Source organism: Urtica dioica, chromosome 2 (assembly GCF_054948205.1).
Source record: "Urtica dioica subsp. dioica isolate 48M chromosome 2, U.dioica_male_clone48M_v1_H2, whole genome shotgun sequence".
In the NCBI taxonomy this organism is placed as follows: Eukaryota; Viridiplantae; Streptophyta; class Magnoliopsida; order Rosales; family Urticaceae; genus Urtica; species Urtica dioica.
The window spans coordinates 53,277,048-53,348,161 of record NC_142757.1 but is presented as its reverse complement, the minus strand read 5'-3'; the positions used below and the strand labels follow the sequence as shown (position 1 = coordinate 53,348,161).

General features: G+C 35.6%; 8 protein-coding genes across 8 annotated transcripts in view; 3 read left to right on the top strand and 5 right to left on the bottom strand.

Annotated features, from left to right (window-relative positions):
- LOC149405640 (putative polygalacturonase) overlaps positions 1-2,230 on the top strand; it is a 4,214-nt gene extending 1,984 nt beyond the window's left edge. The window contains exons 3-6 of the mRNA XM_089607594.1: positions 73-199; positions 459-633; positions 761-831; positions 1,331-2,230. Of these exons, the coding sequence (XP_089463720.1) occupies positions 73-199; positions 459-633; positions 761-831; positions 1,331-2,040 (1,083 nt within the window). The 3' untranslated portion in view covers positions 2,041-2,230. The remainder of the gene's footprint in view (positions 1-72; positions 200-458; positions 634-760; positions 832-1,330) is intronic.
- A 2,073-nt stretch (positions 2,231-4,303) lies between these two features.
- Positions 4,304-6,739, top strand: LOC149405639 (uncharacterized). Its single transcript, XM_089607574.1, has one exon. The coding sequence runs from the start codon at positions 4,837-4,839 to the stop codon at positions 6,643-6,645; it is 1,809 nt and encodes a 602-aa protein (XP_089463700.1). The 5' UTR covers positions 4,304-4,836; the 3' UTR covers positions 6,646-6,739.
- Positions 6,740-7,897: 1,158 nt separating this feature from the next.
- Positions 7,898-12,012, bottom strand: LOC149405638 (mitogen-activated protein kinase homolog MMK2-like). The gene is made up of 6 exons (XM_089607576.1): positions 11,520-12,012; positions 10,530-10,659; positions 10,310-10,447; positions 9,149-9,481; positions 8,579-8,762; positions 7,898-8,291 (listed from the first exon to the last, which is right to left on the bottom strand). The coding sequence occupies exons 1-6, from the start codon at positions 11,693-11,695 to the stop codon at positions 8,119-8,121; spliced, it is 1,134 nt and encodes a 377-aa protein (XP_089463702.1). The 5' UTR covers positions 11,696-12,012; the 3' UTR covers positions 7,898-8,118.
- A 13,188-nt stretch (positions 12,013-25,200) lies between these two features.
- On the top strand, positions 25,201-28,458 carry HSP90.1 (heat shock-like protein). Its single transcript, XM_089607552.1, has 4 exons — positions 25,201-25,589; positions 26,034-26,175; positions 26,277-26,557; positions 26,652-28,458. Exons 1-4 carry the CDS (start codon positions 25,452-25,454, stop codon positions 28,200-28,202), a joined length of 2,112 nt encoding a protein of 703 aa, XP_089463678.1. The 5' UTR covers positions 25,201-25,451; the 3' UTR covers positions 28,203-28,458.
- A 754-nt stretch (positions 28,459-29,212) lies between these two features.
- On the bottom strand, positions 29,213-30,651 carry LOC149405636 (small ribosomal subunit protein eS10z-like). The gene is made up of 5 exons (XM_089607539.1): positions 30,578-30,651; positions 30,459-30,507; positions 30,067-30,340; positions 29,711-29,855; positions 29,213-29,579 (listed from the first exon to the last, which is right to left on the bottom strand). The coding sequence occupies exons 1-5, from the start codon at positions 30,578-30,580 to the stop codon at positions 29,514-29,516; spliced, it is 537 nt and encodes a 178-aa protein (XP_089463665.1). The 5' UTR covers positions 30,581-30,651; the 3' UTR covers positions 29,213-29,513.
- Positions 30,652-31,523: 872 nt separating this feature from the next.
- Positions 31,524-34,711, bottom strand: TOPP3 (type one serine/threonine protein phosphatase 3). The gene is made up of 4 exons (XM_089607524.1): positions 34,203-34,711; positions 32,795-33,354; positions 32,297-32,509; positions 31,524-31,933 (listed from the first exon to the last, which is right to left on the bottom strand). The coding sequence occupies exons 1-4, from the start codon at positions 34,390-34,392 to the stop codon at positions 31,922-31,924; spliced, it is 975 nt and encodes a 324-aa protein (XP_089463650.1). The 5' UTR covers positions 34,393-34,711; the 3' UTR covers positions 31,524-31,921.
- A 16,376-nt stretch (positions 34,712-51,087) lies between these two features.
- On the bottom strand, positions 51,088-53,337 carry LOC149405634 (uncharacterized). Its single transcript, XM_089607498.1, has 3 exons — positions 53,006-53,337; positions 52,770-52,899; positions 51,088-52,113 (listed from the first exon to the last, which is right to left on the bottom strand). Exons 1-3 carry the CDS (start codon positions 53,136-53,138, stop codon positions 51,267-51,269), a joined length of 1,110 nt encoding a protein of 369 aa, XP_089463624.1. The 5' UTR covers positions 53,139-53,337; the 3' UTR covers positions 51,088-51,266.
- Positions 53,338-61,741: 8,404 nt separating this feature from the next.
- On the bottom strand, positions 61,742-63,258 carry LOC149405633 (transcription factor MYB86-like). Its single transcript, XM_089606091.1, has 3 exons — positions 63,043-63,258; positions 62,456-62,585; positions 61,742-62,309 (listed from the first exon to the last, which is right to left on the bottom strand). Exons 1-3 carry the CDS (start codon positions 63,176-63,178, stop codon positions 61,961-61,963), a joined length of 615 nt encoding a protein of 204 aa, XP_089462217.1. The 5' UTR covers positions 63,179-63,258; the 3' UTR covers positions 61,742-61,960.
- Between the last annotated feature and the right edge of the window lie 7,856 nt (positions 63,259-71,114).

Here is a 71,114-nt window from a genome sequence, read left to right as displayed (position 1 = left end):
GTCTTGGGATTGTCTTTTCGTTCGTAATTTTTCATATTTGTAGTGCCATATTTTTTTGAGCTAATTGTGTAGGATGAGAGTGAATGGCCACTGATAGAGCCCTTGCCCTCGTACGGGCGAGGAAGGGATTCAGAAGGCGGAGGCGGACGATTTATAAGTCTCATCTTTGGAACTAATCTCACCGATGTTGTAATTACAGGTATCAATTACTCGTAATTCTCACTTTCTAACTAACACTAATTAATGTATGAGACGATTTATTAGTCACAATTTTGGCATTATATAATACACACTTGACTAGTTTGGGAAAAATGTTTTTTCAAGTTAAAATTTGACTACTTTTATAGCATTTGTAAATCTCGGCAATTCTGCCCAAAAAAAATAAAATTTGATAGATTGTTGTCAATTGATATAGTGACCAAATTTATTTATTTATTTATGTATGTAATTGGTGTTAGGTGACAATGGCACAATTGATGGTCAAGGTGAACCATGGTGGAAAAAGTTCCGCGCAAAACAGTTACAATACACTCGGCCATACCTGATTGAAATCATGTATTCCGATAATATTCAAATATCTAATATAACCTTGGTCAATTCTCCTTCTTGGAACATTCATCCTACTTATTGCAGGTACATGCCTAACTAGTCATTTCTTAGTCAACTAACGTTTGACTTTTCTTGTCGAGGCATATTTTTTTATAATCCAAAATTTCAATTCTAAATATGATTTAATTTTTCTTCTCTTCTGAAATTACAGCAATGTGATTGTTCGAAGTGTTACAATCCTTGCTCCTGTTACATCTCCAAACACTGATGGGATCAACCCAGGTAGGTTATTCCAATGTTTTCGTCTTATTCTTATCATTAAAAAATAACATAAATATATATTTTTAATTAATTTAAAAGACACACACTTAATTGTCGCTTTTTTCACTCGAATTCGGCCAAAATTTATTTTTTTTAGTGGATTTCGATCACAAATATCGGCAATATTCAATTTTGGCAATTCGTAAAAGGAGTACAAATATTTTATAATTTTAGATATTATTAAACTTTCGTCGAAATATTAGAAACTCTATTAGCATTTATATTCAAAAAATGGCTTTCTAATCAGTACTTGGATGGAAAGTCAGTGAAAACCTGAAGTTTCATTGATTCTTTTATGAAGAAAATAATGAAATTTCAATCAAAGATTTAAGCGGATATTTCGAATCAATAATTTTTGTTGTAAAATGTCTCTATACGAAACTTTTTTTGATTACCTGCCATTAACATACTTTCTTTAGTACCCACCAAAAACTTAACTTATTTATTCACATTTTGTTAGATTCTTGCACAAACACCCGAATCGAGGATTGCTACATCGTCTCTGGCGACGACTGTATAGCGGTTAAGAGCGGGTGGGACCAATACGGCATTGCGTTCGCTATGCCAACAAAACAACTCTTAATCCGACGGCTCACGTGCATTTCCCCCGACAGCGCCATGATCGCGCTGGGGAGCGAAATGTCGGGCGGGATTCAAGACGTCAGAGCCGAGGACCTACTTGCAATAAATACAGAATCCGCGGTCAGAATAAAAACCGGGGTGGGTAGAGGGGGCTTCGTGAAAGACGTGTACGTGAGAGGAATGAGACTCGAAACAATGAAGTACGTTTTTTGGATGACGGGGAACTACGGGTCCCACCCGGACGATGGATATGACCGAAATGCCCTTCCCGTGATCGAGAACATAAATTACCGTGATGTGGTGGCCAATAACGTGACGATGGCCGCTAGATTGGAGGGAATCCCGGGAGACCCGTTTGGCGGGATTTGCATTTCGAATGTGACGATTGGGCTTTCGATTAAGCCCAAGAAGTTGCAATGGAATTGTACCGACGTGGCAGGGATTTCGAGCGACGTTGTTCCCACGCCGTGTGGGCTTTTGATGGGCCAAGACCCTTACAAGTCCACAACTTGTGACTTCCCCGAGGACCCATTTCCGAGCGATTACGTTCAAGTCCAGTCTTGTTCCTATAAAAAGAAGTGCTCTTAGAATCATAAGTGAAAGATAAATGCTTTGATATATCATATTTAGAAAAACTTGAATATATACTCTGTGTGTGTGTGTTTGCGTTATCATCATGTACTAACATCAAACGATTTCAATATTTTTCAGTGTGTTTTCGTGAATAATTTAAATCGTGAAGCTTCTTATGTGACGTGATTCAAACGTCCGATGCTCATTCTGATTTTTCTTAATTTTCTGTAGCTCAAATATTATGTCAAGCCCTCAAGGTTTCAAGTTTATATAGCAAATTATTAAGGTTTTGAATTTTAACAAAATAGGTAAAGTTTGAGACTGTTTATAAAAAAAAAAAAAAAAAACTTGATGTATATAAAAAGTGTATATATATAATGACAAAGAATTATTGACACTTGATACTTGCGCATCTTTATAAATTTCTATTATTTTACTAATTTTAGACAATTAATTATACCTATTTTACTAATTTGTTAATTTCAACTTACTATCCAACCCTTCTATTATTTTGCAGCTATATATATATATATATATATATATATATATATATATATATATATATATATATATATAAAGAAGAACCCCGATTTTACTGTTCATTCTACAGTACTCTGAAATTACTCATTTAAAAAATGTAATAATTACACTAATGTTGATAATTCCATAAATTACTCTGCCATGACATCCCGTAGGTCTCCAGAAACTTCTTAAAGTTGTTGCATACAAGTAAAAACATATTTTATTTTATTAAAAAAAACAAATAATAATACAATTATCTGACAACTATTAAAGGCACTAAACATGATTATTTGTTTTTTTTAATAAAATAAAATATGTTTTTACAGGTATGCAACAACTTTAGGAAGTTTCTAGAGACCTACGGGATGGCATGGCTGGATCGGCGCAATCGCGAGACTCGCCGATATTCGAAATCGTTTTCGGAAGAAATTCGTCACAGTTAATCAGATTAACTGTAATAGTTAATCAGATTAACTCTGCCAGACAGATTAACTGTGACAGTTAATCCGATTAACTGTCAAACAAAAAACCTTAGAATCTGAAATCGCCGCCAAATTCGAACCAAATCCCGAAAGAGTCGAACAAAAAACCTTAGAATCTGAAATCGCCGTCAAATTCGAACCAAATCCCGAAAGAGTCGAAGACAAGCTAATGATGCAGAGCGACCTGGATTCCCTCACCGGTCGATTGGAGTCGAGTGTCGACCTCCGAGCACTCCCTTGCGACAGCGTAGCTGCATCATTGGCTGTTGCAATACACCGGCGGCGGAGGGCTTCCGATCGTCGGGGTTGGTCTTCACCGTCATATTCCCAGACTTTGGCGGAGATCTCTAGGAAGTCACGAGAGGCTTCGAGGAGGAGGAACACGACGAACCACTCGTCGGTGACTAATTTCTTAAAAAAATACAAACTTTGACTATTATTTTAAAAGACCCTTCAGGCTACTTGTTTACAAATCTCATAATTCTATTTGTTATTAATTATATTATAAATCAATATCCAACAAACTATCAAATATCTATTGCAAAATAGTTAGACATACAATATACAAATACGTATTTATTTAGTTTATAAATAAAATAAAATAAAAATCTTCAAGAAATTATTTTTTATGAGAAGTATTTATATTATTTTTACATATAAAATTTTTGAGCAAGTTAAGAAAGAGAAAATTAATTTTTTTTTCTTCTATAACAAATTATGTTAAAAAATAATTAGAAAAAAAATATTTTAGACACATAGTTTTAATTTATAAATAAAATATAAAAAAATTAAAAACTATTTTACTGTTAATTTTATTATATTATATTCACATCTAAAAAGTAAATTGAGGAAAAAAGAGGAACTTGAGAAAGATAATTTGGTTTTTAAACCTACTTTATTCCACCATAAATTTCCACTTATAAGGAGTAGAGAAATAAACCTCTCACATTTACTATATATGTTATCATTTTTTTGCAATATTCTTATTCTTTTTAATATATCTCTTTTCAATAAAATAATAACGAAAGATATTAAATTAATTTTTCCCCACACATAAATAGAAAACAAAGCTCTTTGGGCCTAAAGCCATCGGGTTGAAACTCAAAGCAACAAAATGGGCCGATAAATACCCAAACCCACAGCGTATATATCAGATCTCATTTTGTGTCCAGGGTTTATCTTCACTGCGCCTAATCGTCCTCGCCGTAGTTCGAAATCTCCCGACTCTCTTTCAACCTACAATCATGGGGTACGAACTTTCATCTGATTCAAATTTTCCTAAACCTTTGTTTAGTTTCGTAGCTCGATCAGTAACAGTTGAAATCTCTGTATTCGCTACGAGTTGGTATTAAATTTTCGAACAACTTTCCAGCTAGAGAGTTCTCAAATTACCATTCAACTCTTTCAACCTACAATCATGTTTACCTGAGTTTAAAATCTATTTTTTTTATTGTTAGAATTTTTCACTTCGGATATATGATTAAAAATGAGTTTGTCTCCAATTTGAGAATGAATGGTAATTTTTTCAAGTGGAAAGTTGTTTGAAAATTTGAGAACTCTCTAGCTGGAAAGTTATTTGAAAAGGGTCTTGGCCCATCAAAAGCCCGCACGGCGTGGGAACAACGTCGCTGGAAATCCCTGCCACGTCGGTACAATTCCATTGCAACTTCTTGGGCTTAATCGAAAACCCAATAGTCACATTCGAAATGCAAATCCCGCCAAACGGGTCTCCCGGGATTCCCTCCAATCTAGCGGCCATCGTCACGTTATTGGCCACCACATCACGGTAATTTATTCGCCACTCCCAATGAAACCCCACATGTTTCTCAACTACCAAACACTCAAGTACCTCAAAACACTCAGACCCGTCGTCCTCAACCACCCTTCACACTTCGCCGCGCTTTTCTCTTCAACCCCTCAGACCCCGGAAACAGACCCTCCTCCGATCGTCCCGGCGAAATCCGACACCGATTCTCAAGACTCTCTTCTAAACCTGATCAACTCTTCTCAGTGGCATTTAATCAAACACCTCTCGCCCGCTCAAACCTCCCACGCTCTCCTCAGCCTCCGCGAAAAGCCAGACCTCGCTCTCCGCTTCATAGGACACGTGGAATTCCGCCGCCTAGACGTCAAATCCCAGTGCCTCGCCGTCGCCGTACTCGCCGGAGCTCCGTCGCCGAAACCCGCCCTCCGTCTTCTCAAGATCGCCGTCAACGGCGACGACTCCAGATCGATCCGGGAGATCTTCGACGGGCTGTGGATCGCGAGAGAGCAATTGGGCATCGACGACGACGATGCCGGCGTGTTCGAACTCTTGATCAGGGCTTGCTGCGAGGCGAAGAAGGCCAACGAGGCGATAGAGTGCTTCCACGCCATGAAAGACAAGGGCTTGGTCCCAAAGATCGAGACTTGCAACGAGATGTTGACTTTTTGCCTGAGATCGGAGATGTTCGAGGCCGCCTGGGTCGTGTACGCTGACATGTTCCGGCTCGAGATCAGGTCGAGCGTCGTGACCTTCAACATCATGATCAGCGTCCTTTCAAGACAAGGGAAGCTGAAGAAGGCCAAGGAGTTCATCGACTACATGGAGTTTCTCGACATCAAGCCCAACAACGCAACTTACAACGCCCTGATCCACGGCTACTGCTCGATGGCCCGGATCGAAGGAGCTCGGGTGATCCTCGACGCGATGAGAAGCAGAGGATTGAAACCCGACTCCCACACGTACAGCCCGATCGTCAACGCACTGTGCGAGGAGAGAAAGACCGACGAGGCCGCCAAGACTCTGGACGAGATGATCACGATCGGAATAGCCCCGACCGCCGCGGCCTACAACGTCCTCGTCGAGGGGCTCTGCGAGAGAGGCGATCTCGAGAAGGCTTTCGGGTACAAAGACGGAATGACCGAGAGGGGCGTGAACTCGACCGCTTCGACTTACAACCCGTTGATCCACGGGCTATTTCTCGAGGGCAAACCGGGGAGAGCCGAGGAGTTGCTCGCGGAGATGAGAGAGAGCGGCGTGAGCCCCGACGAGGTCACGTACAACGTCGCGATCAACGGAGCTTCCCGGCTCGGACTCGCCGGAAAAGCCTTCTCTCTCCGCGACGAGATGGAAAGCAAAGGAATCGCCGCGACGAGACCGACCTTCACTTCGCTCGTCTACGCTCTGACGCGGGAGAGAAAGACCGCGGAGGCGGAGGAGCTCGTGAGGACGATGGTGGGGAGAGGGGTCGGTCCCGATCGGACGGTCTTCAACGCTCTGATCGACGGCCACAGCGCCGGCGGCGAAACGGGGCGCGCTTTCGGGGTCTTGGAGAGGATGGAGAGACTGGGAGTCTCGCCGGACGAAGTGACGTTCAATCTGTTGATTAACGGGCTTTGCAGGGAAGGGAGCGTCGAGGAGGCACGCGGGCTTATCGCGGAGATGAAGGTGCGGGGGATCAAGCCCGGCCACGTCAGCTACAGCATCCTCATCGGCGGCTACAAGCCTCGGGACGAGGCGTCGGGCGTGGGTTTCGATCCCACGAGTCTCAGTTACCGTGCGCTCTTGGAAGGGCTCGGAAAGAGCCGCGACGACGAGCTCGCCGCAGAACTCCTCGAGCAAGTGGCGGGCTAGTGTCGAAGATTGGTTGATTAATTAATGACTACTGATGCAACTTTTTAATAGATCGATTTTTTTTACATCAATTGGTTAATTGAATTTACTGGGATACACTGTACTTTGTATTCGTTTTTATTGTTTCTTAAAGAATGGAAAGTTGACCTCTCTTTTTTTTTTTCATTTTTAGGAGTGAGCAGGCTTAATCCGGTAGGTTTTTGCATTTTTACCAAAAGTTGCACTTTTTTTGCTTTGGTCTCTTGTGTTATGTATTTTTGGAAATTTCATAATGTAACTAATTTACAAGAAAACGGGTTCCATGAAAAATGGTAGATTCAGGTTTTACTATCCTTCACGAGGTCGTATTGTGAGCACAGACAAAAAAAATAAAAAAATAAAAAAGTGATCTTGTATGATATGAAAAAATACAGAAACTTTCATTTATTTTGCACCGAAGGAGTCAAAGGGCCATAATTTATTGTTAAAAGTATTAGTATTAACGAATTAGCGGATTGTGACCTATGTTTCCAAAAAAATAAATTGTTAAAACAAGTAATTAATTCTTGGGAGCTATTCACTTGGAAGGGTTCGGGGCTATCGGAGTTTCCGGTTCGAGCCGGATCAAAAGAGGACTATGCTTAACCGGATATCAATTCCTTTAACTACTGACTAAACGGTAAAACAACTGCCAAATAATGGAATATATGCAATAGTTATTTTTTATAACCGCAAGAGTGCAATAATTTCTATATGCCCTTTGTTTTCCGCAAAAGAAAATATATATTTTTTTTTGGAAAATTACAAAAGAAAATACTGATAATAAAATAATCTACCCTATAAAATGAAACTTGATAAACCAAGCATTTTGTGACATCACATTTAAAAATAAAGTCATGTTTTGGTACTCTTAAGAAAACCAAGTATTTTTACTAATGAAAAGTCTGAAATACCCTTACTTCTTCTTCTTCCTTCAGAGTAGAGTTAAATGACTTGATAAAATCGAAATAAAAAGATGAGCAAAAACTAAGTGCCAGTCACGAAATTATTACGAAACAAGAAGAGATCGTCACAATCTATGAAGAATAAATAATCAGTGTTTTATTATATAGCCACACAAGTTTTTTTTTTTTCTCAATGAGAAGTTCAATGCCACCATCTTAACCTGATCAAGTTAAATTGAACTCTTGCCATGGAGAGTCCTCGTGAGTCATGAGTAGTCATAAGACTCATAAAATAGCTCATACAACAATAATAATTAAAATAACCAAAATGATCATAAAGCTCATTAGCATGATAATATGATTAAAACAATAATCTCGAGAGAGCTATTCCTATCATCCGGGAGAGTAACAACAACAATAGTAATATATGAATATATATTCAATTTACAAGGGAAAATAGTTTTTCCACCATATAATATGTTTCTACAGCATGAAAATAGAAGAAATAAGGCAAAGGTAAATGATAATGGCAGTTTTGTAAATAATGTAATTAGTAGGTAGGGTCAGGATTGAACTTCACTGACTCTTTCCATATGAGCTCTTTGATGTGGTCTTCGCCGCAAGAAGGATGCTCGAAATCGAAGTTGAAAGGCTGAGTGCAAACCGGCTCGTCGTTTATGTCGTGAAGCGACGACAAATACGGGTGACAAAGCGCCTCTTCCACTATCAACCACAATCACGTAAATAAAATATGTTAAATTAACAAATTATACAAAATAGAAAATTGAAATTAATTGACTCGTGCATATGAGAAATTTACCACTATTAAACAAATTATTGACAGGGTTAAATAATTATTGACACTTATACTCGCATAGTTTTGTTAATTTTAGACAAACTTAGGCTAAATGCGTCAATCTTAATTGACTATATATGCTGAAACCCAATTTAAATAAGAAAATAAATCGAATGTGAATTGAAAAAATATGCTTTTTATTTTTTTTTTGTACCGGTGATGCGTCGAGTGGGGTCAAAGACGAGCATTTTCTCGAGGAGGTCGACAGCGCCGGAGGACATGTTGGGGAATTTGGCGGTGAATTGTTGCCTCCGGCATTGTGGGAATTGTTTCATGTACCTCCGTGCGTTGTCGCTTCGAAGAAATCCGAGGCTAGCATCGTCCGGCGAACCTATCAACTTTACTCGCAAAAAGAAAATAAAATAATAAAAGAACTGATAATAATTTTTGTTTTTACCATATCCGAGTTTAAAAGAAGAAGAAAAAAAAAGTGAACTAGTAACACAAAATTTGACCATATCCGAGACTACTATTTGATTCTTCATTTGAACTAACTAATGGATTGGAGTAGGGTAAAATCCTTCTAATATATTAATATTTCAAATTTTTGAACTAATTGGAAGAAATTTATTCTCATTATCCATTAGGAAAGCTTCATTTCACTTACGACTAAAGTTGTCACTAAATACAGTTTTTTATGACATACTTGTCATTAAATGCAGTTTTTCATGACATATGTGTCATAAAGTGAAAAAAAAGAAGATTTCTAATGGATAAAACCTACCTCGGTGATGTGCCGGAGCTGATGAACATAGTCTTTCCCGGGGAAGAGAGGCTCTCGGGTCATGATCTCGCCGAGAATACAACCGACTGACCACATGTCGATGGCGGCGGTGTACTCGGAGCAGTTGAGGAGCAACTCGGGAGCTCGGTACCAGCGAGTCACCACGTACTCTGTCATGAAATCCGTCTCCGACGTCGTCCGAGCCAGCCCAAAATCCCCGATCTTCAGGTCGCAGTTCGCGTTCAACAGCAAGTTGCTCGGCTTCAGATCACGGTGCAACACGTTTGCCGAGTGCACGTATTTCAGTCCCCGTAAGAGTTGATAAAGAAAGTACTGAAATCAATCAAACAAACATGATTCTAGGGTCAGGGGTAGTATGATTTAAGTATTTCGAAGTTGTCTTTTAAGGACTAAATTAAGAGACTACAAAACCAATGGTTTGAGGACTATTCTGTTAAAAAAATAGTTTAATGGCCAAAATGCAACTCGCATAAAATAGTTCATTGTTCTTTTTTATAAAATGAATAGTTGTGTTGTTCAGCTATTAGAATACTAAAATGTTATAGAATCATGAGCAGCGACGAAGCCAGCAATTTAAACTAGGGAGGCTAATATGCATATTATCGCATAAAAGATCAGCGAGGGGTGATTTATAAATTTTTAGGGTAAAATTTTTTTTAAAAAAAATCTAGCAAAAAGTGAAGAAAATTGAGGGGGGGCTCAATCTAGTTCAAGGACCGAAATGCAACTCTTTAATAGTTAAATTATTATGTTAATAAGGTTAACAAGTTACTTAAGTTTGTAAATATGTTATGAATTGTTTAGCTGTTAGAAGACTATAATATTACAAACCAAAGGTTTGAGGACTATTTTGTTAAAAGAAAAAAAAAAACTAGTTTAATGGCCGAAAAAGCAACTTGCATTATAGTTCATAAGTCATTTTATAAAATTAGTAAGTTCTTAACTTTGTAACATGTCAGTTTTTAAAATGCCCTCAGCGGTAGCCGATGAAATTGATAGTGCGAGGACCATTCTGTTAAAAAAAACTAGTTTAAGGACCAAAATCCAACTTACATAATAGTTTAGCGTCCATGTTCGCTAAAAAATCATGATCTATAATAATGAACAACGATGATAAAGAAATCATGTAAAAAAACAAACCTGACAGTGATCATCAGTGAGAGGTTGATCAGATCGAATGATTTGGTGAAGATCGGTGTCCATTAATTCATAAACAATGTACACATCATTGAAGGTCTCTTTTTTAGGAGGTCTTATAATGTCCTTGATGGCAATAACCTAAAATCAACTCATGAACAAGCACATAAAAAGTTAGGAACAAAAGTTAAATTCAATTAAATTAAAAAAAAACAAGACTAACATTCTCATGTTCCATGTGCCTAAGAAGCTTGATTTCTCTCAAAGTTCTTTTGGCGTCAATCCTGTTGTCGAAAGCGTTGCCGATCTTCTTGATCGCGACTTCCTCGTGCGTGTCTGAATTCACCGCCGCGCTGCAAAAATAAATTAAAAATTAATCAAGAATAAATGTAACTACTAACTACCTAGGATGATTAAGATGGATTATAAAAAAATAGTGTTTTTTATTTTTTTTTTTCTTTTCTTTCCTTTCATTCATGTCTATTTATTGCTGAATGACCTTGTTCTGTCACAACTTATCCCCAAACAAATCCTTGGAAATATTGTATCAATTTTTAGCAGAAAAAAAATACTCATAATCAGCAAAGTCTAAACCAGAAAATATGAATCACCATGAATCAAGTACATAGATAGAGTAGCCTTGTGATCAAGACAAAAAAAGACTACAAACTATTGACACATTAAAAAATGGCTATAGAATCAATACTTTGAGGGCTATTATGTTCCAAAACTCTAGTTCAAGGACCGAAATGCAACTCGCATAATAATTAAATTATTACGTTAGTAAAATAAACAAGTTACTTGACTTTGTAAATATATTATTAATTGTTTAGCTGTTAGTCTAAACCAGAAAATAGGAATCACCATGAATCAATTGCATAAATAGAGTAGACTTGTGATCAGACAAAAAGGCTAACTATTTACACGTATAAATAAATAATAAACTATTGATATTATGAGACATATAGGTGGCCTAACTCTAATTAATAATATCCTTGTGAGCTTATAAGAAATGACTTCTGTTAGAATGTCAACATTTAGTATAACAATAAAAATGAATCGAACTTATTGTTTATCATAAAAGACAAATGCTTGAACCCCCAAAAAATAAAATATTACAAAATATTTTGATAAAAACCCAGAAATCAAATGAACCATACAAAACAAAATCAAACTAAAAAATTAAATTTAAATTAAAAAAAAAAAAACATACCAGACAATGCCATAAGCACCTCTACCAATAGGCCTGATTGGAGGGACGTATTTGCTAGAGACTTCAAATAGGTTTCCGTACACATTGTACTGAACATATCGACCTCCGTGAGTCTGAACTCCTTTGATCTTGCTCTCTCCGGACGAGCTCGTCTCTTTCTCCTTCGCTGTTGCCATTTCTCTCTCTCTCTCTCTCTCTCTCTCTCTCTCTCTCTCTCTCTCTCTTCTTCTTCTTCTTCTTCTTGCTGATTCAGAGAGTTCTATTCCCTCTACTCTTCTTTTGCTGTTCTTGTTTGTGTGTATGGTCAATGAGGTTTTCTTTCTTTCTTTTCTTTTCTTTCCTTTCTTCTTTTCATGTGACTAGTGAGTCATTAAAACGGGCTTCGTGTAAAGCTCATGTGAACTTTCTTTCTTTCTACGGATCAAGGAAAGGGAAAAATCCTTTTGAACTCAACGTCCGTGAAATAAAAGCGGACTTTTTCTCTGTTTTCAAACTTGACGAAAAATGAAATATATTGGACTAATGAAACAAAAATAATAATAAATATAAACTAGTTGGTGGAGACTTGGTAGGTGTGACGTGTCCGTTGTCGAGCTATTTCGAGTCTCACTCAAGTGTAAAGAAACACAAACCTCGTTAAAATAGATAGAGAAATTTCATTAATTGGGTTTAATAAGCCATTAAATATCAAGATTAGACCTTAATGTTTAAAAATATCTGAATATGGACTTTTGACAAAAAACCGGACAAAAGTACCATTGATTCAACAAACCCATATTTCTCTCTCATTTTCAAATGATTTTCATCACAATTCTTTTTCATGTTCGAATCGGTTGCGCTAGGATTAGAACATGAATCGGTTGCGCTAGAATTTTTCACCGAAAATTCTAATCCTAGCGCAACCGATTCGAACATGAAAAAGAATTGTGATGAAAATGAGAGAGAAATATGAGTTTTTTGAATCAATGGTACTTTTGTCCGATTTTGGGTCAAAAGTCCATATTCAGATATTTTTAAACATTAGGGTCTAATCTTGATATTTAATGGCTTATTAAGCCCAATTAATGAAATTTCTCAATAGATACATAAATAAAGATTTATTTTTAGTTTACCACCCGAAACTCTTCTAATATCTATAAAAATTAAACAAAAAATTGGCTACGTAAACCACTTAAAATATAGAAATTGTAAATTAGTCGATTTTTGGTAAATATTTTGTAAATAGCCAACTTGCATACGTGACAGTCTATTAATTACTTATTTTTTACATGTTTGGTTGTGCTAAATAAGTCTTTTATTAATATGTTAATAAGTACACTTGGCTATTTACAAGAAATTAACCAAAGGTGTGCTATATCTCAATTCACTATAGCCGTGTGGCTATATAACTTAATAACCCAAAATTAAATAACTAGCTTTCATTTTGAGAAAAAATTCAGAGTCAAAAAGCTTACTATGTTTTAAATGCACATTGCAAAAAATTACACACAAGGAATTTTCATATGGTTGTAGTTATAATATATAGATCTTATCCGACTAAGTTTTTATTGTCTCTTCTTTGGAAACGATTATTTTCAACCATTAAATTAGTGTATAAAATATATATTTTAGGAAGCAAATTTTCTAATATCGTTTGTAGTGAAATACTTAAATGCTCATTAATGGAATCGGTTTATCTTTTTCAAAATGGCCAAAATGCTTATGACATTTTATGGAGTAGATAATGCTACTACCGTCACGCATATGTACAGGTGCTTCTTTCTAGGGATGGCAACGGGTACGGGTAAAGCCGGGTACACCTATTCCGTTACTTGTACCCGCTATAATTTTTTACCCGTTACCCGGATTTTGAGACGGGTCGGGTAGACCCGCTTCCCGTTTCCCCGTTTATAAAATAAAAATCCATCAACAATATAAATTTAAAAATAATAAAATTTAGGTGAAAAATATCAAAGTGCTACTACAATATAAAGAACAATAAAATTCAAAATAAATAAATAAAAAATACAAAAGTAGTCTTCATTGCAAATTGGATCATCTTCATTGTAAATTTGATCATCTTTATTGCAACGGGTCGGGTCCCAGGTAACCGGGTACGGGATGACTATTCCGTTACCCGTACCCGGACCCGTTAAAACCTTAACGGGTATTACCCGTTTACCAAAAAAGAACAGGTATTACCCGACCCGAATAAATCGGGTAACGGGCCAGAACGCGGGTAACGGGTCAAATTGCCATCCCTAATTATTAATATACAAATATATACAATATATTCATTCCATTTCCAAGTGATTACTATAATACATTGATTGCACATACTCACTTTGGCGGTCTAATATTTTTGTCTTCTCATGTTTGAAATTTAAGATTCCTACCATTTGAAAAGAAAAAAGAGGAGTGGGATAGTCAGTTGACTAAAATATGTGAAATTCTATTTAGAGTGAAATGAAAGATGTCGTACATAATGTAGCAGCAATATGTTTTACAACTTGCTTTAACACAGATAATGGATAATCAACAAAGCAGTGCGTAAAAGTAAAGACACACCTTATGGTTACTCAGTTCGGTGCAACGTCACCTACGTCTAGGGGCTCACAACCAATGGAAATGATTTCACTATCAAGTAGTCAATAGTACAAACAGTGACTTATATGAACAATACAAATATTAGTCTATTACTATAAGTAATTACCAAATCAGAGACTCCCACTGAATTTGAGACTCCTCTCAATTCCACTCTTCAAGCATGTTTCGATGCTTGGTCAGCTTCAATCTTAACGCACGTGAAGACTTCAATCACGCAATCACAAAACTCAATCTCACAAACACTCAGACTCCTGGAATAGTGTTTGTAGAATTACACCGCTCTTAACAAAACAAATAGTCTCCCAGTCCGCCAGTCGTGCACGTCTAGGAACTCTAAGTATTTTGATAAAGTATCAAGAACTACTAAGGGGGTAGCACTCGACTTTTATAGCAGTCATACAAGTCTGGAAGTCAAACTAGGGTTTCCTTGCCCATAAATGTGTGAAGATCATCAAGGAAAGTCTTCAGCGATACGATCTGGCAAAACAAGAAACTTGTCAGAAATACAGTCTGCGCACAAAGAGCAAGATGTCTCTACTTATCCTGAAGCATGATGACCGACATCTTTCCTTAACAACTTGCAGTAAAAAATAAGCCAACACATAACGTAACAACAATATATTAAGAAAGACTTATAGCTAGATGTTGGTCAACCTTTACTTTTCTTTCCTTCTTCCAAATGTCAACCTAATGGTTTGTGTAACTTGTACTTCATCATTGGAAGTTAAAAACATCATCAACCTATCACTAGTCGAATGCTAAATCCAAGATTTTAAATGCGAGCGAAAATCGGCAGCTTTCGCCGACGAAGCCACTGGTGGAGCAACAAAAAGATCGACGAAAATGTGTTTTGTCTTTTCGTCATTGGATGTCATTCGAAAATTGGCGAAACAATATGTCGTTCGGCTGACAAACAACCGAAAGTCTTCATTTCATTTAAAGAACAAAGATGAAGTAAAGTCGGGGAAACTCAGAGAAAATCGGGAGAAACGAAGCTGTGTGGCGATTTTCGGTCGCTCTAGTCAAGCAGCGGAGACAATCCAAAATCAGGCAAGAATCGGCAAACTTCGGTCTAGTCATTGCTTTCCGTAATGGCGGAGTACAATTTCAACAACATTCCGACGGAAATCGTTGGTTTTCCAAGTTTGTTTTTTAAACCCTAAATCCATATTTGATTTTTTTTTTTTACAAATTTGATTTGTTTTAATATAATCTCATTCATCAATGTTTTCTGCATTGTAACTATCTACGTTATATATTATTTTCAAATTTTTTGGAGACTTTCGACGAACCACCATTTTCCGGCATCTCAAAAAAAGATTCTCAACCATTTGATTTTTTCTTTTAAGTAAGTTTATGATCCCAAATATATATTCTAATGTTGGAATTTACTTGAAATAGTAATTGTTTGGAATGTTTACGTCGGAATTAAAATTGTTTCAACGTAAAATTGTTTTGAATTGTGATTGATTGAGTGGTAATTGTCTGAATTGAAATAGTTGAAAATGAAATTGTTTGAAATTTTTAAATCAATATGTAGGTATATCATTAATAACTTTGCAAAAGAGAAAATGGATAGAGATTAGAAACGAAAAGGAGGCTGAATACTATTAGGGTTACATTGCAGAGAGCTTAATCAAATTAAGATTTAGAGATTCAGAGAGAAAAGAAGAAGTCTAAATAATAATGCATTAAAGAGAAATACAATAGTCAGAGTATATATAACTCTAATCAACCAAAAAAGGAAATAAAGAAAAATGCAAATAACCCTAAATAAAAGAAAAGGGAAATAACTCTACATAAATATAATAATAACTAATATATTATGCTAATAATCATAATATGAGCGAAGAATTAGTTCGTAAGTATGCGAAGAAGGAGTTCGTAAGTATTATATACGGGTTGAAACAAATCCGAACTATTTCAGATGCAGTTAATGTAGACATGTAACGAGAGGTGGAAGAATCACGCAGATGGAGTTTCAATTAAGTCGAAATGATACAAAAAAGAATGTCAAGAAAATTCACAACACAAATCTATTCCTGAGATGACGAAACTTAGATTGATGAAACAATTAGGAAGAGCCGTAAACAGCTTCATCATTCACGATAACATTCCAGCAAACAAAGTGAAGTTGCCTCACTTTCGAAACTTGACGCAAGAAGTGGTGACAGTTGATAAGCGATTTGAATTTGAGCTGGCTCATTAATTTTTCACAGATTATTTTTTGTTAGAGATGGATGTTCTTACCCATTTTATTTTCATCTAACTCACATAAGATAACTTCTAGGCATTTTCTATTACCAATTGTACAAGACTATTCTTTGTACTCCTAGATACCTTGTCAAAGACACTAATACAAGTGTTGGAAATATTCTTATGCACTTTCAAAATCACTAATTAAATATCCTTTAGAAGATGAGATCATTCCATAATCTTCTTGCATATATGAGCTCAACATACTCAACTACCCCAATTGATTATTATCATAATTTATGCCTTCTATATTTATAATTTTAAAAAAGCACTTTTGACTAGATTTGTTCTCACGGGTACTTCTAGACAATCTTTATGAAAAACAAACGACTTTATCCATTGCCCTCCTCATATCCATTCAACTCACCTGATAAAAGTCCCTATCAATCTAGTGATTTGTCACAATATGCCCATGTCTTTTAACTGCTTTCATTTATCTTTTATTTCTCATGAAGTCTAATAATAAGGATCTTCACATAAGGTACGCTATAGTACTTGCCAAAAGCAAAAAGTCGCTGAATCCATATTTTGAAGTTCTTGAATTGGTTTTTTTATTCTTTTTTGCGGGTTCGTGCTCAATCAGCAAATTAATTTGAATAAATTATAATAACGTAGTTGAAGTTTTTGAAATGCCTAGCAGCTATTTAAAACTAAAATGGAATCGATATATTATTTTATTTTAATCGTCAAGGTGATACGAGGGTTTTAGTTTAGTGATAAAGAAATGAAGAAATGCATACGGCGAAGAAAAAATATAATAATATGTAAATAAATAAATTGCTAGAAAACAGTAGAAAAAGACATGCAATATGGTGAAGTAATCCAGAAATACTTTCTCTTCTTTAAATATAAACGTATATAATATATATAACTATCAACATAATTAGTCCCTTAAAAAAATTAACACACGGTTTGTTCATCAATACATGACAAATTACGTATCAAGTTGAATGAAAATTCCCTACTTTATTTTATATATAGTCAAGTCGATGAACTCTCAATTCCTTTGAGGGTAAGAGAACAATTCCTACTGAATGTAAAAAAAAATCCTCATTTTTTTAAGTTTAAATATTCATTCTTTTTATAATGTTAAATGATGTTGATGATAAAATTATAAAATATCTGAATCGTTGAAGTGACGAATGAAATTTATTTGGGAACTATATAGGGAATAACGAGGGAGTGTGGGAGAAAAAAAAATCCATAGACTAGCACAGAATAAATAATTGAATTTTGGTCAAAGGCTTACTTGGGCAAGCCCGAAAATAATTTGGCCCATTCCAATGTATCAGCATACACAGAGACGAGAGAGAGAGAGAGAGAGAGAGAGAGAGAGAGAGAGGATGACTGTGAAATTCTCAAGACGGTGGTTAAACTTATTTTTATATAATACAAGCAATATATGTCCCGCGCGTTGCTGCAGAATAATTAATATATTTTAGTTTGAAATAAAAAATATATAAAAATATATTTAAAGTTTTATGAAAATATTTTTATCTTTCTGATAAAAAAAAGTTCGGTACGCATTTGTGTTTAGGTTTCAATCTCTTATTTAAAAAAAAAAGTTTAAAAAAAAAAAAAAAAAACACGGAACACTGTTCATTGAAAAGTGTTTCGTGAGAGAAAATGTCTCCTCTACTTTATATATATATATATATATATATAATAATAATAATAATAATAATTACCGAATTACTCTCAAAACACCTCTCACGTTGCCTTAAAACTGGACGCCCATGAAATTTTTTTAACACAAAGAGCACAATTTCACCAATGGAAGATTACAACGGATGATATTTTTCGAACTTCGGAGTGTGGCTCATTACGAATGTATAAGTTGATGGAAAATTTTGGTAATTTATCCATTATATAACTGAGTATTGATATTGTTGCAATTTTTCATTTTTTAATGTAACAAACTAAACACTATAAATTTTATTTTTTGATGTTGATGTGTAAGAGATCTATGCTGAAAACTCTCTTCTTCTTTTTTTAAAGGATAATTGGGTAAAAATTCATTGAAGCGTATTTTTTTTAAAAGAAAATAGACACAAGTTTACAAATTAAATAAATGTATAGTTTCTATTTCTTTTAAAATTGGTATAGAATACTTTTTTCTGGTTAATCACATTTAATTCAATATACTCCACCAGGTAATGAGAAGTAGTCTTTGACGTTGTTAAAATAATCGTCTAGTTGAGGGCTTCACATTGGTACAAAATTTAATAAAACAAATAGTGCTCTAGATCCGATTTATGCAGTTTTTCATACTCATAAGAGAGAATCTAAATTTATTTAATTTATTAACATGTGATCATTAACTTTAGTATACATTGAAAATTAGACTTGTATCCAAATTTCTTATTTTTGTTTAATATCTAACGATTTGCGGTTTATCCGTCAGTAATTACTACCCTACTTTTCTAATTTGATCATGTGTAATTTGGGCAATAGATGAGTTATGAGAAAATAAAAAATTCCACCACCCAAAATTACAATTCAAACTTTTGGTTAAACTTTAAACTACGACGCATGTTTATTAAACTTAACAATATGTGACCAAACAAACTAGAAGCGAGGCCATACTAAATAAACTTAAGCCTATGTTCTCATTTTGAACACTTTTCGTTCATGCATTTATATACATTTAGTGTATAATTTGATTACATTGAATACTTAAGCAAATATTTCTCTTTTATCGGTATTGAACCCACGCTCCCACATAAGAGGAGACATCACATGAAAGAACTAGTGCCACCCAAACTTGATCACTACGGCCCTAGCCCATCAGAAGGTCTCATTTCATGCAACATCAGATATTAAGATTGAGTTAAGTATGTGTGTTGTAATATGAATTCTTTTACGATACGGTTCAATGCATTTTTTAATCATTTTGGTTCAATTGGAGGCTTTAAAAACAGGGCTCATCATATTTACATTGTGTAGTGAATCTTGCACAATCTAGTCTTCGAACCCTAGATTTCTTCTGATGCAAGTAAAACCAGGAAAGCAATAAAACCAGCAAATCAAACGCGGAAAAGTAAAGCGACACACTTTTTACCCTGGTTCGGCAATGTGCCTACATCCAGCAACGAAAATCACGATCACTATCAAGAAGTTCTTACACACTCGTCCTCACTTTTGTCCCCAATTGTGTTTCCCTTACAATAAGTCTCTCAAAAGTGTTTCCCCAAGTGTTTACAACAACTAACTGAAAATTGAAGTTACAAACAGCCTCACTACAACCCTCTCTATTTATACACAGCCTAGGACTCATTAAAAACCACAGAAACAATCTCAGCCGTTGATGCCTTGCGCAGGAAGCTATCTCTGCTGTGATGATCCAACGGTCCGTCTGCTAAGCTCAAGTGCAAAACATGATCCAACGATGTAGTTCCATGACTGATATCCAACAATTCTCCACCTCAGTCTTGAACTCACATGTAGCAATCGTGATCTTCAAGTCACTGATCCCTAAGGACCAGCCTCTTCCAACTTATGCCTTACATTTATCAGTTCTAGACAATGAGTGAACTTATGTCCAGGAACTGACTTTGTAAGCATATCTGACGGATTGTCTTCAGTGCCAATCTTCTCTATCTTCACTTCACCTGAGCTGACAATGTCTCTCACAAAATGCATCTTGATGTCAATGTGCTTTGACCTTTCATGAAAAACCTGATGCTTAGACAAGTGAATAGCAGACTGATTGTCACAGTGCACTGCAACTTGTTTCTGAGTGAAACCAAGTTCAGTCACTAGACCCTTCAACCAAATGGCCTCTTTTACAGCTTCAGTAACAGCCATATACTCTGCTTCTGTTGTTGATAGAGCCACAACTGACTGTAGATTGCTTTTCCAGCTCACCACTCCACCACCAACAGTGAACAGATAGCCTGTAAGAGATTTTCTAGTATCTATGCTTCCAGCATAATCGGAGTCCACATACCCCTCAACTTGAAAATCTGTAGATCTTTTGCAGCCATAGATGATACCAGTATTCACTGTTCCCTTGATGTATCTGAGAATCCACTTCACTGCTTGTCAATGTGCTTTTCCCGGGTCACTCATGAATCTACTCACTAGACTTATAGCATAGGCTATGTCTGGTCTAGAACAGATCATTGAGTACATGAGACTTCCCACAGCACTGGCATAAGGGACATTATTCATGTGCACTCTTTCTTCTTCTGACTCAGGTCTTTGGGATGCAGAGAGTTTGAAATGTTGAGCTATAGGAGTGAGAACAGGCTTTGACTCCAACATGTCAAATCTATCCAAGACCTTGGTTAGGTACTTTTTCTGGAATAGGCCAAGCTTCTTCAGTTTCCTGTTTCTCTGAATTTCCATGCCTAGTATGACCTTTGCTGGTCCTAGGTCTTTCATCTGAAACCTTTTGCTGAGAAGACTCTTCAACCTGTTTATCTCTGACTTATCCTTGCACACAATTAGCATATCATCAACATAGAGGAGGAGATAAACATATCCTGTACCCTTTACATCCTTGAAGTACACACACCAGTCATACTGACTTCTCTCAAAACCAGTCTCCACCATGAACATGTCAAACTTCAAGTACCACTGCCTAGGTGATTGCTTAAGGCCGTATAGGGATTTATGAAGCAAACACACCTTTTCAGCTTTATTCCCTATCTCATATCCCTCAGGCTGTTGCATATAGATGACTTCATCTAAATCTCCATACAAGAAAGCTGTTTTTACATCCATTTGTTCCAGCTCCCAGTCAAAAATAGCAACCATAGAAAGAATGATGCGAATGGACCTGTGTTTGACCACTGGTGAGTAGATTTCATTGTAGTCAACACCTTCTTGCTGTGAAAAACCCTTTGCAACAAGCCTTGCCTTGAACATTGGCTGTTCAACTCCAGGTATGCCTTCCTTGAGTTTGTAGATCCATCTGGACCCAACAATCTTCTTGTTGTGTGGTTTGTCAACCACTGTCCAGGTATGGTTTTCCTTAAGAGACTTCAGCTCATCTTTCATAGCAAGGCTCCACTGTTCTCTATTCTTGCTGAGACAAGCTTGTCTGTAGGTCCTTGGCTCATCTTCAAGAATATCTGAGCCTACCATGAGGGCATAAGCTGTAAGGTCATAGCCAAACCTTTGTGTGGGCTTAGACACTCTCTTAGCCCTGTCTCTGACAAGACTGTAGTTGGTGTGATCTTCTTCTTCATGTAGATGCTCTGCACTGCCAGCTTCCTCATCTTCATCAATCTCAGGCTGTTGAGGTTGATCTTGAGCTGCTATCCCTTGTTGATTGTGATGGTCTTCAACAGCTTCTTCAACATGATCATTGACAGGTTGGGTGGCAGTATCAGTAGATATCTCCACCTGAGCAATGTGCTCTGAGCTTGCTTCATCTTCCTCTGCAAGGCTGTCAAGATCTCCAGGGGATTTTCTGTCACAGAAATCATCTTCTCTGAAAGTCACATCTCTGCTGATGATGAACTTTCTGTGCCCAGTTTCAAGACACCATAGCCTGTACCCCTTTACCCCATCTGGATAGCCTATGAAAACACATTTCAAGGCTCTAGGGTCAAGCTTCCCTTGCTTGGTGTGCACATAAGCAGTACACCCAAAGACCTTGAGTTTGCTATAGTCTGTTTCATGGTTAGACCACATCTGCATAGGAGTTTTCAACTTGATGGCTGTAGAGGGACACCTATTGATTAGATAAGCTGCAGTCTTGACAGCTTCTGCCCAGAAAGCCTTTGGAAGCTTGGCGTGTATCAGAAGACATCTCACCCTCTCCATGATAGTCCTATTAAATCTCTCTGCAAGACCATTCTGTTGAGGTGTGTTGGCAACTGTATGATGCCTTTGAATGCCACTCAATCTGCAGAAGCTATCAAACTGTTCTGAGCAAAATTCTAAGCCATTATCAGACCTTAGCTTCTTCACTTTCTTTCCAGTCTGAGTATCAACCAGGGTCTTCCAGGTCTTGAACGAATCCAAAGCCTCATTCTTTTGTTTGAGCAGATAGACCCATAGTCTTCTTGAGTAGTCATCCACTATGCTCATATAATACCTACTGCCACCATGAGAAGGGACTCTTGCTGGACCCCAGAGATCAGTATGGACATAGTCCAAGATAGCCTCTGATCTGTGGACTCCCTTGCCAAACTTTGCCCTGCATGCCTTGCCATAGATGCATTCTTCACAGAAACCCAAAGCAGTGATCCTTTCATCACCAAGGACTCCTTGCTTGGCCAGTTCTGTCATACCTCTTTCACTGACATGGCCCAGCCTAAGGTGCCACAACCTTGAATTCTCTTTTCTTGAAACAATAGCAGTATGGCCAGATATTGTTTGTGCAGTGAGGAAGTACAAGCCATTTCGTCGAACACCTTGTAGTACAGCTCTTCCATTCTTGGAAACAGTCAAGATTCCATTTTCACTAGCAAATTTGTACCCTGCCTGTTCCAAAACTCCAAGAGAAATCAAATTTCTTTTCAGTTCTGGGATATACCTGACATTTTGAAGAATCTTGACCTTGCCCAGATGATTCTTGAGAGACACGGAACCAGTGCCAATTACTGGACAGTGTTTATCATTGCCAAGAAGAACCATCCCATCTGAGTCAGCGTAGTTCTCAAGCCACTCCTTGTTGGGTGTCATGTGGAAAGAACACCCACTGTCAAGAATCCACTCGGAGCTGGGTCGATCTGTGGTGACCATTAGGGCTTCAGCACTGTCGTAGCCGTCATTCTCAGCAACGACGGCTTTTCCAGTCTTTGAAGTAGAGGCACCTGGATCCTTCTTCAGTTCAGGGCAATCCTTCTTCATGTGTCCCTCCTTGTGACAATTGTAGCACTTGTACGCGAATGGCTTCTCTTGATCTTCAGGCTTCGACTTCCCTTTCTTCTTCTTAAAAGACTTCTTGTCTGGTTGAGCGCGAACAAGAAGACCTTCAGGTGCAGATTTCTTCTCGCCTCTGGATTGAAGAGCCTTTGCTTTCAATGCCAACTGAACATCCTCTGCGGTGATTGAGGATCGCCCATATTTCATAGCATCGACGAAATTTGCATATGAGGGAGGCAAAGCGTTTAGAATCAAGATCGCTTGGTCTTCATCGGGAGTATCGACTCCGATATTGGCGAGATCAATGACGATCCGATTGAATTCGTCAAGATAGTCTTCAATCGGCTTGTCTTCTTGGATCTTGAATCCAAAAAGCATTCCCTTGAGATAGATCCTTCTCGATAGGGATTTCTTCATGTACAGGCTCTGAAGCTTCGCCCACACGCCAATGGCAGTCTTCTCATTGGCGACTTCTCGCAAAACTTTGTCTCCAAGATACAGGACGATCGTGCTGTATGCAAGCTCGTTCATCTCTGCCTTGTCTTCAGCCGTGACCGATTCAGCGTGTTTGGCTTCAGGATCGATCACCTTGGAGATTTTCATCTGAACAAGAATTGCCTTCATTCTCTGACGCCACAGAGCAAAATCTCTTTTGCCATTGAATCGCTCGATCTCCATCTTCGTGATCCCCATCGTGTCGCAAAGATTTGGTGGTAATGGCTCTGATACCAATTGTAGTGAATCTTGCACAATCTAGTCTTCGAACCCTAGATTTCTTCTGATGCAAGTAAAACCAGGAAAGCAATAAAACCAGCAAATCAAACGCGGAAAAGTAAAGCGACACACTTTTTACCCTGGTTCGGCAATGTGCCTACATCCAGCAACGAAAATCACGATCACTATCAAGAAGTTCTTACACACTCGTCCTCACTTTTGTCCCCAATTGTGTTTCCCTTACAATAAGTCTCTCAAAAGTGTTTCCCCAAGTGTTTACAACAACTAACTGAAAATTGAAGTTACAAACAGCCTCACTACAACCATCTCTATTTATACACAGCCTAGGACTCATTAAAAACCACAGAAACAATCTCAGCCGTTGATGCCTTGCGCGGGAAGCTATCTCTGCTGTGATGATCCAACGGTCCGTCTGCTAAGCTCAAGTGCAAAACATGATCCAACGATGTAGTTCCATGACTGATATCCAACACATTGTTATATAACTAACCTTCCGTAAATTATAAATAAATGACCACGTCCATGATTTATACGCTTAAATTGACGTAAATACTCCACTATTTTATTTCAATGAAAAGGTAAACCAAAATTATCACGTCATGTTTATGATAATTTACCTAATATTTATGAAATAGTGGTTATATAGCAATCTCAAACGATTAAGTTGGCTAGTTACCTAATTTTTTGTTAAAAGTATTATAAGATATTGTATTGGCAATGTGATTCTCAAACTATTCATCTTGCATAGTTATTTTTTTAAAATAATAATAATGAATTTCAATACAAACACAAATTTGACTTAATTAACTGGTTCATTTTTTTGAAAGATATTGATTAATTTATATTATAACCTTAAAAAAAATTGACCATATAATAAATATTTTTAAAAGTAATAAATTGCATATAATAATCGATAAAAAAATTTAATCTTTGTGTTTAAAAAAAATTTGACTACCTAATTTTAACTACATTGCTGAAAATTTAAAATTTTGATTATTTTATTAATTAATTAATTTCAAATAGTTATTTTTGTATAATTTTTCCAATATTTTACTAATGAAACATAATAACATATTTATATTATATATATACATAATTCTTTTAATTTTTCTTATTTAATACATATTTATGTCGAATTTTGTGCAATTTAAAAAAAAATATCGCATCAAATAATTAATATTTTTCTAATAGCATTTTATGGGTATTATTGCCAACAAATAAAACTAAGTCAAAGGCCAGCGTGGCAGTCATATAGTCTAAGAGATATCAAGAAGACTCTAGAACTCCCGCGAAAACATGTATGAAATTCCCATGGAATACAAACAACCAGAATGCTCTACGAAGAAAGAAGGCTCTAGAATCTCATTTCCATATACTGCAATACACCTATAAATACACACCAGCTCCGATCGAACGCAGTACGTGAAGAACAACGAAACGAATTCCTAAAGCAACATACGATCTCCGATATTCATTTCCGAATTTCGCATTCAATCGCGTTTTCTCTCCGGTGAAAGCTTCGATACGGCACTAATGGCGGAAGTTCAGATGGCAGACACCGAGACCTTCGCTTTCCAGGCTGAGATCAACCAGCTCCTGAGCCTGATCATCAACACTTTCTACAGCAACAAGGAGATTTTCCTTCGCGAGCTCATCAGTAACTCCTCTGATGTAAGTCTCTCCTATCCTATGAATACTTAATCGCTACTATGTATATTATAAATTGCAATCGCTTTTTGCTGTAGAACGTGTCGTTGTTTAATGTTATTAGATCTTTGAATTCAGATGAGAATAAGAGGTTTGTTCTGCTTGATGTTTAATAGATATTCGTTCAGAGTGAATTGTCACTACGTAGCAATCGCTCTTTCATGTAGAATGCGTCGTTAATCGTGATTAGATCTTTATATGGAGATTAGAACAAGAGGTTTGTGTGAATGTGAAATCTAATAGTGCTTCGTTTGATTGTTTAGCGGTACTGTATAGCAATGAGGTTTTTTTTTTTTTTTTTTTTTTTTATTTAAATTGTGATTAGATGTATGGATTGAGATTAGAAGTAGAGGTCGTTATAAGGTCAAGTGATATAGTATCTGTGTTGGCAATGGGAAATTTGTACAGGCGTTGGACAAGATAAGGTTCGAGAGCCTTACGGACAAGAGCAAGCTCGATGGTCAGCCAGAGCTGTTCATCAGGCTTGTACCAGACAAGGCCAACAAGACTCTCACTATCATAGACAGTGGTATTGGAATGACCAAAGCAGGTATTTTGATCGGCCATTCATATGTAATTTTCAATCAAATTGGTGTGGGAGCTTTTGTCATGTGATCTTACTCGATTCGTTTGCTTGATGTTGTTTGTTAGATCTGGTGAACAATCTGGGAACTATTGCGAGGTCTGGGACCAAAGAGTTCATGGAGGCTCTTCAGGCCGGGGCTGATGTGAGCATGATTGGGCAATTTGGTGTGGGGTTTTACTCGGCTTACTTGGTCGCCGAGAAGGTTGTTGTGACGACCAAGCACAATGATGACGAGCAGTACGTTTGGGAGTCTCAGGCCGGTGGGTCTTTCACCGTCACCCGAGACACCGGGGGTGAACAATTAGGCCGTGGGACTAAGATGACTCTCTTCCTCAAGGAAGATCAGGTATGAATTGGATTTACAGAGAATGTTTTGTTTCTTCTGATTATGAGGCTTTGGTCTTTTTTGTAAGACGATCTGTGCGTTGTAATTGTTTCAGTTGGAGTACTTGGAGGAGAGGAGATTGAAGGACCTTGTGAAGAAGCACTCTGAGTTCATCAGCTACCCGATCTACCTCTGGTCTGAGAAGACGACTGAGAAGGAGATCAGCGACGACGAGGATGAGGAAGAGAAGAAGGAAGAGGAAGGAGATATTGAGGAAGTAGACGAGGAGAAAGAGAAGAAGCCCAAGAAAAAGAAGGTCAAGGAGGTGAGCCACGAGTGGGATCTCATCAACAAGCAGAAGCCGATTTGGCTGAGGAAGCCCGAGGAGATCACGAAAGAAGAATATGCGGCGTTCTACAAGAGTCTCACCAACGATTGGGAAGAGCATCTCGCTGTGAAGCACTTCTCGGTTGAAGGGCAGCTCGAATTCAGAGCCATTCTCTTCGTTCCCAAGAGAGCTCCGTTCGACCTCTTCGATACCCGGAAGAAGATGAACAACATCAAGCTCTACGTGCGCAGAGTCTTCATCATGGACAACTGTGAAGAGCTCATTCCCGAGTACCTCGGGTTTGTGAAGGGCGTTGTGGACTCGGATGACCTGCCTCTCAACATCTCTCGAGAAATGCTTCAGCAGAACAAGATTCTCAAGGTGATCAGGAAGAATCTGGTCAAGAAATGCATCGAGATGTTCTCGGAGATCGCCGAGAACAAGGAGGACTACGCCAAGTTCTACGAGTCCTTCTCGAAGAATCTCAAGCTGGGTATCCACGAGGACAGCCAAAACAGAGCCAAGCTGGCCGATCTTCTCCGATACCACTCGACCAAGAGCGGCGACGAAATGACCAGCTTGAAAGACTACGTCACGAGGATGAAGGAGGGTCAAAAGGACATCTTCTACATCACCGGAGAGAGCAAAAAGGCCGTCGAGAATTCCCCGTTCTTGGAGAGGCTCAAGAAGAAAGGCTACGAGGTTCTCTTCATGGTCGACGCGATCGACGAGTACGCCGTCGGACAACTCAAGGAGTACGACGGCAAAAAACTCGTCTCCGCCACGAAAGAGGGTCTGAAACTCGACGACGAGACCGAGGAAGAGAAGAGAAAGAAGGAAGAGAAAAAGAAGTCGTTCGAGAACCTGTGCAAGACGATCAAGGACATCCTGGGCGACAAGGTCGAGAAAGTGGTGGTCTCGGACAGGATCGTGGACTCTCCGTGCTGTTTGGTGACCGGCGAGTATGGGTGGTCGGCGAACATGGAGAGGATCATGAAGGCTCAGGCTCTGAGGGACAGCTCGATGGGGTCGTACATGTCGAGCAAGAAGACGATGGAGATCAACCCGGACAACGGAATCATGGACGAGCTGAGGAAGAGAGCCGAGGCGGACAAGAACGACAAGTCGGTCAAGGACTTGGTTCTCTTGCTCTTCGAGACCGCCCTTCTGACTTCCGGGTTCAGCCTCGAAGATCCCAACACTTTTGCGGCCAGGATCCACAGGATGTTGAAGCTCGGTCTCAGCATCGACGAGGACGAGGCTGTCGAGAACGACGAGGAAATGCCCGCCTTGGATGAGGAAGTCAACGAGGAGAGCAAAATGGAAGAGGTGGATTAAGTTTCCAAGTAGTGATTTTTTTTTTTTTCCTATCTTCTAGCAGTTCTGATCGGTGTTTCCAAGTCCATAGTTTTTTGTCTTTGTTTTTTGTGTTGGTTTGTGTTTGTGTCATTTTGGTGTGAAAGATGGACTATGTTATGGTTTAACTATGGGTGGTTTTGAGAGAGTAAATAAGTTTGTTTCTCTCCCATTGTAAGCTTTTTTGTTTTTGTTTTGGAGTTTATAGACATCTTTATAATCTCAAATTTTTTCGATCTATCTCGTGTTAGTTACAGTTCTTTGTGGAGTCGGGTACACTTAATATTTTGGTACCACTGACTTCAAACCTTGGCTCTCGTCGAAATGCAGAACTATTACACTTCATAGACTTGAGAGCACCAAATTATATTTTATAATGAAATAAATTGCAGTAGCATTGAGCTCTCGTAGAATTTCAAGATTCATTCCTTCCTTATATATAACAGAACTAGCTATCTTTAAGAATCTGTAAAAAAAAAATTAGCAACTCGACAATACGGCTTACTTGATCAATTGCAGCTGTGACCAGAAACGAAATTTACACTAAGTATTGTTTGGCTCGTGAATACGACGTGTAACGTAATTGCCTCTGCTCCAAGGAAAAGAGCTTGCTTGAGCTGAAAGTCGTAGTCTTCTTCATCCGGAGGCTTTGCAACGAATTGATGCCATTGCCGACTTGAGTATCAGGAATGAAGATATTGTTATGGCCAAATAAAGCTCGTCATTTGGAAGTCAAATTAAGCCTAAGACTAGGAGTGCACAGGTAGAAACTTTTCAAATATCCAATATGACCTTAACACAAAGATTGATCACAGATTACAATTGTAGATTATGTTCTATAATGACTTATTTGAAGAATTTGCCTTTGTTTGTTCAAAGTCTCTTCATTGATACTCTGCTAATCTCACTAGTAAATCATATTCTAGATAACCAGAATAGAACCCAAAAGCAAGATAAACAGCTGTGTTATTAGCCAAGCAGCCATGTGCTCGAAAAACTACTAATCTTGAATGACGACATTTCATAAACCAGCATAATTGGTGTGATAATACAAGAGCAAGGTTAACCATTATGAGAAGGGTTCAAAGCAAAAGAAAACGAAAGACCATATAAAAATTTCTTATAAATCTAATAGAGGATTCATAAAAAAAAATATCCAATCCAGAGACACATGACAAGGAAACAAAACTTTTGACAAGTCTTCATCTAGGAACAACGCTATATCAAAATCATCTCTCGATTCTCGAAGAAACCAACATAAAACACGACGAAAGATGTTAAATCTCTTTTTTCCTAAGACGAGCTAGCCGGGCCAGCACCACCAGCTCCGCGACCAAAGCCAGGTCTTCCACCAGGACCCTGAAAAAATCGGTGCAAAAATCACAAATTAACTCAACGAATCAAACTTTGCACACATTAAAATCAAAACATTGGTAGCTTCCAATAGCAATGTACTAAACGTAATTATGTAAAAGGTTTAAAAATCATACCCCAAAGGAAGGTCTGTAATCAGCCGGGGCACCACCCTTATCACCGCCTGCACCGAAATCACCGCCGGGACCGCCACGTGGACCGCCACGGTATCCCTCACGGTCTCCGCCGAACCTACGCTCTCCCTCGAACCGAGGCGGGCCACTGAATCATCAAACATAAAGTCAAACCCCGACAGAAAAAAAAAGTCAGCCCATTCATCCCACAATTACAACAATCTATTCCACAATCAAACCCTAACAATAGAGCTGAAACTGTCAATCCGCATACAATATTAAACCCTAAACCCTAAACAATCTAGTATGAACACCATTACAGGAAATATTTTCAGTAAAAATGGAAAAGGAATTCGTACCGAGGACGGTCTCCGGGTGGGCCCATTGGCCTTCCGATGGTCTTGCCCTTCTTCAAAGTGGCTGGGACGATCTCAGAGGGAAGATTGAGGTAGTTCCTCAGAAACTCAATCCCATCGTTGGTCAAATACCAGTAATAATGCATCCAAGCGAAGGTCTCGCGAACGTACTCCTTCGACTTGAAGCTCTGCATAAGCTTGATCACCTGAAGATTCGGGACATCGATTTCAGGGTGCTTCGGAAGGTTATAGTCCTTCTTCGCGAAGCAAACGCCCTCTGGATATCAAAAAAATTCGAATAAGAATATAAAAAAAATGAATCAGAATAGTTTTTGAACCAAAATCTATACTTTGAAAACCAGAGAATCGGAAATTTTTTTTTTTTTAATTTTTACCTTGGAAGATGTACTTGGAGATCTCACGTCTGTTCTTCTCCGAGATAATCTACATTACAAAATGAAAATAAGTTTCTGATCACCGATAATTGAAATGGAGTCATGTAGAAGAGTGTTACCATGGTCGGAAATCGCCGGCGAACTTGGGACTAGGTTTCGGCGATAGTCTCTTCAAGCTCAAAGTATAGAAAAACCCTAACTAGTCTCTTTATCTATGCATTTTATACGGCTTTTAAATGGGCCTGCTTTTTTTTTAGGCCTGCTAAAAAAACTCGGTCCATATGAACATTATGTCCATAAGTTTCTATGCATTTAGACCATTATGAACATTTACCCGAACTAGCCCTCGTTTCCAAAAATGTCCATTCTTAATGTTTGTAGTTATGATTATTTTAGTTTCGTTTATTTAAATTAGGGCGTCATAGTTATTTAATCAATTTTAATTTCTAAAAAAAAAAAACACACACACACACAGGATTTTTTTTTTCTCACAAACACAAATACTGGTTCTATATAAAAAAAAAAAAAAAAAAAAAAAAAACATATTGGTAAAAAGGTCCAGTTATTTCAAGAAAATAGATTAAAATAGTCATATATGTCTGGTCGCTAAGCAAAGTCTATCCATACACTCTCACCGCCTAACAAAGTAACAAAGCAAAGTATATCGATCCAAAAAAAAATTATAAGTATTACACATGGGTTGTTTGAATTTCAACACATATTTTCTCGAGTGGCACTAGAATCGGTGTTGCCCGGGCAGAGGAGCTGTCTATGCAACTGAAGTTTTTTTTTTTTTTTTTTTTTTTTTAGAGGGCATGTATCATAGGAAGGTATTCTTTAATTAAAGAATAGTGTCTGCATAATAATATTATAAAATCAAATGCCATACCCACATCAAAACATAAAACCATGATGACTCGCGAGCACCGGGATACTACTACTGCCTAAAACGACATCTTTAAGCGAGAAAGTCAATGTCGTTTATAGTGTGATCTCTTCATCTTTCATAGTAAAACGTGCAAAATAAAATTAGCCTAAATAAATTTAAATTCGAAAAAAAGAACAGCCAATGCAATGCAAGTACTCCCATAAAATCGAAAATAAAGACGTAACCACAATTCCACACACCGTAGTTGGAATTCCAATCATACATTAGTTTCCACAGGGAAAAAAAAAATTTCAAAACAAAAGAAAAATAACTGCAGTAATGTTACACAGACTCGTCGGCTCGTTCCAATTTGTCCGAATCATAACCTTGCTTGTCTTCATATTTTGTGTAAAGCACACAGAACGAACAGCCTCGCAGTTTCAATCCACATGCCAAGAAACACCGGTCGAGAAGAGAGAGAGAGAAAAAAAAAAGCTTAAGAAAATCGAGAACATGATACGAGATTCAAACCCCTCAATCATGCTTGAGACAGAACTGATGGTGATTAGCACACACACGACAATGGGGTATCCTATCAACCCTTACCCTGAGAATAAAAAAGTTTTTTTTTTAAGTATGATTGCTATACAAACGAAAAAATAGACGCATTGTTACCAGTTCAAAATATTCCTTAATTTAGACATATTACTCGAACGAGAAGAAAATTTCCACGCTCAAGAGAACGTACTAACTACTTTCGGTTCAAGCAAAACTAGACTTCTTTTCTTGCCTTGTATTACTATTACTTGGGTGTGAGAACCCCTTTAACTTTCAAATGTTTTATTAGTTTATAGACTATATATTAAACAGAAATAGACAACACAAAATACCTCAAATGCTTATTTATAATAATTTATTTATTTTCAAGCTCTAACTTCATAAATTAAGCGTATTGAAAAAGTTTTTGTACCTTATGTGGAGGAGTACCGGGCCGTAATGCGTGGTTCCCGATTCCGAACTTACCTTTCTTGTCAGAAGATTTAAGGATCTGGAAAGAACACGTCAATGAATCATCAACACTCATCATCGCACCAGCGTTGTCGAACTCGCCGCAGTAATTCGGAGCCGAAAATATTGTAACCAGTTGTCGCTTTGCAAAGAACTCGTACCCATCTTCAACAACCTGATAACCAAACCCACCAAAACATTCAACAAAATAACAAACAAATGAAACAAAAGAGCACCACGGTTCATAAACTCGTATGTTTGTGATACAAGTATACAGTTCCTCCTTAAAAGGGCTAGGCTAAAAACAAGAAGAAGCAAACAAATTCAAAGTACATAATACTTCAAACATTCAATCAAAATAAATCAATTAATGTCTGACAACATATTCTCAACCATACCAATCACTACCAATCAGCACAAAACAAGCTTCAGCAGACCAAAAAGGTCGCTACTTTCATACCTGGTGGGCACGGCAGACAAGGTCGAGGTCATGTTTCTGAAGAAACTCAGCGACTTGGTCAGCCCCGAAAGTGTACGAAACTCCCCGGTCGTTCTCTCCCCAGCCCTCGACGTCCTTATCCGGATCGGCCCACAAAAGATCGCACAGAAGTCCCTGATCGGGAACATCAAGCGGGCGAGCAATGTTCCTGATCTGATCCAAGTGCTTCAAATCGGGCGACAATCCTCCGTGCATGCACAGAATCTTCTCGTCTATGAGAGCCGCGACGGGGAGAGTGTTGAAGCACTCGGTGAAAGTCTTCCAAATGCGGACGTTGAATCTCCTCTTGCACTCGTCGTAGAATCCGTATATACGGTTGATCGAGGCACACTCGTGATTTCCCCTGAGAAGAAAGAAATTCTCCTTGTACTTGATCTTGTACGCGAGAAGAAGGCAAATGGTCTCTATGCTCTGCTTACCACGGTCCACATAGTCCCCGAGGAACAAATAGTTCGCTTCTGGCGGGAAACCACCGTACTCGAACAATCTCAAGAGGTCCGAGTACTGACCGTGAATATCTCCTGTGAAACAACAGTCAACCAGCAATATAATTTTGAATGAGCTTATATAAGTTGGAACTTGGTTTCAACTCTTTATACAGTTAAACAAAAAAAAAAAAAAATCATGTCAACTCTTTCTTTTCATTATTAGTTATTAACCTTTAACCCTTTTTTCCTACACAATTTTTATATGAAAGACCCATATATATATGACATTAATAAACACGAAAAGCTATTTAAGTTTGTTGATTACATCTCTCAAATAATGAAATCAACCCATCTCTCTCTCCGAGATTCTGATGCCAGGCTTGGCTCGGGTCTAAGGAACATAAAAACAAACACAATAAAAGATAGCAAATTAACACCAATTTTTCTCTTCCAGTCGCATTTCTCGGCTTTTCAACCTGGCAAACCTTTTTATACAAACCATTGAGAAACTTTAGGCGTCTATGAACATAATAACAAATCAAATAAGTTTATGAATTACATATCTAAAATAATGAAACAATACAATCTACATCGAAGATTCCAAAATCGGGTCTTGGTTCGAGTCTAAGGAACAAAAACATTGGCATCAATGATTTCCCACTAAATTTAGTCATCTAAAACTCATAAACAGAATTCTTCATCACACAATTTACACAATCAACGCAATTCAAAATCAACTCATTTCACACATACACGAAAGATAATCGCTTCAGAGCAAAAAAAATAAATAAATAAATAAATAAAAAAACCAGCTTGGTACTAAGATACATATAAATATCCCATAAACATATAGAACAATTTGAAATAGCCAAAAGACTTGTAATTTTCATTTATTTCATAAACATATATTCCAATTACTATCTCCAAAGAGCATAAATTACCGCAAATCTTTATCGGAGCCTCGAGCTCGAGAAGATTCGGCTGGCTGAGAAAAACCTCCCTCGACGCCGCACAGAGCTGTCGAATCTCCGCCTCCGTGAGCTGAACCTGCTTCGTCGTTCGACCGTTCTTCGCCGCCACAAGTCGCCTTATGATATCGTCAAGAGTAGCCTCGTCCATCGCCGAACTCATAGCTGAAAAAACACCCTCGAAACCCTAACCGAAAACCTAGAGCCGATTATTCGGTCGAACCAACCAAATTAAATCAATCGACCAAAAACCCTAGAGACAATATAGTCCCGAAAAAAAAAACCTTATATCTATATATTAAAAAATTAGGTCTATTTTGTAAGGGTTAGGGCTAGAGAGAGAGAGAGAGAGAGAGAGTCAATGAATGGCCGCCATTTCCCGCTCAGGAGGCTGAGCTTGGGACCTCTTTTTCTGGTTTCCGTAGAGAGAGATTTTCCTCTCGTGTTAGTCTGTAATGAAAATGAAGCCCTAATATTTGGGTTTTTTTTTTCGATTTTTTTTTTTGTATCGATTTAATTTTCAAATAAAGCGAATTCGAAATATTCAAAAATAAACAATAAATAAAGATCTAAGTGCTCGTGTGGTGTCGCACGTGGTCTACTTTATTAGGTCAACTCTGTTTAATTTTTTTGGACGGTTTAGTTTTATTATGTTGATTAATATTAAAACTTGAAAGACAAATATCTGGCGAATTAATTTTATTTTACTAAAAAAATATATTAATTTATGTACTCTTATGTTTCAAATGGATATGAGTCTATCTAGTGGTCCTATTTTTGGGCGGCAATGGAAGAGAATCAAAATATGAAGAAAAGAAAACTGGAAGAGAATCAATACCATGGTTTAGATAATTTGAGATTGACTTGCTTTTTTGAGTTTCTAGCAAAAAGTGTTAGGCAAAAACTTTATTTTGGTTCCATCGTGAGGAATAATGAATGTCTTGTAACTATTAAAAATGATGACGATAATAAATTTACAGTATAAAGATCGAGGCACATCACGTGACACTTGAGATATTAAATAACATTATCCAATATTATAATTTTAGGATAAGTTCGGATAGTAATAAACAAAAACTTTTGTTATTTTTGTACATGAAAGTTGCAAGTCTAACAAAAGAAAATTAAAACAAAATATGTATTTTTGTTGTATATTTTAGAGCTAGAAAGCATCTCTTGTTTTTTCTTTTTAATATGAAATAGTATACAGAATAAAACAGTTGACAGAGAAGCACAAAAAAAAATGTTGTTTTTTTTGTACATGTAAGTGTAAGTTTAATAATAAAAAAAATGTATTTTGTTGTATATTTTAGAGCTAGAAAGCATTTTTGTTTTTCTGTTTACTATACGAAATATGTATAAATATTATCCACACAATCGGCTTTGTTGAAGCCCGAATATGGTCTGGCCCATTCACCCGGACAAAATTAAACTTGGGCCTTTAGAATTTCATGAACTTTCCGAATTTTAGTTGATTGGGTATTGGGGCAACATTGCCCATTGATTAAAAATAATAATAATTTTAAAAAAAAAAAACTACGAGGAATTGCCTCATCAACTATCATTTGATAAATTTTTTCTAATTTCTCACCAAAAACTTAATTTGGCCAAAAATACTACTAAGTTACTTGCACAAATACAATTTTACCATCAACAATTGATGTCAACAATTAACGTCTATGTCAATTACTGACATAGATGTTAACAATAAATGTTGATTGTTGATATCTATGTCAACAAACAGAGAACTCAAAACTCATAGATGTCAACAATAAATGTCAATTGTTGATATCAAGTTGATGGTAAAATTATATTTGTACAAGTGGTTTACTAGTATTTTTGGCCAAATTAAACTTTGAGTTTTGTAACTGATTAAGCCAATTCAAACTTGAGAATTTCATTCTGTCATACGTTTCAATTTTTTTTTATTTATAGCCATTTTGCTTATGTGGCATATTGTTTATACCATTTTTACCCTTATTAATTAGTTAATATAATTTATTTTCGAAATTAATAAAATTAATTTATTATTCAAAATCCCTAATTATTAGTATCTCAGTTATCTCTCTCTCTCTCTCTCTCTCTCTCTCTCTCTCTCTCTCTCTCTCTCTCTCTCTCGTCACTTTTTTTAGTTATGAACAAATGTCAAAAACATAAAAACCGCAGTTAATAATCGTTAATAACTGTTAATAGGTTTCTGCTTTAACTAATAGTCGGTAATAACTGTTAATAAGTTTTTGGTAGAAACCTACTAACTGTTATTACTGACTATTAATTGCGAGATGCTTTTTTTAACCTCTGTTATGACTAAAAATGTAACAAAGAGAGAGAGAGAGAGAGAGAGAGAGAGAGAGAGAGTATTTAGGTATAAATAAATTATTTTCATTTAATTTATTTTTGGTAAATAATTAGAGGAAAAAATAAGGGTAATTATGTCTTATTGCATGAAAGATTGGCTAATTATCAAATATTACTAAAACGTTGGCTATTTCACAATTTTAAGTTTTAAAAAGGCTAATAAGTTAGAGCGCCCTTAAACTTTTACTGGAAAATTGGAAAAAACTTATCAAATAGTGATAGTTGAGACAATTTCTTAAAAACTATTCGTAAGGCAGATCCAGAATCACTCTTTTACATCATAAAAGTCTATTGCACATAGGACCATATAAATGCAGATAAGCAGACTTATTTTTTCTTCTGAAAAGGCTTTCAATATTTTGTAAAAGGGCCGAAAAAAAAACATCTCATTTATACCAAATAGCAAAATTTTATGTACAAAATATCAAATATTAGAAATTTGAGATATTACAAAGAAAATTTATAAACACTTACCAAATAACAAAAAAATATATAGGTTTGTTTGTGACAGTGGTCATACAATTCACGAACTTTCTTGGAATCGCCAAAGTATGGTGTTCTGAGACCCGTCTCTCGCGCGCGCTCCGGCTGAGAAATCGCCCCGAGCTAGACGAGGACGTCGGACCGAGGAAAGTCACCAGAAAAGAATGTGTGGACACCGGTGAAGCTATAAGAGGCAAGAATTGAGCTCAATTCCTTCAATTTCTCTTCGAATTTCTTCAAGTTCTTCTAGGGTTTAAAACCCATTTTCTTATCTCTTCTCGGCCGCGGGTCTCAGGAGCTCCGGCGAGCATCTCAGACGAGGAATATAGGATGTAGACGGTCTGGGTAGCTTGGTTTGAAAGTGAAACATGGCTGAATATGTAATTTTGGAATTTTGATGTGATTGTTCGGGTTGGTTCCGGCCGGACTTGGTTTGAATCACTCGTTTGTTGAAACTTGGCCAAATGATACCGAAAACCAAACCGAATCTGAGAATGTTTACGTTTCATTTTTGGTTCGAAACTTAGTTGACTATAGATTTGGAGTTTGTTGTTTCGGATTTGTATAACGTTGTTTTGTTATTTCGATTTCGGGTTTGAAATTGGTAGATTGTTTGAGATTTTATGGTTTGTCTTTTGTCGGAGTCTCGTGAATCTTTCGGGTTTCAATAAGAACCCACGTCAAAATGGCGTGGGAAATGAAGATCGGGTGGACCCCACCTATACGCTATTCAGTGGGAATGGCGTTCGGGTGGGGATGCTCTAACATTTAATTGTCTTGTCTTATTTATCTTATCGAGTTAAGTTTGCTATAATTATTCTTTTGTTAAACAGTCAATTTTTAAACATTGTCATAATTTATTTGGACTATCTAATTATCTATTATACTACATTCATATTTTATTTCCATGAACTGAGTATATATTGCTCTAGATTCTGTATTCATATTTTTCACTAACTGCTATAACACAGCTCTTAGTAAATTAAATTACGCATCACAAGTCCATGTGACTATAAGAAGGAAAAAAAAACATGGTCTTCAAATCTTATACATAAATAAAAGTCAAAATACCATTAAAAAAAAGGTCAAAATATCATAAAATAAAAAAAAGAATTCGGAAAAGAAAAGTCAAAATACCATAAAAAAAAGTCAAAGTCTAACACCCACATTGTTTATCAAACCAAGTCCAATTCTTCATCTTCTTCTTACGTTTCGCCTTTTCCTTCTCCTGGGTTATGTAATTTAAACCTTCCTCCAAAGCCGATAGGTATGTCGTGCCTTCGTTTTCAGTAATTGCCACAATTTCACGTCGGGCGTGTTCGATCGGGGGAGGTCGGATGACGTCATCGTCTTCCGGCGCGTCGGTGTTTGCCTGAGCATTTTCCGTCAGGACATCATTTTTCGTTAGGGTGTTTGTCTGCTTAGTCGGTTGAAGGTTTTCTGTTGGGACTTTCACTGGCGCATCAATGTTTGCCTAAGCGTTTTCCGTTAGGAGAGCATTTTTCGTCAGGGTGTTTGTCTGCTCAGTCGGGTGAGGGTTTCCCGTTGGGACCTTTGTCAGCACATCAGTGTTTGCCTGACGTTTCCCGTTGGGACAACATTTTTCGTCGGGGTGTTTGCATGCTCAGTCAGTTGAGGGTTTTTCGTTGGGACCTTTGTCAGTGCGTCAGTCGGCGCGTCGGTGTTTACTTGAGCGTTTTTCGTCGGGACAACATTTTTTGTCGGGGTGTTTGCATGCTCAGTTGGCTGAGGGTTTTCTGTTGGAACCTTCGATGGCGCGTCAGTGTTTGCCTGAGCATTTTTCATCGGGACATCATTTTTCGTCGAGTTGTCTGCCTGCTCAGTCGAATGAGGGTTTTCCGTTGGGACCTTCGCTGGCGAGTCAATGTTTGCCTGAACGTTTTCAGTTGGGACCTTCGCTGGCGAGTCAATGTTTGCCTGAACATTTTTCATCTGGGTGTTTGCCTGCTTAGTCGGCTGATGGTTTTCCGTTGGGACCTTCATCGGCGCATCAGAGGTTGCCTGAGCGTTTTCCGTCGAGGTGTTTGTCTGCTTAGTCGGTTAAAGGTTTTTCGTTGGGAAATTCGTCAGCGCATCAGTGTTTGCCTGAGCGTTTCCCATCGGGACAACATTTTCTGCCAGGGTGTTTGCCTGCTCAATAGGCTAAGGATTTTCTATTGGAACCTTCGCCAGCACGTTAGTCGGCGCGTCAGTGTTTGCATGAGCATTTTCCATCGGGACAACATTTTCTGTCGGGGTGTTTGTCTGCTCAGTCGGCCGAGGGTTATCCGTTGGGACCTTCGTCGGCGCGTCAATGTTTGCCTAAGCATTTTCTGCCAGGACAACATATTCCGTCGGGATGTTTGCCTGCTCAGTCGGCTGAAAGTTTTCCGTCGGGAATTTCGCAAGCGCGTCAGTAGGCGCATCAATGTTTGCCTGAGCGTTTTTCGTCGGGACAGCATTTTCCGTCGGGATGTTTGTCTGCTCAGTCGATTGAGGGTTTTTCATTGGGACCTTCGCCGGCTCGTCAGTCGGCGCATCAGAGTTTACCTGGGCGTTTTTCGAGGGACAACATTTTCAATCGGGGTGTTTGCCTTCTTAATCGGCTGAGGGTTTTCCGTTGGGACCTTAACCGATGTGTCAGTGTTTGCCTGAAAATTTTCCATCGGGACAACATTTTCGTCGGGGTGTTTGCCTCCTCAGTTGGCTAATGGTTTTTCGTTGGGACCTTCGTCGGCGCGCCAGTGTTTACTTGAGCATTTTCCGTCGGGGTGTTTGTATGCTCAGTCGGTTAAGGGTTTTTCGTTGGGACCTTCGCCAGCACGTCAGTGAGTGCGTCACTGTTTGCTTAAGTGTTTCCAGTCGAGACACCATTTTTACCGAGGTGTTTGCCTGCTCAGTCAGTTGATGGTTTTCCGTTGGGACCTTCGCCGCCGCGTTAGCTAGCGCTTTAGTGTTTGCCTTGGCATTTTCCGTCGGGACAACATTTTCCGTAATGGTATCTGTCTGCTCAGTCGGTTGAGGGTTTTCCGATAGGATCTTCGTCGGCGCGTCAGTGTTTGCCTGCTCAGTCGGTTGAGGGTTTACCGTTGGACCTTCGCTGGCGCCGTCAGAGTTTGCTTGAGCATTTTTCGTCGGAACAAAATTTTTCGTCGGGGTGTTTGCCTGCTCAATCGGCTGAGGGTTTACCGTTGGGACCTTCGCCGACGCGTCAGTATTTGGCTGGGCGGTTACCATCGCACTTACATTTTTCATCGAGGTATTTGCCTGCTCAGTCGGCTGAGGCTTTTCCTTTGGGACCTTCGCCGGCACATCAGTCGGCGCGTAAGTGTTTTCCTGAACGTTTTTTTGTTGGGACAACATTTTTTTGATGAGACCTTCGTCGTTGGGTCAATCGACTCAGTGTTTGCGTCTCTGTAGTCGATGATGAACGGGTCGATAGCGTTAAACAGCCACCTATTGAGATATCGGATATGGCATGTGGCTATTTTGTAAGCGAGGTTCACAGTGCAAAGAAAGATGTAAATCCTCATATTCACTAATTTTTGAATATGCTCTGCATACAAGCCAAATGGTTCGGCCCAAACACTCGTTGGCCAGCCCAGACATCCGATTCTCTGCAACAACATGAAAAACCAGTGATCCATGAGCTGTACCCATCCACTGCGACCACTTATGGCCGATTTCCTTCTGAATGACAGAAAAAAAAAAAAAAAAAAAAAAAAAAAACCGATCCACCCTGCCGTGGAACACATGACCAGCAGAAGAATAAAGAACCAACAATTCTTCCAATAGACCATAATCTTCACCATATATCTCATATAAAGTTGAAGAACAACTGAGACCAAGACAAAGATATTCAGCAAGTCTCACATAATACTGGCGCACCGACGGATGCGTCGGCGAAGGTCCCAAAGGAAAAGCCTTAACCGATTGAACACGCAAACACCCCGACGAAAAATGTTGTCGTGACGGTAATCGTCCAGGCAAATATTGACGCGCCGACTAAGGCGTCGACGAATATTTTACTTTTTTATAATTCAATTTTGGGACGTGACTCGTGGAAGTTGGCCTCTACCTAGCAGGCAAAACTAGACTAAAAACAATGAGTACGTACTGATTCACTCTGTTCCTTTACCCTACTCTTTTTATCATGTCGTCACAATTATATTATTATCGATCCGCCTTTGGAATCATTCATTACGATACGAAACATTTGAATAAAAAAAATCATCATCAAGTTGCAAAACTAATTGATATATGCACATATCGCGGCATCAAACAGCGTATAAATTATAAACCCTAAAAAAAGTGCTACTCATTTAGCAGCAATATCGACTCATTTTCCGGTAGGCTACTCATTCCCGGCACATCAATCTGTAAGTTTTTATTTTTACATGTATGTTTTCATTCGTTCAAATACTGTAGTAATTGGGCATGTTTGGTTGGCAAGTGTAAATGGCAATGGAATTGGAATGAGAATAGCAATATGAATGTAATGGAATAATAAAAGCTTTCTGTCGTTTGCTTTTACTTTTTGACAATGTTTAAAATAGAATGGAATAAATTAATTCATGACCGAAATATCCTCATCTTCTTCCCTATTGCTCTGGCTAAAATTTCTTCCCTGAATTTTTTTTTTTTAACTTTCAGACCTTCAATTTGTTTGGTAACACGTTAATCACATCATCATTATCAATACAATTTTTTTTTTCAGAACTTTTTCTTTGTAACCAACAAATTAGAATACAAAGCGTAGAACCCATAAAAGAATATAAAAAAAATCAAACCCTGAACTTAAAACAAACCTCGCCATTGTTTTTTTTTATTTCGACGGATCTGAAAGAAACATCACCCAGAAAACAATGAGTCAATGAGGCCTTTTTTTAGCTCCCGCATCAAGGACAAACGGATTATGAAATAGGATGTGGTGAGAGTGAGACAAAGATGACAGATTCCAAATCTGTTGCGGAGGTCGGCGAAGGTCCCAACGAAAAACCCTAAGTCGACTGAGCATGCAAACACCCAGACGGAAAATGTTGTCCCGACGGAAAATGCTCAGGTAAACTCTGACGCGCCGACTGATGCATCGACGAAAGTACCAATGGAAAACCCTAAGTCGACTAAGCAGGCTTACACCCAGATGGAAAATATTGTCCCGATGTAAAATGCTCAGGCAAACATTGATGCGCGTCAGTCGGCACGTCCGCGTTAGCCTGAGCGTTTTTCGTCGGGACTATTTTCCGTCTAGGTGTTTGCCTGCTCAGTCGGCTGAGGGTTTTTCGTTGGGACCTTCGCCGACGCGTCATTCGGCTCAGTGTTTGCGTCAACGTGGTCGATGATGAACGAGCTGATAGAGTTAAACAGCCACCTGTGGACACATTGGAAATGACATGTGACTATTTTGAAAGCGATGTTCACAGTGCAAAGAAAAATATAAATCCTCATATTCGCCAATTTTTTAATACGCTCAGCATACACGCCAAATGGTTCGGTCCAAACACTCGTAAGCCAGCTTAAACATCTGATTCCCTACAACAACATGAAAACCAGTGACCCATGGGCCGTACCCATCCGCTACGAACACTTATGGCCGCTTTCTTTCTAAATGACATAAACAAATCGATCCACTATGCCATAGAACACATGACTAGCAGAAGAACTCGGATCCAACGATTCCTCCAACAGACCATAGTCTTTACCATATATCTCATATAAAGTTAAGGAACAACTAATACTAATAGAAAAATATTATGCAAGTCTCACATAGCTCTTACGCGCCGACGGATACGTCGTCGAAGGTCCCAAAGGAAAAGCCTCAGTCGACTGAGCAGGCAAACACCCCGACGAAAAATGTTGTCGTGGCGGTAATCACCCAAGCAAATACTGACGCACCGACTAACGCGTCGACGAATATCCCAACGGAAAACCTTCAGCCGACTGATCATGCAGACACCCAGACGAAAAATGTTGTCGAGGGAAAACGCTTAGGCAAACAGTGATGTGCGTCAGTCGGCGCGTCCGTGTTTGCCTTAGCATTTTTCGTCGGGACAACATTTTTCGTCGGGGTGTTTGTCTGCTCAGTCAAGTGAGGGTTTTTTGTTGGGACCTTCGCCGGCACATCAGTCGGTTCAGTGTTTGCGTCTCCGTGGTCGATGCTGAATGGGCCGATAGCGTTAAACAGCCACTTGACATGTGGCTATTTTGTAAGCGAGGTTCACAGTGTAAAGAAAGATATAAATCCTCATATTCGCCAATTTTTTAATACGCACAGTATACACGCCGAAATGGTTCGGTCCAAACACTTGTAAGCCAGCTTAAACATCCGATTTACTGCAACAACATGAAAAACCAGTGACCTATGAGCTGAGCCATACCCATCCGCTACGAACACTTATGGCCGCTTTCCTTCTGAATGACAAAAACAAATCGATCCACCCTGCCATAGAACAAATGACTAGCAGAAGACTTCGGATACAACCAGACCGGACATGGACTATGCAGAACACCTGTTCAGCGAGAAGAAAAGCCTTGGGGGAGTTACAAGTAAAATATTCAAATCGTATTCATCCATAATTGAAAGATACACATCTCATAAAACTAGATAGATCCAAACTCTTAAACTCAGAAAAAACAAATATTTGAATTAAGAAACGTTTTCCGAGTGAGCAAGATATTTTATTAAGGATGAACAAAAGTCTTCTAGTAATAATTAAAATAAAATAAAAAAATTATCAACCAAAAAAACAATTGATTAAAAAAATTTCTAGGAGACGGATCGTTACCTTTTAATAGATAAGGATCGACTCTGAGAACAGAGATCAGGGCAATGGAATCGATTCGATCAGGCAATTGCAAGGGACTTGAACAAAGTTCCTATACAAAGTAAGCCTTGATCAAAAAATTGCAAAGGCTAAACTGTTATTGAAACATCGTAAATCGGTTTACCTAGAATTTTCCTCTCTGCCGCAACCATATACCAGGACTCTGTAGCGTAGAACCCTAACCCCACGATCATCTCCACAGAACAAAGATGGAAAACCTGACACAATGTAGCATCACCAACATTTGAAGGTTCTGTATTAGGGTTAGGGTTAAAATTAGGGTAAACTACAAAATCTGAAACCAACGGCAACGAATTGTTGGGAAATGATATGGATTAACGATCGGAGAAGGTACTTACAGTTACCAGCGAAGGAGGGCAACAACAGAGAAACCGAGAGTGTTCTATTTCTCGATCGCCGTGAACGATAAACCTCTAGGGTTTCTATTTCTTGATCTTTTCGCTCTCTCTCTATCTCTCTCTCTCTCTCTAAAATCCTCTAAGATTCCTCCAATAGACCATAGTCTTCACCATATATCTCATATAAAGTTGAGGAACAACTGAGACAAAGACAAAGATATTCTGCAAGTCTCACATAGTACTGACGCGCCGACGAATGCGTCGACGAAGGTCCTAAAGGAAAAGCATCAGCCGGCTGAGCAGGCAAACACCCTGACGAAAAATGCTTTCGTGACGATAATCGCGCAGGCAAATATTGACGCGCCGACTAAGGCGTCGATGAATATCCCAACGAAAAACCCTCAGTCAACTGAGCATGTAAACACCCAGACGGAAAATGTTGTCCCGACGGAAAATGCTCAAGTAAACTCTGACGCGCCGACCGACGAAAGTCCCAATGGAAAACCCTAAGTCGACAAAGCACGCTTACACCCAGACAAAAAATATTGTCCAGACGCAAAACGCTCAGGCAAACATTGATACGCGTCAGTTGGCGCGTCCGTGTTTGCCTAACCATTTTTCATCGGGACAACATTTTCCGTCAGGGTGTTTGCCTGCTCAGTCGACTGAGGGTTTTTCGTTGGGACCTTCGCTGGCTCGTCAGTCGGCTCAGTATTTGCGTCTCCGTGGTCGATGATGAATGGGCCGATAACGTTAAACTGCCACCTGTAGACACATTGAATATGGCATGTGGCTATTTTGTAAGCGAGATTGACAATGTAAAGAAAGATATAAATCCTCATCTTCGCCACTTTTTAAATACGCTCAGCATACACACCAAATGATTCGGTCCAAACATTCGTAAGGCAGCTTAGACATTCGATTCCGTGCAACAACATGAAAAACCAGTTACCCATGGGCCGTACCCATCCGCTACGATCACTTATGGCCGTTTTCCTTCTGAATGACAGAAACAAACCGATCCACTCTGCCATAGAACACATGACTAGCAGAAGAACTCGGATCCAACGATTCATCCAACAGCCATAATATTCACCATATATCTCATATAAAGTTGAGGAACAACTGAGACCAAGAGAATGATATTCTGCAAGTCTCACATAGTACTGATGCGCCGACAGATGCGTCGTCGTAGTTCTCAAAGGAAAAGCCTCAGCCGACTAAGCAGGCAAACACCTCGACGAAAAATGTTGTCGTGATGTTAATCGCCCAGGCAAATACTGACGCGCTGACTAACGCGTCGACTAAGGTCTCAAGAAAAACCCTCAGCCGACTGAGCATGCAAACACTCCGACGGAAAATATTGTCCCGACGGAAAATGCTCAGGCAAACTCTGACCCACCAACTGACGCATCGACGAAGGTCTCAATGGAAAATCCTCAGTCGACTAAGCAGGCTTACACCCAGACAGAAAATGATCTCCCCACGGAAAACGCTCAGGCAAACATTGATGCGCGTTAGTCGACGCGTCAGTGTTTGCCTGAGCGTTTTTCGTCGGGACAACATTTTCCGTCGTGGTGTTTGCCTGCTCAGTCGGCTGAGGGTTTTTTGTTGGGACCTTTACTGGCGCGTTAGTCGGCTCAGTGTTTGCGTCTCCGTGGTCGATGTTGAACGGGCCGATAGCGTTAAACAACCACCTGTTAACACATTGGATATGAAATGTGGCTATTTTTTAAGCGAGGTTCACAATGCAAAGAAAGATGTAAATCCTCATATTCGCCAATTTTTTAATATGCTCAGCATACAAGCCAATTGGTTCGGTCCAAACACTCGTAAGCCAGCTCAAACATCCGATTCCCTGCAACAACATGAAAAACCTGTGACCCATGGGCCGTACCCATCCACTACGAACACTTATGGCCGTTTTCGTTCTGAATGACAGAAACAAATCGATCCACCCTGCCGTGTAACATATGACTATTAGAAGAACTAGGATCCAATGATTCCTCCAATAGACCATAGTCCTCACCATATATCTCAAATAAAGTTGATGAACAACTGAGACCAAGAGAAAGATATTCTGCAAGTCTCACATAGCTTAACCTCTTCCGGCGTCTAAGAGTAAGAACGTCCATTTTTTTCCTATTTTTTGAGGAGCCCTCTTGATACTTATATATACACATAGAGAGAGATAGAGAGAGAGAGATGTGGGGAAGAATGGATAAACCATGGCCGAGAGATGGCGGTGAAATAGACCATGTTTATCAAAATAGTCATAAGGTTTTGAGTGTGAAATACTGTTCAGAAAGGGCGGTAAACATGCTCAAATATTTTTGCAACGCAACTTTGTTAGCATACAATCCTCATTTATATACCCTTATGGGAGAACGTATGTCCATCACGTCCAAGAGCGTGGAATCTATGGAACTGTTGTCGCTCCTTGAGAAAGCGGAGGAGTGCTCGGTTTGCCGGCGGCTAGATGGGATTGGCTCGGTTCACCGGGAGCTGGAGGAGGGGGCTGGCTCGGTTCACCGAAGGCTGGAGGGGTGCTCGGTTCGCCAACGGCTGGAGGGGACTCACTCTCACTTATGCCAGATATGTTTCTGTCGTTGGGGATATGAGATGGTTCTCCGGCAGGCAGAGATGACTCTTCAGAGATGTTGTCAGGGATATAAGAATCACGTGTCATCACTGGCGGCAAGAGAGCTGCTATTGGATCTGCAATTCCTGAAAAACCACTATCTCCGGTGTTCGGAGTGGAACCAACATGCGCAGAAGAAGGCTTCAATGACTCAAGCTCCAAAACTAGAGACATTTTTGATGTATTCGTTCTTTTTCCGAATATGTAAATAACTGTCAGAGTCAATTATTATTGGTTTTACCGCCCCTTCTGTTTCATATTTCACACTCAGAACCTTATGACTGTTTTAATTTAATTTTTCCCCCAAAACATATGAACAAAACTTTTATCAAATCATCATACTTGGTCGTCGTCGGCATGAGAGCTACATACGAAACACTGACCTGGTAATAATCATCTCTGAGTCACTGACCGCTATGCTTGACGTACGTAAATATATCTCATTTCATAACCGCTGCAAAATTATAACAAGTAGAGTGTGTTACACATATGTCACTAATTATTACATGCTAGTGTGGCGCGTTAGTTACATTTACTTAACTAAAAAAGAAAACTAGGGGAATTAGTTACTGAAAAGTAAATAAACATCCAAACAATACATGGTCTCATTCACCTAATTATTACCTGCCAGTGTGGCGTGTTAGTTACATGTACGTAACTAAAAAAGAAAACTAGCGGAATTAGTTACAGAAACATAACTAAACCTCAAAACAAAACATGGGTCGGTGACTTATCTGTAACTAAACTCAATAACGTTTAATATGGGTTTTGGCATGTAAATTTGGGTTCCAATTTTTTTTTATCAACAAAATCTGAGACTAACCTTTATTGAATTGGTTGATGCATATCTGGGCCCGAAATTTACCATAATCCGGTGGAGATCTCCGATTTGAACACCAGCTCGGTCATCGGAAGGACTTGACGATGATGGTGATCGGAAAATATCTTCACAAAGGTTTTAATATTGACACAGAAATTGACGACGGGAAAAGGTGATCGGAAGTGAAAATATTTTTTGGGACGGCGGTGGAAAGCGGAGTGACGTGCCCACGCGAGGAGAAGAGAGCCCGATGATGGGAGCCGAAGATGATGAAGAAGAAGAGCTGGGTTCGATTGAAGAGAGAAGAAAATTAGGTATTTAGGGTGGTAGAAATTATAATTTAAGATTTAAGAAGATGTTAAAATGGGTAAAAAAAAAATTATCTCTCATTTGACCACATTTCTCTCATTTGATTACTCCTATATGTGCCATTTAAAAAAAAAAAATGGTAATGTGTCCAAACACTATAATTTACTCTTACTTATGTCAATCCCCCTAATGTTTTTAAATTAAATACAAGACTAGTGTGTTTATATTTTATAATTTATTATCACAAAAATAGTGTTTTTAAGTAGTAAATAAATAAAAAATTTAAATATATTTTTTTACAAATATATTTTCATTTATAAGGAAAATAATCTCAAATAACTATTAAACAATTAAATTTTTTTAAAGGATTCAAAACAACCACTATTTTAATTTGTTGCACTTTAAAAACACTAATCCTTCACTTTTCTCATTCTGGTGGCTCGGAATGTTTTGGCCGAACAATAATGGAATCCGGTCAAATTTTTTTTTTCTTAAGTATTCCAGCATATTTAAACAAAAATGACACATTACCAACTTAAATGAAAATTATTATATACGTTATAAGAGTGTTCATTATATTATTTTTGAGCAAAAAGGTTATGATGATTTTAATTTTCGGGAAAATTAATTAAGAGTGTTAATAATATTTTTTTTCGCAAAACGGTTATGATGATTTTGATTTTCGGGAGAATTAAATAGATCAAATTTACATAATAAGAAAATCTTAGTGGACCAGAATTGGCGAGTTTATTTTTATCATAAGATTGAAAATGAAAATATTACATCTTTTAATTTGATATAATTTTGAACATATTAATTACAAATTAAAACTTAGACGCCCTAGATTATCAAAGCCAAACTCAAATTATTTTGTAAGCCGTTATTATCTTATATGTACATGTTTATAACTTTATATACGGTGTGGTGCATTTGATTAAAATTTACTCTTTATTGGCTCTTATAATCGGAAATGAAAACCTCAAAAATTTGGGCGATCATATTTAATAGCTTAGCGTGTTTACATATTTAAAACGCTTCCCCATAATATCGCGACCAGGTGAAACAGTTCTAGATTATAGCGTCGTAATTAATGTTCTTTAATTTTCAATATCTTTGATAAAATATTTTGTTGAGATTTGTTAGAGGTTTAAGGGCTTCGTGTAACAATTTTGACTTTGCCTATTATTTAATTTAGCCTTATAATTTCCTTATATTCATTATTTCCATTTGATTAAATAAAATAGAAAATTAGCCTACTAATTATTGTCACCTAAAAGTGTTGGTTATTTCCCTAAAAGTTGTAAAACATAAGCTAATAAAAACAAATTTTATAGTTTCATTTTAATTATTTTGTTACACTGCCCAAAAAATAAACTATTCGCGACGGTTTTCAAAAAACTGTAATGCAAATTATAGTTCACATTGCACAACAGTTTGCTGTCATCGTGCAATCTATTAACATGATAAAAATAAAATTTGATCTTGTAGTGACGATGAGGTAATAGTTTCCGCGGTGAATACACTTTGCACAAGAGCTTTATAAAATTTGAACAAAATTTTGGGTTTAGGTGAATACACTTTGCACAAGAGCTTTATAAAATTTGAACAAAATTTTGTGTAACCCTAATTTATATTTGTCTCATATTTTATATCTTCATTCATCTTTGACTTTGTAGTTTGTATCCGTGTTCTTTCTTCGTCTTATTCTTCTCGCCTTATTCGTTCCTTATATTCTTCTTTACCTATCAATCTTTGTCTACATTTTATTTTTAATTATCTCATTTTTATTCTATTTCTTCGTATAATTATTATCTCTCCGATCTATTCTCCGAGTGATTTCTCCATCTTCTTCTTTTTTCTACTAATTATTTTTTTTCCTCTTCTGCCGCTATCCCCTTTGTCTTTTAACGAAGTAGACTAATTTCCCGCTATAAACTCGACTTTTTTATTAGAATTTTTTATTATTATCAATTTGACTGAGTTACAAAGGCAATGCCATGCAAAATTGCAAACTAACTTTTCACGATGGTTTCAAAAACCGTCACGCAAGCTCCCACAGCCTAAATTGGACAAGATACGTATCCATTTTGCAAAGCTTCAATAGTTTTACATTGTTATGGAAGCCCATGTATGTATTAGTATGTATATTTTTGGTTTTATTTATCAAAACCTCTTTTACGTTTGACTACCAAAAATCAAACACTTATCTAAAATATTTTATATTTAACTAAAATTTTTGAAGTCGTGGAGCCTCATCTCATTAATTAGTTGGCAGATTTCATAGCATGGCGTTCTTGTAATATCAGTTGATGGAGCTTCATTTTTTAGTACATTTTAAGTTTTTCTTTCCTTTGTTACATTTTACAACGCATGTGACAACATATATCGCTAATAATTAAGCGTGTAGGTAGAAATATTTACGTGACAGTAAAATATTCTACATGAATGCCTAGCGATATTTCTTAGAGATTACTAAATTTTTTAGAGACTACGTTTGGAACTTGGAAAATCTGAGAGGAAAAATAGAGAATATGTTGTATCTTCTTTGTGCTGTATGGATTACAAAATTCGAAAAAAAAAAAAAAAAAAACAGAATTTGTGGAAAACTTTGAAGCAAATTTGCACATGTAGAAGTTCTCTCTTCTCTCTTTCTTAATTATTCATATTTTCCCTTCAAAAATTTCTTTTTACTCCTAGGCACACTAGATAATTTTTATATTTTCTCGTATTCTCCTTTGAATTTTTATTTTCTATATTATAAAAGAGTTCCAAACACAGCCTTAATATTAAAGAAATGAGAAAGTGAAAGTGGTTCAGATATGAACTACTAATTATAGGAAATTACGGTAGGAAACCCACACTTCATTTAATTACGTCAAGTATTAGCAAAAGAAAAAAAAAACCACACTTGTAACTGCATATTAGTAATAAAAACCCACACTTGTAACTGAATATTAGTAATAAAATAAATGGACTGATAAACAGCTGGTATTACATCAACTTTACCATAGTTGTGTGTTGTACTTTTTGCTGCACATTGCCGCAATATATATATATATATATATATATATATATATATATATATATATATATATTTTAAATATACTTAAAATCATTCCAGTGCATGCACATTCTTCATATGCATATTGCACATCCTCACTTAAAAAAATAAAAATAAAAAAATTAAAAAAATAAGAGAACGTACCAAATCTTTCTTCTTTCTTATTCCTCTGAAAATATAACTTAAAGAGAAGAAGGGAAAGATATGGTCATTCCCAAATTCGAAGACGCTGTGGCAATAACATTACTATGATTACTAATATTATTAATATTATTATTATTATTATCATCCGTCTGAATATCCCCAAGAGATCCGACATTTTCCCAGAAGAGAAAGCTGTTGTTATTGCCGTTGTTGTTGGAATTACATTGTTGCCCTTGCGACTCAACCCACAGCTCGCTCAGCTCATGCCTCTGAAGACAATCCTCCAACGCCACGTCATCATGATTACGAACCATGCTGTCCATGCACACGTGGCTGCCACTATTTTCCATGACCAACGGAGGCAAGTACAACGAAGGCAACATTTGGTTCATACTATTTACATTGATAACATTCCACGTCAGACTCGAGGATGACGTGGCTGCCACGGTGGCTTCTTCCGCGCTCAAGCTTCCCATGCTCAGAATGTCTTGAAATAGCTCCCCTGATGATCTAATATTATTATTGTTATTATTATTATTATTATTCTCCGGAGTGTCGAACATGAAAAATGGGAGAGAGGGTGCGAAGAGGGCTTGGTGGGCCGTGGAAGTGGAATTGGGCCTAATTGGGCTTAGAGTTGTTAAAAAGTCTAAATGGGCCTGAGATTGGGCCGTGTTGTTGTTGAAGCACATTTGAGGGTGGTCGGAGATTAAAATTGGCGGCGGTGGTGGTGGTGTTATTGTGGTGGTGATTTGTGTTGATATTGATGATGATGATGATGAAGATAATAATGGTTTTCTTATCTTCTTTTTGATCCATGAATTCCAATAGTTCTTTATCTCGTTGTCTGTTCTACCGGGTAGGTGACTTGCAATGTGAGCCCATCTATATACATGTATAAAAACATATGATATAATCAATAATGATAAAATGTTTTTTTTTATATATATATTTATCCTTGGTCATTTGAGCAACAAGATAATTAACGATGATCGTATATATATGGTATGTAGTAGCGAAGTAAGAACGAAAAAAAAATGTTCCAAAGTAAGCGATTTAGGATTTTATGTAATCTTAATTCACTTTGATTAACAGATTTCATTCTAGACCTAGTTGTTAATTAGTATGAAAGGGTGTGTATAAAATTTGAAGTAATATTAACAATATAATAACAACAATAATGCTGAAATGCCTGAAAGATGTAGATATCCCTATAGCCACAAAACTTAATATTAAAGTATGTTAATTTGGAAGGAAAGAGTAGTAGCAATAACTCATCAACTATCAATATAACCAAAATATAAGTTCTTAGGAAACACCTACCTATGCTATTATATATATGATTATATTAGTAATAATATTAACACGTGATTTAATATTTTAGCAAAATAAAAAATAAAAAAAATCAAGGATTCAAATAAGCACACGCCTATGCTGAACCCTAGTTCATATGATTTTATTCCTCTTTTTTATATTAAAAATTTATGCATAATTAAGCTAATTTTTTTTAGGGAATAATTAAGCTAATTAAAGACACTAACCTGTTGCCAACAACACCATGAAGGCTAATAATCAATTTCTCTTCCTCCGGAGTGAATCTGCCTCTTCTAATATCAGGCCTCAAATAATTAATCCACCTCAAACGACAGCTCTTACCACACCTTTGAAGCCCTACAAAAAAAAAAAAAAAACAAATCACACAATAATTCAACAACAAAAAAATAAAATATTTTTATTTTCTTTCTAAAATAGTAAACATGTAATTAATTTAATTAACCTGCTTTCTCAGGAACTTCGCTCCAACAGCCATAGCCATGAGTTGTGATGTACCTAATAAGCTTCTCATCTTCCTCAGGAGACCAAAGCCCTCTCTTCACCTTCTGTTGGTTGCAACATGAGTGATGACCCATGATATAATATAATACAGTACGATATATTTATATATAAATAACAATATTACTGAGTTATTATTGTGAGATCTCTTTTGTTCTTGGTGTTGTTACTATACACACTCTTACTATGAAAACAAAAACTGATCATCAAAAGTTTATTATATATACACAGGCACAGCACAAAGCAAATCCTGGGCCTCCATTTAAAAGTGATCACAAGTACAAGAAAATAAAAAGTATATGAGAGAGAGAGAGAGCCGACAATATAGAACCTGAGTGGGACACACTTTAAGAAGAGTGTGGGACCCAGATCTCCATCTAACCCTAAAAACGACGTACCATCAACTTTTCTCGTCCAAAATAATACAGTTACAGGTTTTTTCTACGTACACTTGTTTATTTTTGTATCACGTAACAAAATCTCTCTCTCTCTCTCTCTCTCTCTCCCACACACACGTACTTCAGCAGAAATATATAATGTCGTCACACATATAACATATTTGCCGGTAGGTCTCGCACAAACTTATGCTAAATTCTTTTTCATACGATACGTCATGATATATTACTGTCGTGGCATAATCGGACAAAATAACCATGTGCCCCACAACTATGTAATAGATTATTTTATTAGTTTACAATATTTTCCAGCCACGGGAAGAAAAAAAAAAGACTAATGATACTAAAAAAATATTCTATAACATTAGACACTTCAATGCTTTCTACGATGATATGGAGATTTATTTTTTCATGGATATATATGTACGCAAATATAGACGTAATTGCATGACAATACATATCTAGCAGTTAAGATAGTGGACTACATTATATATATATATATATATATATATATATATATATATATAAATATTTTACCTAAATTTTAATCCGAACTTATTGTTTTGGTTTTTAACGTTTATATATACTTATCATTTTGCTTTGGTATGTAGGATGAATAACAATGAGGGGGTAGTTATTTTATTTAAATAATAATATTTCAGCAGTTATCTGTTGCTATTGACTATTCATGGTATGAGATGAAGGCCAAAGAAGGATAAAAAGTTATAATTTAAAAGATTAATTAAGTACAACGATTTTCTCTGTAAAGTACCTTTTAGTAGTAATTTAGGTGGTTATTGGGTCTCATCAGCTGTTTAATCTTAAAATATCCACTTGCAAAATTTTACAGGATCTCCTTTTGTGATGTTTTTACGAGCACGCGTGTGTTATTCTCCTCCATTATTTTCTTCATGACTGATTCTGAAGATTTTAAAGAATATACATCCGCGACTTTCAATTGTTGTCAGATATATTATTTCAAATGTTTTCGAAACACATTAACTATGTGTATATAACTACTTCATTTTTGTATAATGGAAGGTGTTCTAGCCCTTATGATGTGTTTTGTGTTTTGAAAAGCGGTATTATTCAAGAAGCTGTTCAAAAGTTTGTATGTTACGTGCGAACCCTTTCTCTCTCGACTAAATCTCTGTGTACCCCGTATTGGCATAAATTTGATTGGCGTGATTTGTGCTCGCAGGGTTCGAAAGAAGATAATGTGAAAGTGATGAGATCTCATATACTTCACACACTAAAGTGAGCTCATGTTGTAACTCATTCAAACCCGATCGAGGAGATCAAAAACCATAGAGGAAATCTTCGAGTACAAGTATGAAGTTTACTCATTTATTCATAATTAGTGAATTGTATCTAAAGGCATTTAAGAAATAAGCAACATGCTCCTCGTAATGAAAGTGCATATTCTATTTTGGGTAAGCTAGAAAGCTATAAATAGGAGGCTTGAGGTAGTGCGAAAATCGCTATCAAGCCTTATTCCACTTTTGGATTTTCGCGATCGGCAGCCCTTGGTGTGAACGTTTTTCCTCTCTATCGGAGTTGAAAAATTTGTTCATACCACTTTCCAAAGAAAGACATAATTATTCCGACACGTTGTTGGAATAATAAGTGAGAAAAGAGTTGACCCACATTTTGATCTCTATCCTTCCGGATATTACATCTTGAAAGATTACAATATCAATCAGCCCGAGCAATTGAGGAATCGAAAATCCAAGAACGACGAGCAGCCGAGGAATTTGAGAAGCAAGGAGATCCAAAAGCTAAGAGCGTGGAGGATCTGTAGCTGAGCCGAAATGTATGTCTCTGAAATTTTCTTAAGGTTTTGTGTTGTTAATGTTTACGTTAAAAATTAGCGACTGCTCGCTTTTTTTCTATTCCGCATTTGTAAACATATTGTAGGGTTAAGAGATTGTTTACCCAATACGAAGTATTGAAATTATTGTTCCTACTCAATATATGAGAACTATAATACTCTCAATAAATAACACAATTAATATAGTATTTGTTTCTCACAATAAGATATATTATTCTATAAATAGAAAGTAGATACTATCTCCATGATACTTTCATAAATAATTACTATATAAAATACTCACAAAATCGGATCATGTTTAATATACAATATTTATTTCCTATTTGAGAAAAACTCCAATCCTTGGGTTTGATCAAACAAATTCAAGATACATGTACCATGTTGACACGCCTCCCATAAGCCTTATCGGGCCTTGTGGGCCTTATGTACCATGACCATATATATCACGGAGAATTCTGCCAACAGCCCCACATTCACCAAAAAAAAAAATTAGCCATTAATGTTCAATTTACGAACACTAGAAGCAAGATTCCATTTCAGCCATACAAAACGGGTAGGCATAGTGATGGTAGTAAATTCACCTATGGGTAAAGGAGTAAGATCCATCGAGCACTCATCGAAAACACACTTGCACATACATTTCTAGATTTCCCATAGAATAATACCCGTAGTTTGGGTTGTCATTTTAACACAATTATTCTTGACATCACCTTTGGTCCAGTTTTTTTTTAGAAGTGACACTATTGGCCAAGAGTACATGATATGATATATTATCATGCATTTCTGCAGTCCATGGGATTTAAACCTAAGATCTCTCCGTCGAGTATGTATGAGATTAACACTACACCAAATTAGTTACCACACTTTTGGTCCAGTTTTTGAAGAGATGTGAGACCGTAAATTCTCTACACAAGTGATTGAGATTAGCTTTGAAAATCTTCCAAATAAGTTTTCATTTATCTGGATTGTACTAAAATATTGAGGGAAAAATAATAAAGTAAGACCGTGAAAAATCTAAACCCAAAGAAAAGTTAAAGAGTTAAAAATAGGACATGAGGTGTCATAATATCATTGGAGGGCCACAGTGATGGACAAATGATATGTGATCATAATGAGGGTAGAACATAAACTATATACCCACTACAAATTTAAAAAAATAAAAAATTTAAATCATTTAATTAAGATATTAAATATACTACTTGATCCTAGCTAATTGGAATGAAAAAGTATTAATTCAAGTGTGATACCATTTTCATTATATACCACCATTGTTCCAATTAATGTTGAAAATTTGGTTAACTTCAATTAACCATTGACCGAATTTTTTTCTCACGGTTAATTGTTAACCAAAATAGAAAAGTGGACAATTAATTATTTTAACCGAAAGTGAGCGATTAAAACAAATAACTTTACAATAAACTATTATTATTATTTTTCAATTAATCTAGGTTAATTGTTTTTTATTCGGTTAAAATTAACCGTACGATTAATTTTAACCGAAAATTCAATTAAAATTAACCGTACGGTTAATTTTAACCGAATAATTTAGATTAAAATTTAAATCAAAATTTTTTCTTTAACCGAATTTTTTTCTTTAGTTCCAATGTGAGCTTCCAACTATTTTTTTTTTTTTTTTTTTTTTAAGAGAGCTAGACATATGCTTATGTAGACCTCATTAGTTCAAAATTAAAACAAGACTTACGCGTCATATTGTGAGAGAGTTACGCATAAATTGGATTACATTTTTAGTATCAGAATAATTGTGCTATAATTTCAATTGAATAACCGGGTACGAAGTACCAAATTCGCCATTTGGACCCAAGATTCGTTTAAATTATAATGGATATAACTCAGTCACCTGATTATAATACTAGATTTGTCTGAGACAATTAAATCGGTTAACGTCCTGAAAAACAATTCTTCCTAATTTTATCCAACAAAATTGTTCTTGGTTGACCTTCCTTCAATGCTAGCAGTGTTATTAATATTATGTGTCCATTTTATGCAAGCTCTAGGTAATTCGTTCATATCTGATTAGCCCTTTAGAAAGGATCCGCTAACTTTATATATATGAATCTATATTTGCAAACGATCAAATTGATAACAACTGACGGATATATGGCCATCAAATATATCATTTAGTTAGGGAACATTTGTGCACTTCCATCACAAATGAAGTTACTTAATTTCTCTTTTATTTTCCTTAATTTACACTTAAATTACGATTTCTTCATAATAATTCACTTATTAATCAAGAACTACATTTATGTCTCTTCAATCTTCTTTATAAACTAAATTATTAAATTCAAATAACCTACTTGATTTATTAATTTCTGACGGTTGCTTGCATCGAAGGCCCATTTAAGATTTTTTTTTTATTATTTATTTTTATTTTTATGTGTGTGTCATTTCAGGCTTCATAAGCAATACATACAAGTTGGGACATTGAAAACGACAAAAGTGTATAAAGTTTCTCTTTCTAGTATGACTTGATTAAGAAAAATACAGTGAACCTACCGTCGTTTGACTCAATTGTGGTCTCTCTGCTTAATTAATACGTTATCGTTGTTTGTTTAAAGGACATAACTAAGGCAACCGTGATGGTAAAACACAAATAAGCAACAGATAACATATAAACATAAAAATATTAATTATTTTAAGTGACTTATTAAAACTGTACAAAAAGAAACCACACTAGTGATACAATTATGATTATGAAGAATTGCTATTTCTTTGACGTAAGTAGTTATTAATGACAAAAATTAGTTACAAACAAATTATCTTAGCGAAAATTCGTATATGCCAACTAGAACACACACACAACAAAGATTTAAGTGTCTTACCTAATATAGTCTAATCGATAATTTCACAAAAATCTTCGTAGAAGTTGTGAGTTCAATCTCAATTAACAACAAAATCACCAATAATTCACCGTTTGTAGCCGTTTTTAAATCCAATAGTCAACAATAGCACATACTCAGCCTCCGAATCTCTGCCTCCGATGAGCTTCAATCAGCACTATATAGGTTCGTCAACGTCAAATAGAGAGTTCATGATAGATGATACCACACTTGTACTATATATCTCTTGAGAACTTATATATATACAAAGTTATTCACCTATTGGAATGTTCTAACACACTATTCATACATTCTAATAATTAAGTTTTGAAGTGCGTGTAGAAATATCAGATAAATGCACAATATCTTATAGCAAATTCTTTTTAAATTCTAATCTAATCTGTCAGCCCTAACAATGCTGCAATATGTTGATTTACAAAATATTAGGCTCTTTATATATCTTTTAGAGATTTGGGATAAGATCTGTTTGAACTTGGATATCATGAGTTAGAAAAAAAAAAATATATATATGTCAAACTTTTTCGAGTTTCTTTAGTTGGGTTACGATTTTTATCACTTTAAAATAGTTGAAACAGTGCATGTGATTAAATTTGATATGGGGATAATGTGGACAAGATATTTAAGCTAATTAATATGATAATTGATATTATTTTATTTGGTCTATATACCAAAACTTTCGCAAAATACGCATTTAACATATAGTGGGAAAATTATCTACAATTATATATAACCTCGATGCAGTTGGTTGATTCATCTTACATCACATAACTCCTTTATTAAGGCCCTACACATTTTAGTGTATATTTTTGACCCTTTACGCCCGGGATAACAATAGTGGTATATACCTTGAAAAACAAGCACAGATTTAAAATCGTGTTTTTCATGAAATTTAATTATAATATCTTACTCATAGTCTAAAGCTTGGTCTATACGAAAGAAAAGAAATAATCGTTAATCACTCTCCTGCGTTTTTGTTGTATGTGTGTGTAATTTTTTGTAGATAATCGATCACCAAATTTTTATCTGCGTAATTATTATAATAGGCATCACCTATATTAGTACATATAGTTTCTGCTAATATATGATTATCATTTATAATTTATCATGTTTAATTTGTAGCCAAACTTTTAACATTAATAATACCTGGACCGTATAACAAAATATAAAACAATATTAATAACAATAATAGTTACACGATAATGAAGATACACAAGTTTGAAGCTTTATAAACTAAGTAAATACAAAGGGAATCATAAAAGACTAATCTACCTTCACATAATAATAACAATATTTACGTTATATTGGCAATGTGTAGTAGTAATATATTTTGCTGCTCATAAATACAGGCTATTTCCTTAAAGAAAACTAGAGGCTATTTGATTAATATATACATATATATATATATATATATATATATATATATGTATATACGTTATACGCATGCATAAGTACTTTCATGCATGCATGATGTCATCTTGGTAATAATGTTGACATATACATTCATCGAAGAGCACGAGGTAAAAAGTCATTTACTCTTTGATGGAATATATTAAATACATACAAAAACCTAATTAGTCTAAAACGGCTTTTTTATGTAGTCGTTGCAAGCGCGTGAAAAAAATACCCCTAATTTGGCGACGGAATGTTAGGGATTTAGTTAAATGAATTTATGAAGAAAGGTACTTCATCGTTACTAACGTGTATATATCGACTTCAATATCAACGGTGTTTAGAAGAACACACTTAAAATACGTAGAATAAAGAAACATTATTATTATAATAGATAGAGATTGAGTGATGTGCGATGAGAGTGAGTGATTTCTGTAGATTGATGCAAATAATCCACCACCCGGATAAGTGACATTTGCTTGGATGAATCGCAAGCTAAAACTTTGAAAGTTGTATTCAAATCATTTATATAAATAGACACTTTGAGAGGAATCGAAAAAAAGGAAAATGATTATTTTTAACTTTAAGTAGGAGCAATGGAGTGGGGATTTGGGGCCTACCAAAAAATTGTGAAAATATATGTGGGGGGTTTTTTTTTTTAGTAGTAGCACTAGTAATTAAATTAATAAATAATAATTTTGGTACTTTGCCTTTTTAAGCATGGTTGGTTAAGTTATTAAGTCATGGATGAAATGTCTCTTTAATATGTAATCTATCACTTAAATTAATAATAACGTAATTCATGCATATATATATATATATATATATATATATATATATATATATATATATAAGATAATTTTGGTGATATATCCCCACACATGAATCTTCTTATGGACCCTTATATTTCCTCATTCGGAGGTCATCTTTTTATATCCCTAAATTGATACATTAAAAAAAAATTCATGGACCCCCATGTGGATTACAAAAATCTCTACTAGGAAAATTAGATTCTTGTTGCTATGAGCATAATTTGGGAAATAATTGAGACATTTATAATTTCTTATTTTTTTGTTTCTTTTCTACATCGAATTGCATATATTATCAGGAAGTACAAAGAAATAAAATATATATATATATATATATATATATATATATATATATATTTTATTTCTTTGTACTTCCTGATAATATATGCAATTCGATGTAGAAAAGAAACAAAAAAATAAGAAAAACACATAGCTAGAGATGCGTGCGTAAAACTCTCTAGATATATAGCCATATAAAAATTTAAATTTTACCATATAACTAATTTTTGATAAATTTTAAGTAAATAATTACGAGATTTTATTAACAAAGCTAAAATATATTAGTAGTTGTAAATATTTGTTTTAATTGTAAATAATCACTAGACTTCAAGATCATAAATGAAATGCTAATTACGTTTAAACAATGTCATATTATCATAATGACTATTTACTTAAAATTTACAAAAAATTAATAATTTAGCACATCTCTAAATTTTGGTGGTTTTATTAATCGATTAATTGTAAAAAAAAAAAAAGTCATTCTTAGGCGTCTTATTAAGTCTTGATTCAAGCTTTACACTTTCCAGGTCGTCCTTCTTATTTTTGCATTATTATTTCTTTTTAAAAAATTTGATGAGTTCGTATTTCTTCACAATTTACTACTGGTTCACTAAGTTTTTTTTTTGTTTTTTGTTTTTTTTTTCTGGGTCTGTCGTCATTTCAGTCTATTGTGTACTTTTCCATGTTTGTTTTTCTGCTAATAAGATCGAATATGTAACACATTTATTTATTACCACATTTTGCTTTGATTTTCGTTCAGTACTTTGTCGTTTCTTTGCTTTCTTTCCAGCTCTTGTTGGTGGCTTTTTTTTTTTTTTTTTTTTTTGGTAATTGATGAGTCACATACGTGTAACACAAGGTTCAGTTTGTATACAATGAATTATAATCATAAAATTATATATAAAGAACTCTCAAAATTGAAACGTCCTCAGTCGCATAGATCAGTGTCGCATTAATCCATAAAATGTCGTTTTTAGACTACTATCTGTCGTTTCCAATTTTTTGTCCCAAATAAAATACTGTCGTTTTTTAAAGTTGCCGTATGAAATTTTACTGTCGTTTTCTAAAATGGCAAAAGAAGACAAGTCTATTAGATCAGTCCATGAGTCAATTGAATAAGAAATACATATTTATTATTAATATATTCAGAATCTTATTTAGAAGTTAGAACAAAAAAAAAAAAAACACAACATATCACTCGGTCCGAAAACTATAAAACAGCTAATTATTTTATAATAGTTTATGATACTAAAGCTACATATATATTTATATTACAACATCGAATCACCACATAAGTAATGGTCATTTAAATTTTAAAGTAATCCCAAAGTGATATTATTCAAAATGAATATTGTAGTCGGAAACGAGGTTATACTCATTCCGCATTGAGGATTGGATAGAGTCCGCATCCAAACAGGCGGTAAAAGGCTCACCATTGTAGAGAGCTTGAACAAGCTCTTGATGATGATAATAGTTTAGACCATTTGTCTCGTGACCGGAAATTACCTCGGTCGCCATTGGTGTCGACTCAATCGGAGACTCGCCATGAGTAGTGTTGGTAATCAATTCTTGTTCAAAAGAAGGTTTTTGAAGATTTATTAGCTTCTTTTTGATCCATGAATTCCAATAATTCTTTATCTCGTTGTCCGTTCTTCCGGGCAAGTATTTTGCTATATGTGACCAACTATATAAATCAAACATGTATTTATTATTAGTTATAGTAGCACTTTCATAATGTAACATTATTTAAATCAAAAGCAATTTTTTTTAATGACATTTTGTGAAATATTTTCGCTTTCTCTAAACTTGTTCATGATAAATATTAATTACCTATTGCCTAGAGCAGAATGAAGGGTGATGATCAATTTCTCTTCCTCGGCAGTAAATCCGCCTCTTTTGACGTCAGGTCTCAAGTAATTCAGCCATCGAAAACGACAGCTCTTCCCACACCTCTCGAGCCCTGAAATAATCATACAAATAAATGAAAATATGTTTATTTACGAGTGCATGTGGTCGATTTTTTTTTTTTTTTTTAAAAGGTTTCAGTCGATCAGTGCTTATTGATTTAGACAATAGCCATCTTTAAACTTTGAAAACTTGGCCTTCGTAGTCTTTTGCTAATTTTCGTCAATTCTTAAAATTTTATTTTTATGAAATAGTTTGATATTATTTTTTTCACATGAACTAACTATTTTATATATATATAAAAAATAAAATAGATTCTGTTAAAAAAAAAATAGGAAAAAAAACAATAAATTTGCGGATTTGAGGAAAAGTGATCATATATGCCACGAGCGCGAATAAGAAAAAAATAAAATAAATAAAGATGCAGAATAAACTCGTACATGGTGTAAAGAGGTGTATTAGAAACTGTTTTGATTAATTGGTTAAGGATTTTTTTTATTTATTATTATTACCAGCTTTCTGAGGGACAGAGCTCCAAGAGCCAAAGCCATTGTTGTGGGTGATGTAATTGAAGAGCTTTTGGTCTTCCTCAGGTGACCAAAGACCTCGCTTCACTTGTCTGTCCTTGCAACAATAATGATGTCCCATTAATAAATATATACTATGATATTCTTTGATAATTTTGTGTGTGTTTCTCTAAAGCTTGTATTTTGGAGATATGTAGGTTATTGGGTTTTGCTTTGAGTCCATTAGAATGTACTTTATATTTATAGACAACCCTAGCTGAGACTAAAAGATAGCGTGCTGAATATAAACTTCCAAATAAGAAGCATTTGTTATTGTTTGCGATTTGGCTTACTATAAATGTATGGCATTATTTTATATATATGTCCATGGAGTACTTTCTTAAATTGTGGTGTATGGGGTAAGTAATGTGGGACAATAATTCGACTTTATTATAAGTAACAGAACATTGTAGTCACACTGTCGTGTATCTACACTACTTTCATTTACGTATTTTGTAATTGATTTATTTTATTTTGAATTATTTATCTATTTTTTATATCTCAATTATCTTAACAATATTATATATATAATCTGTGCAGGAATTAAACAATTTTCGAAGTTAATTAATTAAATAATTAACTTCAGAAAATTAATAAAATAATGATAAACAATAATATTATGAAAACAAGACAACATAAGAAAATAAATTTTAACTATTATAGTAAAACGGAACAAGAGAAAGCGCCGAGGCCAGTTGGACAGTTTCCTTGAAGCACTTCATCGCCTTATTACGGGTATTGAATTTGTGATCGAAAGCCTCCTAAAATACAACGACGAAGAGATGAGCAGTGCACACCAACGAACTGTCCGGTGAACTAGAACCGCACTCTAAAAAACTATCACCGGATTACAAAGAAAAAAGCAATAAAAAATTTCTGGAAGGAGAGAATATCTTAAAAGTGTGAGCTTCAGTTGTGTTCAAAAGAGAGAATTTGACCTCTTTGTATAGGAGAATATGGAATCAATTACATGCTCTAGCATTGATAATCGATAATGCATTAGTGTGTGTTAAAAAAATTATTTTTTATAAGAAATCTAAGTTTGTTTGACGATGTTGACATATATATGTCAAATGACAACATTGGAAAGTTGGTTGATTTGTTGACATAAATGTCAACAATTGAATTGACATAGATGTTAACAATCGACACAATTTGTTGACATATATGTCAACAATCAACATGATTTGTTGACATAATTGTCAACAATTGACGCTTTTCTCTAGTCAATTAATGAGAAATATTCCTACTTAAAAAAAAAAAAAAAATCAACCACACAAAACCATTCTAATCCCACAAGTTGTTTATGATAATTAATCTCCAGAATAAATAACCAATACTGATAAAAAAAAATATACAACTAATCAAACAAACAAAAAAACTGAAATTAATATTAACATACAACATCTCCAGCACAATTAAAATCAGCCACACAATAAAAACGTTAAAAATTAAGCAATAAATAAATTAAATGCTGACATAAAGATAAAAAAATCTATTAAATGTTTAAAGACAAAAATCTGAGCTAATACAGCCATTTTTTTTAAGAAATGATTAATTCATTCTTTTTCTGTGCGAAACTAGAGAAAAACAACAATGACAGACAATCACTCTCACTCAGCTTCGAAAAAAAAATGGCAAATAAAGACGAACGAGCTCAAAAAGACGACGACTTCAAGAAGCTCTACACACCTATGTCGGACTGAGATTCGGCGTCTTCCTCGCCGTGTTCGAGCGATAGATTAAAAGCATGTTGAAAGCTCGCTTTTAACCTTTCCTTTTTTTGTCATGATCTTTTCTTTTGGAATTTAAAAATAATATTAGCTACGCACATGAATTTACATAATTCATAATTAGAAAATAATTAGAAAATAATTAATCAGAAAATAGTTATGATTTTTATTTGACACGGTTATTTCTTTCACGTACATTCTCTCTCTCTCTCTCCGATCGAATTCCCGAGGAGGCCGGTCTCCCCCAAGAGTGTCATCAATTCACAGCCATAAACAAGAAAAATGGGTGGTTCATGGAAGCCACAACGATGCTCGTCCTCATGTGGACGCTCAGACTGTCTAATCCCCGATTTGTTTTTCTTAGATCGGATCGGAGAGATCAAGGAAGAAAAAGAAGAAGACGAGCGTCAGATTGTCGTTAATAATTGGTTGGAATTGTTAATTATTGTTAATTGGCCGTTGTTCATCTTTTCTTCAGTATTTTTTTTATGGTTTATATGCACAGTTAATTATCGTAAATTATTGGTAATATGTGACCTATTCATCTTCTTCATGAATTTTTTTCTTGTACGTTTCTTCTAGTTTTTATGGAAAATAAGTTGACTGATCTATTGCATTGTTTAATGGATAGTATTATTGAAATTTATTTTTATTGTTTATCCAAATAATAATTTTGTGTAAATGAACTAGAATATTATTAAAGATACTTTTGTCTTATTTCATTGAGTAATAATAATTGCTGGCTAATTAACAAAAATTATTCAAACGATTGTTACTTTACAGTTTTAAGTTTTAGAATGGCCAGCTAGCTACATTTCTGTATATAAAGTAATTTGACAAAGTTTTTGTAATGAAAAGGCAGACAATCACCCGAGCTGGTAACATACATGGGTAGAAAATAATTTAATTAATTACGTAATGGTGTTTTGTAACTCAGCATACCTATCCGAAATTCTTTGCATTCATTACATGTATGTATACAAATATTATTTAGGAGATAATATATGGCAGAAATTTAAAATTCCCTACAGTGGACCTCTTTTCGAATTCTTTAAAAATAGAGATGGGTAAGAGATAGACAACTTTCATCAAAATTAGGTCAACATTTTTCAACATCAAAATGTGGAGTCCATACTCTTTACTGAAAAAAGAAAAAGAAAAAAAAGCTTTCAATATATATATATATATATATATATATATATATATATATATATATATATATATATATATTCTTATTAGACAATAAGTACAGCTAGCTAGCTCGAATGTTGCCAAGAAAAACGTTCACATTAATTTGATAAAGATTGTAAAATATGCGTCTTTCTTTAACTCTTGGATAATATCAAACAAGAGAGATTTTCGGATAAGAGAATTTTTATTTATTTATCTTGTTGATAATTCTTTTAAGAGAACATACCGTTCACACTCCAAATAAACGTACATAAAGAGTTCAATAATCAATTAAAATTGATAAATTTCCAAAATAATTAATTTTTTTATAAAATTAGTGAACTATTTTACAAATATGCAACTATCATGTGTCAATAATTTTTTTATTTTCTTGTCATTGAATTTTTTTAATGTGATAAATTAGATATTTACAGTGTAAAATTATTTTATGAGAATGTCAACAAAAAAAATTGACAACGTAAGTTTGACTTTTTTTGCTAAAACTTCAGATTTAATTGACTAATTTATTAATCTGAAATTGCTACTTTGTATAATCTTTTCATTTAATAACGTGACATTTGATAACGTATTTCGTTGTCTTGGTTTCTTTGGAATCTGAAAAATAGGAGAAAAATGAAAACAAAATTTCTCATATATATATATATGTATATGTATATATATATGTTCTTCGCGTATTAAGAAATATATATGAGAAACAAAAATAAAATCCTTTAAATTTTCACATATCCTATCCTAGCATTTTCCGGGTTCCAAATCAAGATCATATGCAAATATTTCACTTCGATAGACATTGTTTGCTATGTATTTATGGTATAAAGAAGAAGTTGGAGGACTTTCCTCTAAATGCAAAAGGTTAATTGCACTCTTATCTCTTTCACTCTTGCTGTACCGAATCTTCGTTCTTATCTGTATCACTTCTTCTACTATTGCTTCCAATAGTGTGACAAGATGATATCTAAGAGATATACTCTCTCTCTCTCTCCTCTCTCTCTCTCTCTCTCTCTCTCACACACACACACACACACACACACACACACACACACACAAGTACATATTTATATCGTGAGATTATGAGTACATATATTTGGAGGAGTATAAGAATTAGTATATTACAAGGATTGATGTACTTCTTATCGGTATTACGCTACAACTTAAATTCTATGCACAAATCATAATCATGAACCGCATAGATTTTCTGGGGTATTCCAGAATAAAAAGGGTATCACGGAGATTTTTTTGGAGATTTTTTTAATATATATTTTATTATACTTAAATAGTGTGACTATTTATAATTGGTCCCAAAAAAAAAGCCGATGCTTCACACGCCGTCAAATCTTCTTATGTAGTTGTTATTAATCTTTTTTCCTTTTGAGGAAAAAGATATGTGCTAAATTATAATGAAGATGATTCATTAAAGTAAATAGTTATTATTTGATTTTTCTAAGGTATATAGCCAACGATGCTTTTCGAGAGAGAGACTATTGTGCAAGTCACTATTTACTATTTGTAGTAGTGTTAATAGAGTCAATAATCATACATCTTTGTTATATATATATATATAATGTTGTGAAATTATACATGTTGTTTTAGTACTAATGAGAGTTCATTAAGGACATTGATCCCCCAAAATCATAGAGAGAAACTTATTCTTGTGCAAAATAATATCTGATCAAGACAAGGAGATTCTTGATAAGAACGAGTAATCTTATTCACACACGATTTGACAAATATGAAATAGAAATTATTTAAGGAGTGTAATAACGCCTTGCAATCTTAAAGAACATGACTTCAATTATTACTGATGATCCAACTCAGTTTCAAAGATAACCTCTAGAATTTCTAATATAAACCTCAATTTTTGAAACCCGTTTTTGCTGCCATGAAGTGCAAGTAAAACCTTGAATGTCTCGGTTGCAAAATAATCACCCCATCAACATAACTTTGACCTTAGAACCTTCTCAGCGCCACCATTTGAGCTAATTATATCATACACGAGATAAGTTAAAAAAAAAAAAAAAAAAAAAATTCCAAACTAAAACATTTAAAATATTCTACTACCAGCGACAATCACTTGAACTATAATCCCCTAAATCGTCTAAAATTGTATCGATGTTTAAACCTACTACCAGTAGGTCACTACATATTTTTAAATGATCTTGAATTGATCATATTTTTTAATTGATGCAAATCAATTCGGTTACTATGTCATATTCAGGATTTGTATATGGTTAGTTATGGAAAGTCTCACATCATTTTAGTCACCTTTGTTCAGAATTTGTATATGGTTATTTACGGAAAGTCTCACATTATTTCAGACACCTTTGCTGTTTATTACTCTCTTGCATATTTCCACGGGCTCCCTGGCGTGTAGCCCACTAACTGTAATGGGCCTAGAGGATAAATTGTCACTAAAGAGTTAAAAAGTGGGGAAATTTCGAAAATAACGATAATAGTTCCAAACTGATATTATAATGGAGCTAGTATTATTTTTCAAACTATAAACATTTATTATCTTTAGAAATGAAATTTTAAACCATAAACAAGTTTAAATAAATCCCCAAAACAGTAAACACAATAAATCCCCAAGTTTAAATTTGATTTTTTCCTAAATTAACCTCTAAATTGTCTTTTTTATCATAATAACCCCGTATGTGGTCAATTTTGACTCTAACGCAACTTGATGGGATAAAAAAAACTTTTTAAAAAAAATCATTTGAAAGATGAAGGAAACTGGTCGTCCATTCAACAAGTTGGTGTTAAACATGACTCAAATGGTAAGCAAGTACACGTTTAATTTTGGTTTGTTTTAATAAAGTACACGTTTATTAAGATGTGGAATTTATTAATATATGGCTGTGTGTGTGTGTGTGTGTGTGTTATTAGAAGTTAAAAGACAGGAAGGTTATACATGGTGGAATAAAAATATTGAATTATAAGTCTAAAAGTCATGCTCGGTTAGGAAAAAAAATCAAGGAGATGGACTGTATTACAATTTCATTCTATTCTCCGATCGATCGATCGATCGACTGTTTTACACATTCTTTGAATCGGAGGAACGGAGTGCTTGGAGTTCTGGATTATTCTTTGGTGCTTGTTTCTTGTTCGTCTTTTCGTTTTAGTTTAAGCGGGTGATTTTTTTCACTTGTGCTTGGGACTATACCTTTAGAATTTTCATTTTTATTTTCAATTTAATTCACAATTGCATTGATTGTATTTTTCTGCCCTAAAGACACTTGTATTTTTTTTCTCTTGAAATTTCCATTACATTTGATATAGGAGTTAAGGTTTGGGTTTGTATAAACGGAAATTTTAGTTGGATCGAATGGTTCGGGTGAATTTTCATTCAAATGTGAGATTGAGTCGATGAGAGAAATATTAACAAATTAAATAAATTTGCATAAGGTAGGAGAGAGAGAGAGAGAGAGAGAGAGAGAGAGAGAGAGAGAGAGAGAGAGAGAGAGAGAGAGAGAGAGAGAGAGAGAAGAAGAAGAAGAAGAAGAAGAGATTTTAAAAAGACGAAGGAAGAAAAAAATTAGAAAACAAAAACAAGGAATAAAAATATTTTTATCTATTGAATTTACAATTTTAGTTATTTTTAACACATGTGAACATCACATTAAAATATAGGCGGCATGACAAATTTTAAAATAAACGCTTGTAACAAAAAAATAATGGAAAAAAAAGATTTTAGGGGCACTTTATTACATGTGCAAAAATTTCAAAAATTATCATAAAACAAAACCATTAATATAATTGTAGTTATTGTGATAAAAAAAAATATAAACTCAAACAAGATATATAATAAGGATTATACTCTATAGCTAATTAGCCGATAGCAAATTAAAGTTTTGCTAAATAGCCAAAATTTTGTTAATTTTGAAAAATAACAATTTTGTTAATTTTGAAAAATAACCATAAACATATATTAGCGTGATCAAATATTTAAAATATTCTTCATTAAAAAATTTAGAATAAAAAAATGAATCATTAAATGAGTTGACTATAACCACGTTTAATGATCATTCATTCCTTAATTCTCTCTCTCTCTCTCTCTGTCTCCATCAAAGATGAGTTTGTCTCTCTACTTCGATTAATACTCTTCGTTGTGGCACTCGAAGGATGTGTTCTAGTCTCTCATATATATTTAGACTGCGTTTCTGTAGCAAATTTATCGACATTAACAGTAATATACTAAAATGAACACAAATAAACTAAAATTAACACAATTATATATATATATATATATATATATATATATGTATATATATATATATACTAGTATTTATATTTCACAGTCATTTTAAAGAAAATTATGCTTCTTAGCCATGCTAAACGAATACGTTCAAGTTTGTACTTTGTATTAATTCTCTCCTTTTACTACTAAAAATTGTTGTTTTTGTTATATTTGACTAGAACATACGCAGGCCCGGCCCAACCATGAGGGAGCTAAAGCAATTGCTTTAGGCCTCATGTTGAGGAAAGCCCCAAAATTTCGAAAAACTTATTACCTCAAATATCGTATTTTATAACTAATTTCTGATAATACTTAGATAGCTATTTTTATTCCGAGAATAGTTTATTTAATTCTAAGAATATCTCATTTATTGTTTTTCTCTTGTTTAAATTTGCTTCAAGTGTGATAATTACAGTAGGTATCTTATTTTTAAAATACAATATATCAATTTTCATTCTTTTCTAATAATATATTTTTCTATTATAACAACATCTTAGTTTCCAATTTTTTTGTTTCTCTTATTAATCAGTGTTTTGAATAATTTTACCATATTCAAACTAAAAAATTGTGATTTGAAATTAATAAGATAAAAAAAGGCCAAAAGACAAAAAAAAAAATGACTTTCATGTTAATTATTTTTTTTGGGATGATTGAAAGAAAAAAAAAATTAGGCCCCTTTTTTTTCTTCGCCCAGGGCCTTCGATTTAGTTGAGCCGGCTCTGCTTATATAAAAATCATATATGCAGTCCATTAATTCTTCTATATATATTCTCCAAATTAGGCTCTCTTATGTGCAAATAAATATAAAAAAAAAGTAATTATCATTTATATTTCTCTGTTTATTATTGTTTTTTTTCTTT

What these genes read in the sequence shown, in the direction of transcription:
- LOC149405638 (XM_089607576.1), bottom strand. Translation starts at nt 11,695, where the DNA reads ATGGCAACAGCGAAGGAGAAAGAGACGAGCTCGTCCGGAGAGAGCAAG. An exon ending in GGTGCTTATGGCATTGTCTG is followed by an intron (nt 10,660 to 11,519) that starts GTATGTTTTTTT and finishes TTATTTTTGCAG; the next exon opens with CGCGGCGGTGAATTCAGACA. An exon ending in GGCACATGGAACATGAGAAT is followed by an intron (nt 10,448 to 10,529) that starts GTTAGTCTTGTT and finishes AGTTGATTTTAG; the next exon opens with GTTATTGCCATCAAGGACAT.
- HSP90.1 (XM_089607552.1), top strand. Translation starts at nt 25,452, where the DNA reads ATGGCGGAAGTTCAGATGGCAGACACCGAGACCTTCGCTTTCCAGGCT. An exon ending in TATTGGAATGACCAAAGCAG is followed by an intron (nt 26,176 to 26,276) that starts GTATTTTGATCG and finishes GTTGTTTGTTAG; the next exon opens with ATCTGGTGAACAATCTGGGA. An exon ending in TCTTCCTCAAGGAAGATCAG is followed by an intron (nt 26,558 to 26,651) that starts GTATGAATTGGA and finishes TAATTGTTTCAG; the next exon opens with TTGGAGTACTTGGAGGAGAG.
- LOC149405639 (XM_089607574.1), top strand. Translation starts at nt 4,837, where the DNA reads ATGAAACCCCACATGTTTCTCAACTACCAAACACTCAAGTACCTCAAA.
- LOC149405634 (XM_089607498.1), bottom strand. Translation starts at nt 53,138, where the DNA reads ATGGGTCATCACTCATGTTGCAACCAACAGAAGGTGAAGAGAGGGCTT. An exon ending in CGAAGTTCCTGAGAAAGCAG is followed by an intron (nt 52,900 to 53,005) that starts GTTAATTAAATT and finishes TTTTTTTTGTAG; the next exon opens with GGCTTCAAAGGTGTGGTAAG. An exon ending in CATGGTGTTGTTGGCAACAG is followed by an intron (nt 52,114 to 52,769) that starts GTTAGTGTCTTT and finishes ACATGTATATAG; the next exon opens with ATGGGCTCACATTGCAAGTC.
- LOC149405633 (XM_089606091.1), bottom strand. Translation starts at nt 63,178, where the DNA reads ATGGGACATCATTATTGTTGCAAGGACAGACAAGTGAAGCGAGGTCTT. An exon ending in CTCTGTCCCTCAGAAAGCTG is followed by an intron (nt 62,586 to 63,042) that starts GTAATAATAATA and finishes TGATTATTTCAG; the next exon opens with GGCTCGAGAGGTGTGGGAAG. An exon ending in CATTCTGCTCTAGGCAATAG is followed by an intron (nt 62,310 to 62,455) that starts GTAATTAATATT and finishes TGATTTATATAG; the next exon opens with TTGGTCACATATAGCAAAAT.
- TOPP3 (XM_089607524.1), bottom strand. Translation starts at nt 34,392, where the DNA reads ATGAGTTCGGCGATGGACGAGGCTACTCTTGACGATATCATAAGGCGA. An exon ending in GGCTCCGATAAAGATTTGCG is followed by an intron (nt 33,355 to 34,202) that starts GTAATTTATGCT and finishes GTTGTTTCACAG; the next exon opens with GAGATATTCACGGTCAGTAC. An exon ending in TTGTCTGCCGTGCCCACCAG is followed by an intron (nt 32,510 to 32,794) that starts GTATGAAAGTAG and finishes TTTGGTTATCAG; the next exon opens with GTTGTTGAAGATGGGTACGA.
- LOC149405636 (XM_089607539.1), bottom strand. An exon ending in CTCCAAGTACATCTTCCAAG is followed by an intron (nt 30,341 to 30,458) that starts GTAAAAATTAAA and finishes TTTGATATCCAG; the next exon opens with AGGGCGTTTGCTTCGCGAAG. An exon ending in ATTACAGACCTTCCTTTGGG is followed by an intron (nt 29,580 to 29,710) that starts GTATGATTTTTA and finishes CGATTTTTTCAG; the next exon opens with GGTCCTGGTGGAAGACCTGG.